Source organism: Barbus barbus (assembly GCF_936440315.1).
Source record: "Barbus barbus genome assembly, chromosome: 2".
NCBI lineage: Eukaryota > Metazoa > Chordata > Actinopteri > Cypriniformes > Cyprinidae > Barbus > Barbus barbus.
The window spans coordinates 12708831-12780919 of record NC_136730.1 but is presented as its reverse complement, the minus strand read 5'-3'; the positions used below and the strand labels follow the sequence as shown (position 1 = coordinate 12780919).

The following is a 72089-nucleotide window of genomic DNA, read 5'->3' as shown; positions in this document are numbered from 1 at the left end:
TTGGCTATTGCTACAAATATACCCCAGTGACATAAGACTGGTTTTGTGGTCCAGGGTCACATATGTATCAGTAAAGCACCTTATACCTTGTTAATTTCTTGTTTTCGTTTCTTTTTTCTCTTCATTCTGATACACATGAGGAGGATTACGGGCAATTGACACCTGCAAGGGATTGTGGGAGCTGCCCTCCAGCAGCAGCAGAGATCAATGCGGTGATCTGTAGGACTGCAGTCGATGTGATTTTCTCCCTCTGGATTCCTTGGGTTCTCTCCGTCCTGATGCAGCCAGAATAACCAAGCAGCGCACTACGTGCCTCTGAATGAAGATCGCTGTGATAATGCCCTTCACACAGAGGTGATGTGACATTTACTCCACACTGAATGACCCTGAAGAAGATGCCCTGATTGTCCTCAAAGCTCAGATGAGGGAGGCGATGGATGTTTTGTAGGTAACGGCGTCAGATGATTTATAGGAGAAATAAATGTGATTTTTTTTTTTTGTATCAGGATCTAATGATATACTCAAAAATACAAGCAGTGGGCCTTAAATATGAGGAGAACACGCTTGAGTAAATAATTTGTGACACATATATGTTAGTTGTTGAATTAAATGCAACAATTTGTGTTGGCTAATTTTAGGTTTGTAAAGGAAATACGTTGATAGAAATATTTACAGATTCATTGCCAAATTTACATATTTTGCAAAATTTGTACCATTCAAACATTTGGGGTCAATACTACTTTTTTAAAGAAATTAGTACTTTTTTTTCAGCAAGGATGCATTAAATTGATCAAAAGTGACAGTAAAGACATTTACACTGTTACAGAAGATTATTTCAAATAAATGCCGTTCTTTTGAACTTTCTGTTCATCAAATCTTAAAACCAGGTATCACGGTTATTCACAAAAAAATATGAAGCAGCAGAACTGTTTTCAACATTGATAATAATCCGAAATGTTTCTTGAGCAGTAAATCAGTATATTAGACTGATTTCTGAAGGATCATGTGACACCGAAGACTGGAGAACAGAAATAAATTCAACATTTAAATATATATGAATAGAAAACAGTTATTTATTTCACAATATTATTTTACTGAATTTTAAGACTGTATGAAATACTTTTTTTAAGAACTAAACATTTTTACAGACCCATTTGAAACGTTTGAATGCTACATATTTTATAGAAGAAAAGGATGATTTAAATGAGACAACTTCAGGCCAGCATCTAATAAATAACAAATAAAAAATATCTAAAACAATGTTAACACTAAGTTGCTTTAACATGGTTTTTGGGGAAGGCTTTTAGTCAAAAACTTTGATTAATTGTTTTTTCATGAAGTATTTTACACTTTAGGTTTTTTATCTCAGTTCTTGAGATTATTGAAGGCAGCATATTCATTATCACCAAGAATGGTCTGTTCTGTGGAATCTTAAAAATGAATCTCTCTTATTGATGGTCTGACATCAGTGGTTACTGTGTTACATTTCACGTAAATGTAAGACCAGCTCACGATAACCGTTGACTCTAGAGGATTGTGAAGATGCAAGGTATTTTGGATTATGGGAGTTTTATGGAGCAGTTAGGTTGAACTTCCAATCACAAGTTCCTCAGAAACTTTTGAGTGATAAATGGCTGATATAACCGACTTTATGTTGCATTCACATTCAATATTATCTCCATTCGTCCTCCAGGGAGTTTGTCACAGACAGTGTGACCTTCAGTGCTCATTCAGTCTGGGCCACTGGACATATATGAGCGATTCATTATAACACACGACCAAGAATGACAGAAAATCACCTTTATATTAGAAGCTGATTCAGTAAGAATAAATTGCACCCACTGAAAGCACTGTTTATTTGGCTTCAAATATGGTTTCGTGAAATCATGAGATCAGTAATATTGTAAAATATTGTTACAATTTAAAAGAACTACTTTCTATTTAAATACACATTAATATGTCATTTATTCCTTGATGTAAAAATTTAATTTTCAGCATCATCTCTCCAGTCTCTCACGTGATCCTTCAAAAATCATTCTAATATGCTGATTTGCTGATCATGAAACATTTCTCATTATTATCAAAGTTGAAAACAGTTGTGCTGTTTCTTATTTTTGTGGAAACTGGGATGTTTTCAGGATTCTGCAATGGAACATTCAGAAGAACGATATTTATACTAATTATATCTATTTTTCAACATTATAAATGCCTTTACTGTCATTTTTGGTCAATTTAATGACTCCTTGCTGAATAAATTATTAATTTCTTTAAATAAATTAATCAATCAATTAAAAAAAAAACAACTCCAAACGTTTGAACGCCACACTTGATGATTTGTAGAAAAAGAGACTATTTTTCTAAACAGGTCTTTATGCATTAAAATATATTTTCTCCCAAGGGGACCATTTTATTTGAGATTCTTTGGCATAAAAATGCACAGATGATCTAAAATGTGCATGTACTGTATTTAACTGATTCATGCTACAGAATTAGTGATTTATGTTCACAAAATCTATAAAGCTTAAAAACTGTTGTAGACATTTCATAATTTCCCCATTAAAGTAGGCCGTAAGTGTACTTGAACAGAAATAATTGCATAATAGTTCGTCCAGTAGTTCGTCTCTGGTAAAACTGACAGTAGGAGAATGACTAAACACAGAACAAACAAACAAAAACAACAAAAGTACGGGAGCGTTCCACACCACAGCAGCCATACTCGGCGCCATCTTGTATATATCTAGGAAATCTAGGAAATCTAGGAAAGCTTCAGGACCAGACGGTATTTCACCTGCCTGTCTAAAAGTCTGTGCTGACCAATTGGCCCCCATCTTTACACAAATCTTCAACAAATCTTCAACAGATCTCTGGAGCTGTGTGAAGTTCCCTGCTGCTTCAAACGCTCCACCATCATTCCCGTCCCCAAAAAGCCCAAAATCACTGGACTTAATGACTACAGACCTGTCGCACTCACGTCTGTGGTCATGAAGTCACTTGAGAGACTGGTCCTGGCCTACCTGAAGGACATCACTAGACCCTTGCTGGATCCTCTTCAGTTTGCCTATAGAGCAAACAGGTCTGTGGATGACGCTGTCAATATGGGACTGCATTACATCCTGCAACACCTCGACAAACCTGGGAATTATGCAAGGATCTTATTTGTGGACTTCAGCTCGGCCTTCAATACCATCATACCTGACCTTCTCTCAGACAAACTGAGACAGCTCTCTGTGCCCTCCTCCATCTGTCAGTGGATCACCAGCTTCCTGACAGACAGGCAGCAGCTAGTGAGGCTGGGCAAACTCACATCCAGGACTCTCACCATCAGCACTGGCGCCCCTCAGGGTTGCGTTCTCTCCCCACTGCTCTTCTCTCTCTACACGAATGACTGCACATCAAAGGACCCCTCTGTCAAGCTCCTGAAGTTTGCGGACGACACTACAGTCATAGGCCTCATCAAGGACGGTGACGAGTCTGCTTACAGACAGGAAGTTGAGCAGCTGGCTGTCTGGTGCAGTCTTAACAACCTGGAGCTGAACACGCTCAAAACTGTGGAGATGATAGTGGACTTCAGGAGAAACCCCCCTGCTCTCCCCCCACTCACCATCATGAACAGCACTGTGACTTCAGTAGAGTCATTCAGATTCCTGGGCACCACCATCTCTCAGGACCTGAAGTGGGACAATCACATTGACTCTATTGCGAAAAAGGCCCAGCAGAGGCTGTATTTCCTCCGCCAGCTAAGGAAGTTCAACCTGCCTCAGGAGCTGCTGAAACAGTTCTACTCTGCAATCATCGAGTCTGTCCTATGTTCTTCTATAACTGTTTGGTTTGGTTCAGCTACCAAAACAGACATCAGAAGACTACAACGGACAGTTAGGACTGCTGAGAGAATTATCGGTGCCCCTCTGCCCAGCCTCCAAGAACTTTACACCTCCAGAGTGAGGAAAAGGGCTAAGAAAGTCACTCTGGACCCCTCACACCCAGCTCACTCTCTCTTTGTACTGTTGCCCTCTGGCCGGCGCTACAGATCACTGAGCACCAGAACAGCCAGACACAAGAACAGTTTTTTCCCCCAGGCCGTATCCCACCTGAACAACACATAACACACCCCGGTACTGTACATCTGTAAATAACCCATCAAACCTTCATCTGTACATAGGACACATGCACATTCACAGTTCTGTCTATGGCCAAGTCTCTTTCCTGTATATTTTTATTTTTATTACTATTGTTATCCTTAATTATTGTATATTCTCTTCATTAGTGTTCTTATCACCTTAATTATATGTTGTCTGCACTATGTTTGTACTTTCTGTACTGGAAGCTCCTAACACCAAGACAAATTCCTTGTGTGTGCAAACACACTTGGCAATAAAGCTCTTTCTGATTCTGATTCTGATAAGGGTGAGACTGCAATGGTCACTGACATGCTTTCAAAGGACTTTGAACAGGACCGTCCTCTGAAGTGTCTTGCTTGAACCTTGCGCTCAGTTTTTTACTCTCATTCCTCATAACCTGATGTCTCACAGCCATAATGATTCCTGTCTGCTAGCTGCTCTTCATGGTGTTTATTCTCAAAGCATGGATGCATTTAGCTGGATTGCTGCCAGTCCACTTTAATTTCCAATGAGCGGCTGATAAATCCAGCGATACTGTTTCTATGGTAAATACGCTGCTGTATTAGGCGCTTGTGCTGATGTGATGCTCTGATGATAGATGGCCTCTGCTGGCTGGTGATTTGAACATTTCCTCTGCTGCACTCCTGCAATAATAACACCTCTACAGAGAGAGAGTTTTGTTTTGCTTTCAGCTCTGAAGAGGTGCGCTGCATTGCACAATAATACACGTTAATAACCACAGAACAGAATGATGTGAGGTCACAGATGCAAACAGACATCCGCAATAGAGTGTAATGACAAATTACACCGATTCTGTGGTTCTCTGTTGGGTTTTGTTCAGTTTTGCTTACAAACAGCCGTTATGTGATTGTTATGTGGCCTTGTTATTGTTTACAGCAAAATACAAACCAGAAGTCACTTATTTACAACATTAATATTTTAACTTGTGCGAGCAGACAGTATGAAACTGGATGTGAATGATTGTAAATTAATCAGATTGTAAACATAGCCTATTATAACAGTCAAATGTGTGATTTTATTCTTGCACATGTCAAATATTCTAATAATGATATCAGTGTTGGGTAAGTTACTCTAATTAGATCTTTAACAGTATAATTAGATTACCTGTTCTAATTACTCTCTCTAAAAAGCATTATATTGTTATTACTACTTGTGATGCAAAGCAGAATTTTCAGCATCATTACTCAAAACAGTTGTGTTGATTGTAAAAATTGCTGCTTTGGCATCTCAAGATAATGAGAAAAGGCTAACAAATATGCTAAAACATACGTGTACATGGAGCACATGGATACGTGGATTTCTGTTCGGTTGAGAATAAGACTGTATGTACGGTGAGTTGTGCTTACACAGCTGTTTGAGCAGAGCAATTAGTCTTAATCCCCCAGTGAACATCCAACCCAGTCACAGATGGTACTCCAACACACAAGAGCGAATCAATTCTGAGGAGAGTTTCCTCACGCATGCAGAGCATCAGCATTCAGCCGGCGAGTCTTTCTATTCTTCATCAGGTATAATTAAGATATTATGTGGAGAACCGCAGAGACGAGACATGATTGAGTCTTAATGACGCGTAACCACAAGCCCACAGGGACTGATTACGATATCTTTTCATTCCTTTCTGAACATGCCCTCTATTGGCAATACTTCAACTGTGTATTTATTGGTCCTGTCAATGATACATGAATAAAATAACTGTTAAGAAGGATGCATTCATTTGCAGATACAGGTATCGTTGAAAGTTTCGACTTTGTTACAAGAGCCAATCAGCTTTGTGATGCTTGTTTACTGAAACACACATGTGCGTTAGCTGCACCATACACATGCATTATGATTTGAGCTAAAGAAGTTATACCATTGTTGTTTGATTTTACAAATTTAGATTTTAAACAAATTATTGAAACTCATTCAAGACAGTTTTGAAGATGTAAGGCCTTGATTTGGCCTTTTTTGCTGCACCACAATTGTTCAGTTGCTCTGAAAACACGCCTTCATTTTAGGTGTCATTTGTGTTTGTAGCAAACAAACATTAAATTGGAAGTTGTTCATAAGAATCATGTGTTTGTGAATATAGTGCGCTGGTTGTGCTGCATGTGACTGATTCATTAAAAAGAATCTGTTCATTAAAATCATACGTGAATGTGATCCTAACTGTGTTGATTCACTAAAGAGAATCAGTTTATAAGAATCTTTTGTTAATGAAAATAACCATGCTGTTGAGCTGTATGTGTCTGACTCACTAAAAAGAACCAGTTAATAAGAGTCGTTTGTTCGTGAATAGCTCACTGGTTGCACTGTAGGTGTTTGATTCATTAAAAATAACCAGTTCAAAAGAATCAATTGTACGTGAATGTGACCCTGACTGTGTGTTTGATTTCAGATCAATGCTGTCTGTTTTAGATTTACTAAAAAAGTTAACTAAGAATTAGTTTTTAAAGGCTATATTACTGAAATACAATCATGACGGGCAGTTTTGAAGATTTGACTTTCCTTAAAGGAACTAGTAAGTCATGTTTTAGCAAACAAATGTGACCACAAAACCAGTCATAAGTGTCAACTTTTTGAAATTGAGATTTATACATCATCTGAAAGCGGAATAAATAAGCTTTCCATCAATGTATGGTTTGTTAGAATCTGACAATATTTGGCCGAGATGCAACTATTTGAAAATCTGGAATCTGAGGGTGCAAAAACATCAATACTGAGAAAATCACCTTTAAAGTTGTCCAAATGACATTCTTAGCAATGCATATTACATATCAAATATTAAGTTTTAATATATTTACGGTAGGAAATTCACAAAATTTCTTCATAGAACATGATCTTTACTTAATATCCTAATGATTTTTGGCATAAAAGAAAAGTCAATTATTTTGACCCATACAATGTATTTTTAGCTATTGCTACGAATATACCCGTGCGACTTAAGACATGGTTAAGTTTTGTGCTCCAGGGTCACAAATAGTGAAAGTTGTGTTACAGAGTTTATGAAGGTTAGTGGTTCAGAAAATATAAAAAATCAAATAGATTGCATAACCGATTTTGTGTAAATGTGTGTAAAGTATGTGCATATTGTGTAAATATGTGTTCTATGAATCATTTGCACGTAGTGAAGGCAAAACATTGAGGCATGACAGCTGTGCACTAGCAAGAATATTAAATCAAAAGAAGAGAGCTGTCATCAGTATTTCAAATGAGTCTGACTGCATATTTTCTTACCATGACACACAGAAAGACATGCATATGCTACAGTGTTCAGTGGAACAAGCTAAGAGGGAATGTGACAGAGTTTCACCTGCTTAAATTAATTGTCTTTGCTTTCCGTGACCTGAGCCTGTCAGCACTTTATGAGTACAAATTAATAGAATCTTTTTGTTTGGGCTGAATATGAATAACAGAGTCTTTTATAAAAAAGCAACCTTCCACTTTGCTGTTGACTTATTCATAAGTTTGCAGACCTTTGTGATCATGTGGCTCTGCATTATGCATGTCCATGAAGTAGGCCTATATGTATAAGTGACTGCAAGTGGAGAGACAATAGAATGCCAGTAAAGAAACTGGCATTTTGAAGGCTAGTACCGCCTGGTCTCAGATGACTGTAATTTCAGAACTGGACTGATATAATCTACTCTTTAATAAAACTATACTGACTGATTTAATAGGCATCAGCCATTATGCAGTGCTTTCATTGTGCTGCTGGTAATAGAATGTTGTATTTAATTAAATAATCCTGTCAAGTCTGTGTTGCAAGCTGGTTATTAACAGAAAAAAAAAGTGTTTCAATGACCAGAAATTGTGAAGATTCATTTATTTGGCCTGTGAGAGGCACTTACGTAATGTACTGCACTGTGCTCATTATGCAAATGTAAGTGACCTGAACAATGGATACAAAAAGGCATTATGCAAATTAAGTAAAATTCTAAAAGTTTACATTACTTGATTCTAATACAGGCAATCAAGCATCCAATGAGAATCAGTGTGAATCATTTGTACATTCATATGTCAACCCTGGATGCGCTGTATGTAGGCCTATTTGATTCACTAAAAAGAACCAGTTCATAAGAATCATTTGTACGTTCATATGACTACTGACTGCTCAGGATGTGTTTGATTCACTACAAAGTACCAGGTTATAAGAGCTGGTTACGCTGTTTGTGTTTGGTTCAGTGACCAGAATTGGACATAAGAATCATCTGTATGTGAATATACATTTACATTTATTAATTTAGCTGACGCTTTTATCCAAAGCGACTTACAATTGCTATATATGTCAGAGGTCGCACGCCTCTGGAGCAACTAGGGGTTAAGTGTCTTGCTCAGGGACACATTGGTGTCTCACAGTGGATTCGAACCCAGGTCTCTCACACCAAAGGCATGTGTCTTATCCACTGCGCCATCACCACCCTGCCTTGACTTTAACTTTTAACTTTAACTACCGGTGAGATAGGATTCAAACCAGCGAAGTGGAATCCCAGTGATGCCAGTAATGAGAGGGTAGACAGGAGAATCTGATTGACAGTGTCAAAAGCAGCAGAAAGATCCAGCAGAATGAGGACTGATGATTTGGAATCGGCCTTTGCAATTCGCAGGGCTTCAGTGACTGAGAGTAGCGCAGTCTCTGTTGAATGGCCACTGCTGAAACCTGACTGTTTAGCATCCAGTATGTTGTACAAGGAAAGAAACCGTGAGAGCTGGTTGAAGACAACTCGTTCGAGTGTTTTCCCTATAAATGGAAGGAGAAAGACAGGTCAGTAGTTTTCTAAAAGAGAAGTGTTTAATGTAGGTTTTTTGATCAGTGGGGTTACCCGAGCCTGCTTGAATGCTGTGGGGAAGATGCCTGTGAGGAGAGATGTGTTGATAATGTGTGTGAGTGCCGGTAAGAGTGTGGGAGAGATTGTTTGGAGAAGGTGTGAGGGGATTGGGTCGAGAGGACATGTTGTAGGATGGCTGGAGAGGAGAAGTTTGGATACTTCTGCCTCGGTGAGGGGACAGAAGGAGAAGATGGGAGTTAGAGCAGTGGATGTGGTTGATTGGAGGTCCTGTGTGTGTGGACTTGAGAACTGGTTACTGATTGTTCTAGTTTTGTCTGTGAAAAAAGAGGCAAAGTCGTCAGCGGTTATCAAAGTGGTGGGAGGTGGAGGAGGGGGACAGAGGAGAGAATTAAATGTTCTGAAGAGATTACGCATGTCTGGAGCGCTGTTGGTCTTGTTGTGGAAATGTGAGGATTTGGCAGGGTGGACTTCAGTAGAGAAAGATGAAAGCAAAGACTGATACCTACTCAGGCCCGACAGATCGTTTGATTTGCGCCATTTTCTCTCTGCCACTCTGAGTTTGGTCCGATTCTCACGAAGAACATCGGATAACCAGGGGTTAGAAGGGGCAGCCCGTGCTGGCCTGGAGGAGAGAAGACAGATGTCGTCTAGACAAGAGGTTAAGGTAGAGCATAAAGTGTCAGTGGCTGCATTCACATCCAGAGAAGAGAAATGGGTAGGTGAGGGAAGAGAAGAGGATACTATAGAGGAAAGAAGGGAGGGGGAAAGGGAGCGTAGGTTGCGTCTGAAAGTAACCGGTAAGGGACATGGTGGCACCTGGGTAGCAAAATGTAAAGTAAATGTAATGAAGAAATGGTCAGAGATATGTAGTGGTTGTACCAGAATGTTATCTGTAGAACAATTGCGTGTGTAAATTAAGTCGAGTTGGTTGCCTGATTTGTGCATGCTAGTAGTGGTGAGGCGTTTGAGATCAAAGTTTACCACGAAAAATGAAATTCAGTGACGTCAAAGATGCAATGTGATCGGTTATTATGGCACACGTGATCCAAGTTAGCCGTTAAGCTTTCTCCAGTAGCAAGTAATACAGACCCCCTCATCTCCCTACTGTAAGACAATCCCTGCTGTAGATTCACAGCGGTTGTGCAGGAAATATTGGCATAAAAGAATCGTTCTGGGGAATTTAAGAATCGCTCCGCTTGAACCAGGTGACACGATATGACATTAGATATTCAGTTTGATATTCATTCCTCCACGCACAGCACGCGTTAATCAGAGCAATAATCATTACAGCTGTGCTGTCATTACAGAGTGTCAGAATGAAACACAGCTTCACATTTATCCCCCAACAAAAAAAAATTGTTTTATTGCGGCACCATTTAGTCACATCTCGTGTTGTCCAGACTGCTCCAGTTAATTCATAAAGCACTCCATTATCCCAACACTTGCCATCACAGCTGTCGGGTACAACATTGTTTGTTTAATAAGTGCAATGTACTTGTCTGTGGGCAGAATAAACAAATAACTGAATGATGAAAGCAACTGTGGGTCATCTGTCTATCACAAAGCGAAAATTAGCAAGTAATCGCTTGATGAAATAGCAATGCTAAGTGTTTATGTTCAGTGAAGAAACTACCAACTCATCACAGGAGAACCCTGACTGACATAATGGGATTTATTTCCAGTATGCATCAACAAAAATAACTGACATTTATAGGCTACATATTTTTGGTACCAGTTCAACTGTGCCTTGGATATGTGATTGTACAAATCTTAAATGTGAGATTAGAGTGCGGCTTACCTTCCGGATAGATGTGTGAGTGACACGATGTGCTCAGTAACAGTAGCATCAGGACAGGGCATCTTTCAGAGACATCCGTGTGTATCTGACCTCCTGTTGATGCCCTGTCATCATTCTGCCCAGCAGTGACATTTTTCAGTTCAAATAAATGTGCCCCATCTGCCCTGTGCAAATCTGATCGGCATACTGAAGAGATGCCATTACTGTGAGATTTAAAGAAGTTTTTTTTTTTTCTTTGAAGAGGGATTTTAATGTGAATGAGGTGAGAAGCTTTAAGTTATGTCAAGGAGGAAAGGAGGAAAATCTTTAAGGTTTTAAGTTGGATTGGGCCATGCATTACAAGTAACGTTAATTATGTAACCAGATTACTTTTTCAAGTAACTAGAAAAGCAACACATTACTTTTTAATTTACAAGAAAGTATCTGAGGTACTTTTACAAATAAGAAACACCAGTTTCATCAGTGATGCTTTGTAAAATATTGTTTTACACTATATACTCAAAATTGATTTAATGATAGAAAATATAATTTACTGTCACCGCTGTTTATATATTTGTAACTGACAAGATTTTGTTATTTGGCTGAATCAGAATGGGGGCACTTATTGTTTTAGCATCAGGTGAAGCATTTTATGTGCAAAAACACTTTTTATTCAGAAAATATAGGGGTATAACAATATACCATGTCACAATATATTGCAATACAAAAATGCAACAACATTCATTTTGGGTCATGAGTCATGACAATATGTTGTCTGTTGAACCAAAATTAAAGCTCAATAATGCTGCATAAAAATGGTCACATACTGTATTTGAGCTTCCATGTTTATTTATTACTATTAATAAATAACAAAGGTCCCACTTTATATTAAGTGGCTTTAACTACTATGTACTTACATCAAAAAATAAGTACAATGTACCTAAATACAATATAAATCAGATTTTCTGATTGTCATATTACATGAGAATTGAGTCACAGATTGAATATTCAGTCAGTTGAAATACTGACATCATTATTTTCATGGCCATATAATAAATACTCTTTGAATTTATACATTAGACCTCTAGTGAAATGTGCTTAGACGCAATAAAAATAACTGTCCCTCCTCAAGCAGTATTTTTCAGTAGTAGAACACATTTATGGACGTTCTTGAGGTCGCTAGAGAAAAGATGTGTATATAATAACCATATCTTTGATGGAAACGGGCCATGTTCCCGTATTACAGCACAATAGAGCTACAATTGCCCCCTTAAATATAAGCCTTTTTGTTTTACAGCAGCTGTTTTAGCACTGCATGAAATCATTTTAACAATATTGCAGTTAAATAGTACTATAGACAAGGTTTTGAAACAGAAGCTCATTGGGGTGATGTTAAGGTCTATGAAAACTAACTGTGCTGCTGTTATTTGAAATGCATGAAAATTGCTGATAAAATACACATAAGTGTGACTGATGCACTGTTCTTCTACTCATGTATTGCCCTTATTTAAGTGCACGGAGGTTTTGGTCTGAGAACTTTCATTTGCATCATGTTATGTTTATGCATTTATGCGAGCTTGAGGGTCTTATTAAAAATCCCATCAGCTTTAGCAAGATCTACTGTGAACACAACATTGCTCAGTTCACTGGATTTCTCCCTGTGAAAACAATCTAAAATAATTTTTTTGTAGTGATCCCCCCACCCCCTTAAAAAAAAGATTTTGTCCAAAAAGTGATTTTTTTTTCTGCGCTCTGAAGTTATGGTGTCTTCTTGCATTAAATACAATATTATTATCTTTCTTTCTCAATCTTTATAAAGGCTTAAATGTTTTACTACTACTACTACTAGAACATATGTGTTTCTCAGACCAAAACCTGGCAGTTATAAAGGAAAATGATAACACATACAAGCACATACACAGAAACATTTATTTTATTTTATTTTACAAATACCAAAATATATGATTAATGCTTTCTCTATTGCACTGTTCTAAGAGCTAGGTTTCTTTGCCAGCCTGCTAGTAAATTTCAATTAAAAAACGTTCCATATTTGCATTAAGTTCCATAATATGATCTTTTTTTCTCAATGTTGATGTCTTAAATACATGTAAATAATGAAGGATTTCTCAATGTAAATATTTTATAGGTACGATTTATGTGTCTCACCAAAACATGGAAGGAAAATAATGGAAAATGATAACAGATGTCACAAAATATTTATTTAAAAAGTGCATTCTGTAGCATGGCAGTAGTAGCTCCAAGGTCATTGGTTCACATCATGAATAAGAGAAATCAGTCAAGTCAATTTGGATAAAAGGAATAGCATTAGCTCAAACATGGTGCTAAGCAATGCTGAGGTCATGGGTTTGATTCCCAGGGAATGCATGAGCTGATGAAATGTCGAATGCAATATAAGTTGCTTTGGATAAAGCCAAATGCATTAATGTAAATGTTAAATAAAAGTGTGTGTCAAAATGCATTTGCATAAAAATTCTGTGTGCAGCTTCCTAGTGGACCTGATCATTGCCAAGACCTTTGCAGGTTTGATCGCAGGTAAGAGTGTCCATAAAAAAGGCACTGTAAGCCTGAGTGCTTTTGTATCTGTTGACATTCTAGGCTGCTGCTGACCTGTAGACGGGCACCTGCAGGTGACACATGGAGATTACATTCTGCCTGAATGGACTGATAAATGTCACAGTAACAGCACCTCTCATTCTCCATCTCTGCCTCCCAGACTGCCACGTGACCCACTTCAGATCAATACTGTGCTCTCCACTTCCCTGCCACGACCACGAACTTCCCTCTGTCAAAGCTTCCATAGACACTACAAAACAACCTACACTGTAAAAAATGAAGATTTTTGAGTACATTTTGTAAAGAAATTTTTGTATTTTTACTTCAATATTTCATGCTTAATTCTCTTTTTATTTTATTTTTACTGTGAGCAATTTTGAGTCAAAATTGATTTTACCTCTATTTTATTTTTTTTAGTGCAGAGTTGGACTTGACAACCAGATTGATCTTATTTTGTCAAAATGGATTGTGCAGGTGGATTAATTAGTTAATCATTAGTAAATGAACCTATACAGATTTGTCACAGTGAATAAATATTCTATTTCTGTTTCATGCTCTCTTTTGTCATAACGAATTTAACATAAATTTGTTATTTTCTTGTTTGCTTGCAATAAATGGATAGAATTCAGAAAGCAGAGCATGCTATCAACACCAAGGCAAGATCATGGGTGCAGTTCCCAGGGAATCTGAAAAAAAAATGTTTAGCTTCAATGCAATAAAAGTTGCTTTGGATGAAAGCGTCTGCCAAATATGTAATATGTTATATGTATAAATGTATATATCAATCACAGTATGCAAATAAATGTAACGATTGCAAGCAAACAGACAATAGAAGGTAGAGCACATTCCATGTGATTCACAATTCACCATTACATTGCTTTATAGAACATTTACTCATTTTGAGCTGTGAAATACAGTAAAAGTATACCATTGAAAAGTTACCATTCACAGATTCTGACACACACACACATGTTTGTTTTTGTGAAAAGTGGGGACATCCCATAGCCGTAATGGTTTTTATACTGTACGCACTGTGTGTGCTATTGCCCTACACCTACCCTACACCTAAACTTAGCCCTCACAGGAGACTGTGCATTTCTACTTTCCCAAAAAAAACCTCACTCTGTATGATTTATAAGCGTTTTGAAAAGTGGGGACATGGGTCAAGATCCTGTAAAGTCACCTTCACCTTGTAATACCTGTGTCATTATACAAATGTATGTCTTCATTTGTCACAAAAACACGCACACACACACGAACACACGGGAATCTACTGCAGATTGAGAAGTATGGCTGATCTGAACAGATCAGCATGTGAAAGTTTAAGAAACACACTGTTTGTGCTGCTCTTACTCTGATAAAATTAATCGACTATTCATATCAGCAAGACTTGACTCAAGACTGAATCATGCTGCTATATTTGCAGTGACCTTTAACTCAAACAATCTCACAGCACTGATTTGATGAATGTGACACACACACACACACAAAACTTCTACTCCAGGACTTTATGGTTGGTAAGATTTTTCTATAGTTGAAAGAAGTCTCCTCTTCTCACCAAGGCTTCATTAATTTGATGAAAAATACAGTAAAAACAATAATATTGTGAAATATTACAATTTAAAATGTCTGTTTTCTATTTGAGTATATTGTAAAATGTAACTTATTCCAAAGCTGGATTTTCAGCATCATTACTCCAGTCTTCAGTGTCACATGATCCTTCAGAAATCATTCTGATTTGCTGCCCAATAAACATTTCTCATCATTAACAATGTTGAAAACAGTTGTGTTGCTTACATTTTTATTTTTTTCATGAATAGAAAATGCTCGCCAATTTAAAATATTAATTCCTTTTGCAAGAAAAACATCTTTTTGAGACCCCAGACTTTTAAAAGTAGTGTATACATTATTGTATTAATATGTTATAGCATGTTACATGCTGGTCTGTTTTGGCCAGAGAGAGAGAGATCACTCCCTCATTGGTTGATTGCTGTAGCCTCTGCCCACTCCTCCTGTGCCAGTGAGAAATAATCAGTGATCAGAGCTGCTCTGGTCTGATGTTCCTGGCTGTGGTAGGTTGGTGTGGGTTTGTTTGACTCTGGGGTGGTCAAAGCAGAGCAGTGGCTGCATAACCTTAAAGTCATTCTTTCTCTCAAATCTATATTTCCTCTCTGCAGTATATGGAAATATAATTTTTCCTTTTTTGACCTCCCACCTTGTCTGTGGGATTTGTGTTTCTTGAGTGTATGTTGAGTGAAAGCAGTGTCCATCACAGTTAAACAGCTCGTCTAATGAGGCATGAAAAGCAATTGAGACAGAGCTGTGCTTTAAATCCATCCGACTCATATCAGCGCTCTCAGGCGCAAGGCCGATGCGGCATACACTGTATTTCACAGCATTTAATTCAACATTTAAAAGAAAAACAACCTTGGCAGCAGAAGTACTTTAACAAAAGCTCTTCAGAAGTCAAAAGAACAGAACAAGTGGAGACTCGCTCACTGCTCATATCCGGTTTGTTTACTGTATGTTTCTGACAAACATGTTTTGGGTCGTTATTTCTTGTACGTTTGCATCATTGGCTTTCATACCATGTCATCTTTCAAGGATTAAAGCACCAAGTCCCTGGAAGGACCATCATGCAGTAGCGGTTTATTTGATTTCTTATGTATTATGTATTACATGTCAAGGCAGCAAAGGTGGCAATGAATATTTATTCTTTTAGTGTAACAAAACTCAACCTTCAAAATGTCAAAAGCCACAGCAGCCAGTCCTTTTACAGTGCTGTATATGGTTAAACATGGCATAGTATTTAATATCAAAAGCGGCTGCAATTATTGCATGACATTTTATTTCAAAGACAAATACAGTAGTGAATGTGACATCTGTGGCATTACATCACTTGCTCACCAATGGATCCTCTTCAGTGAATGGGTGCCGTCAGAATGAGAGTACAAACAGCTGATAAAAACATCACAATAATCCACACTATTCCAGTCCATCAATTAACGTCTTGTGAAGTGAAAAGCTGCGTCTTCATAATAAACAAATTCATCCTTAAGACATTTTAACTTTAAACCATCACTACTGGCCAAAATATGAGTCCATAATCCATAAGAACCCTTCCTCCAGTGAAAAAGTCCCTTCCCTGTACTTTTCTCAATTCTCACATCAAAATTCAACCATAAATTTGTTTAGAACTGTTTTGGGCTGTTTTGTACTTGTAAACAGAACTTGATCTGTGTATATTTCTCTCCTGATTCAGACGAGACAATTTTTTCATTGAATAAATTATGCATTAGAGGACTTATAATTTCGCCTGAAAGCAACAGTTTGACGTTAAAAACAGCAGCTTTTTGCTTTACAACATGTTAATTGATGGACTGGAGTGGTGTGGATTATTGTGATGTATTGTTTGGACTCTCATTCTGACGGCACCCATTCACTGCAGAGGATCCATTACTGAGCAAGTGATGTACAGTAATGCTACATTTCTCCAAATCTGTTCTGATGAAGAAACAAACTAATCTACATCTTGGATGGCCTCTTTGGATGGTGACTCAAATTTCGGATTAACTATTTCTTTAAATATAGAAATGGGCTAAAATATTACACTGTTTACTGAAGTGGTTATTTTCAGTAGATCCTTAATTATTAATCTCGCTAAAAGTAGTGCTATTTTTTTCCATATATTTTTTTCTATAAACTCAACATTTCCAGTGCCTTTATATTTTGTATGTACATGATTGGTAATCAAAACAAACATCTTTTATCACTTTTTCTGTAACACTATTTTAACACACACTGTTCTTCATGAATATTTAATATTGTTGGATATGCATATGAAAGTACACCAGAAAATAGCCTCATTTTCCTTAAGAGGAGCCTTCAGCTCTGTTCTGTCCTACATCAAGCCAAAGGCAATGCAGATTAATTGGCTTTAAGTCATATATGAGAGCATTTGAATTATTAATAAGAATTTCAAGGGCTCGTCTTCACCAATGACATCATCTGCCTCATGTCGTTAATAAAGAACACATGCCTCATCTTCAATCTGCTCTTCATATCCCCTTAATGACAGATGCTCTCGAGCAGCAATCATATATGCCCATCAAAGCCTGCTGTATTAACTGTGTCACTGCTCAAGCATGTATAAATGTAGCATTTCGGCGACAGGCCATGAATAGTTAGTTTATGAGTAGCAGACACTGAATAGGTTGACCTTTATCTGCACCCAGCAGAGAGGGAGCGAGAGCAGCGCTTTATAAACTCGCTGCTCTAATTGTTATTATTCTGACAAAATCCCCCTCCCACAGTAATAGCAGAGTAACAGGACTTCAGAAAATTTTCGGATTCAGAAAATGCACAGCGCTTTTGCCTCTTACAAAATAAAGCCTATTGTGTTTATTGCTTTTTATGTTTGTACGCCTAATGAGCAGGATCATGACATTTTGAAAACAAATGCAAAACCCACCACATCTAGTGCAATAAAACCGATTCTATGACAAACATTTTCAAGGAAATTTCACTTACATTTGCCTGCAAATGCAGACAATAAAATAAGGTACCTTCATAAACCTTTAGGATAATACAGCATAATACAAGCTTAATTAGCCAAACTGTTCATTTTATTGTAATTCTCTCCTTTTCTGCCTCTATATACACAGTATATAGTAATATTGTGAAATATTATTAATAAAAAAAATCTATTTTCTGTTTTACTATATTTTAAAATGTAATTTATTCCAGTGATGACCAAATAATCAAATAATTTTCATAAAAACATTTTCCACAAAAATATGAGTAGCACAACTGTTTTCAACTCTGACAATAGTAAGAAATGTTTCCTGAGCAGCAAATCAGACTGGAGTAATGATGTTGAAAATTCAGCTTTGTTCACAGGAATAAATTGCATTTTAAAATATATTCGCATAGAAAACAGTTATTTAAAATTGTAATAATATTTCTCAATATTTCTGTTTTAATGCATTTTTATCAGTAAATAGCCTACAGTAAATACAATCTAATTATATTAGACCATATACAGCTGAAATTGCGGTGGCTGAGAGAGCCCAACACGCTGCAACTTCAGAAAACATGCAAACAGAAAAAGCACCAGCAAATCAAGAAAACATCTTCATCAGCTTGACAGCAAGTGCTGCAAATGCTCACAACACAACCAAATAAAGAATTTTATCTGCAGCGTGTTTCTTTATTTGTTTGTGTTGTGAGTATTTGCGGTGCGTTTCTTTATTTGGTTATGTTGTGAGTATTTGCGGTGCGTTTCTTTATTTGGTTGTGTTGTGAGTATTTGCGGTGCGTTTCTTTATTTGGTTGTGTTGTGAGTATTTGCGGTGCGTTTCTTTATTTTTTGTGTTATGAGTATTTGCGGTGCGTTTCTTTATCTGGTTGTGTTGTGAGTATTTGCGGTGCGTTTCTTTATTTGGTTGTGTTGTGAGTATTTGCGGTGCGTTTCTTTATTTGGTTGTGTTGTGAGTATTTGCGGTGCGTTTCTTTATTTGGTTGTGTTATGAGTATTTGCGGTGCGTTTCTTTATCTGGTTGTGTTGTGAGTATTTGCGGTGCGTTTCTTTATTTGGTTGTGTTGTGAGTATTTGCGGTGCGTTTCTTTATTTGGTTGTGTTGTGAGTATTTGCGGTGCGTTTCTTTATTTGGTTGTGTTGTGAGTATTTCCGGTGCGTTTCTTTATTTGTTTGAGTTGTGAGTATTTCCGGTGCGTTTCTTTATTTGGTTGTGTTGTGAGTATTTCCGGTGCGTTTCTTTATTTGGTTGTGTTGTGAGTATTTGCGGTGCGTTTCTTTATTTTTTGTGTTGTGAGTATTTGCGGTGCGTTTCTTTATTTGGTTGTGTTGTGAGTATTTGCGCTGCGTTTCTTTATTTGGTTGTGTTGTGAGTATTTGCGGTGCGTTTCTTTATCTGGTTGTGTTGTGAGTATTTGCGGTGCGTTTCTTTATTTGGTTGTGTTGTGAGTATTTGCGGTGCGTTTCTTTATTTGGTTGTGTTGTGAGTATTTGCGGTGCGTTTCTTTATTTGGTTGTGTTGTGAGTATTTCCGGTGCGTTTCTTTATTTGTTTGAGTTGTGAGTATTTCCGGTGCGTTTCTTTATTTGGTTGTGTTGTGAGTATTTCCGGTGCGTTTCTTTATTTGGTTGTGTTGTGAGTATTTGCGGTGCGTTTCTTTATTTTTTGTTTTGTGAGTATTTGCGGTGCGTTTCTTTATTTGGTTGTGTTGTGAGTATTTGCGGTGCGTTTCTTTATTTGGTTGTGTTGTGAGTATTTGCAGTGCGTTTCTTTATTTTTTGTGTTGTGAGTATTTCCGGTGCGTTTCTTTATTTAGTTGTGTTGTGAGTATTTGTGGTGCGTTTCTTTATTTGGTTGTGTTGTGAGTATTTGCGGTGCGTTTCTTTATTTGGTTGTGTTGTGAGTATTTGCGGTGCGTTTCTTTATTTGGTTGTGTTGTGAGTATTTCCGGTGCGTTTCTTTATTTGTTTGAGTTGTGAGTATTTCCGGTGCGTTTCTTTATTTGTTTGTGTTGTGAGTATTTCCGGTGCGTTTCTTTATTTGGTTGTGTTGTGAGTATTTCCGGTGCGTTTCTTTATTTGGTTGTGTTGTGAGTATTTGCGGTGCGTTTCTTTATTTTTTGTGTTGTGAGTATTTCCGGTGCGTTTCTTTATTTGGTTGTGTTGTGAGTATTTGCGGTGCGTTTCTTTATTTGGTTGTGTTGTGAATATTTGTGGTGCATTTCTTAATTTTTTGTGTTGTGAGTATTTGCGGTGCGTTTCTTTATTTGGTTGTGTTGTAAGTATTTCCAGGTGTTTTTTTTCTATTTGCAGTACGTTAAGCTCTCTCGGCCACCGTATGAAATGCTAAAAGTGGTTATGAAACGTATTAGTAACATTAATCCTAAACATAAGATCTAGAAATCATTTATGCATAATTACATGCAATTCTTATCACACTCCATGCACACCAGGTGGCGATATATACTCCTAGTCCTAGTAAAGTAAGCAGTAAACCTAGTGAAGTATAAAAAGAGAAGCCATATTCAAACAAAGCTGTTGCGTTTTACTTGTGTCATTTTCCCCTGGTTTTACAGACAAGGCTTAAACCTATTCCCAGACTAAGTCTAAGCTGTTTCAACTAAAAGAAACTTGCTCTGACTTATCTTAAAATGTATCAGTGCCTTTGTTTTGTCTCAAAATGCACACCAGTAATGTTTTTTCTAAGGCACGTTTATAAAAAAATGACTTAAATGTCCTAATTGAACTATGGCCTAATCCTGGCTAAATCTAAGCCCCGTCTGCGAAACCAGGCCTTTGGCAGGATTTCTTAAGCATATATTAAACAAAAAGCATACAGTAAAAGTCGATAAAACTCCTATGAATTAATTTATTTTTTGCACTATTTAAACTATTTATTGGTTAAGGCCTTGACCAGTGACAGTAGCAGCCATAATGGTTTGAAATGTTACATTCTGTCAAAAATTGCTTTGTTATTTGTGACAGGCTGGAAGAAAAGGTGAATGTTATTTATATTCAAATGAAAGTTCTTTCATTATCATAAGTGACTCCTGGTGTGTCTGCCACTAATTGATTCATCCCATATAAGTTCTGAAATTCCTCATCAGGGCTAATGAGTAGATAAGTGTACTAAACTCAGAGGTGTTTCTCTGCGCTTCACTGTTCTGCTTTAATCAGCGCAGTGACTCAGGGCCATATCAGATTGACTACAGGCCTAGAAAGTAAACATGTTGTAAAGCTCCTTTTTGCTGCTTATTTACTCTGCTTTTCCCGGGCGATCTGGTGGTTTGGATGTGATATTCTCGCCCCTGAGGCTTAGTTCCCATTCCAGTTCAGAATATGTGCTTTTATTGTTTTGTTTTTTTCCTTCAGTAAAGTCTTAATTTTAATTGAAAATTGTGATTCCGTATGTGCAGTTCTGCACTTTGTTTCTGAAGAGTGCAAGGTATCCAAAACACAAGGACACACACGTTATTAATATCCAATCAAGTCTCTTAATCTCTTAAAATATTTTCTCTTGTGCTGGTGTAAGTTCTGTTGGGAGACAATATTAGTAAGCAAAAAATTTTGAATCTATTGCAGAGTTTTTATCCTTAAATTGCTCTTTTATAGTATTTTAACTTATGAAAACAGCCAAGGACGTCACATCTTCTTTTGATAATAAAACACCAATATACAACAATGATACATATTAGAAGGCTAAATCAACATGAAATAAAATTTTGACAAATGTTTTTGGTATGACAGAAAAAATAAGGAGTAAAATTTTAGAATAAAACAAATAAACAATCTCATTACACAGTAATTCCAGATGGATCAAATCAAGTCTTGTTAAATATCCTTTATTTCATTGAATTTGTTTGAAAATACACAAGGTTACTTGTAAAAATGTATTGTGATCTGCTTTTTCATTTTTTCAATTCTGCTTTAACACAAGGGTCGTTTTGAAGTGACAACCTGGAAGTGAAGTGTGTGTGTGTGTGTTGTTGCTGTGGTGAATAGATCACTTGACCTCGTTATCATTATCATTAAGAAAGATTAATTGCATCTTTTATCCTTTTTCCTGCTCTTTCCTTTCCCACTTAGAATAAAACAGTCAGATTATATGTTTCCAATTTGCTAAATTTTACAAATGTTTAATAAAATGCTATACAGTCAGATTCTGGAGGTAAAATCCCTTTCATTTTCTTCATAGAGAATAAGATTTAAAGCTGTTTTTTTTTCATTGAGAAAGGGATTTTTGTATCTTTTGTCTTATCCCTTTTTTGCTTAAAATAAAATCTAATAAAAATTTTAATAACATTTCATACCTGATTGCTTTGTGGATTTAAACTCTTGAAGTTTCTTCTGAAATCACTGAAGAAAAATGAAGAAAAAGAACCTGCCCGAAGCGTATTAGTATGCATAAGTGTGTACAGTAATGTTTACATATGCATTTTTGCTGAACTATACAATATGGACAGCATCTAAAACGTCTGTTTACATATCCAAAGCTTTAGGAATGTAAAAATCATTTTGAAATATTTATATTAAAAATAAACTTCTATAGCTATATTTGAATTTTACAGTGCCAATAAATTCCAAGGTTATTATAGTTAACCAAACTAATACAAAAGCTACAAAAAGCTACATATATGTTTTTTTATGAAATATGTACAAATATCTAAACTAATGATCTCATTAGTAACTATATTGTGTTCTGGTCTCTCAATGTGGCTTGAGTCCCTCTTTCAGTGTTTTATCCCCTGCCATGCAAGTGATTGCTTTGAAAAGTAATTTCACACCAAAAAGTTTCAACCTGCACTCATAAAATTTTTATCAAAAGTAAATATTTTGTTTAATTCGTTCAAATGCAGAACATCAAGGTCTGTGCTATTGATTGTAAAAGCTGAAGACTATTCAAGTCTTTGCTGAATTACAGGCCTGTAGTAACTGCGGCATTGAAATGACTCTTAAAGGAAACAGTGGCAGCTCAGGTGTGAGAGCAGAAGGTTGAAGGAAACATCTTCTCTTCTACCTCAAAGCTACACAGTTCTTTCGAACATACAGAGTGCTGCCCATTCATGCAGCCTTTATGCATTTCAAATGAAAAGCTCCTAAATTCACCTGATTACCGGAGTGTTCCCGTATGCTGATGCCATCAGCGCTTGGCATTTCAATTACTGCACTACTGTCAAATCATAATCAATTAAAGGTGCATTTCAATGAGCCACCAGAGCACCTGAGCTCTAATGCAAAACCAAACTGAAGATTTTCCAAAGATTAGTCCTCCGGCATCGACTCAGAGAACAGCAATTGGTTTAGTGGCAGATTTGGTCACAATTTGGCAATCCCATTTCCTTCTGCTGATTCTTGAGATATGAGAGAAAACAAGTCCTGCGGTTTCACCCGCCATTCAGATTTGAGAATGTATTTGAAATGAATCAGAGAAAACACAAAAATCAGATAGTCTGTCTTCATCATGAAGTTTCATCTTGTGAGTATCATTTGGTCAAAACGGTCACATTATCTTGGGATTTTAAAGTAACTTCCATCATATTTAGTAGGTCATATCAGTACACCACAATGTACAAAAGCAATTGCTTTTTATCCAGTTTTTACCTGACTTTGAATGTTAAAAATGTAAATTACTTATAAACTATATACGTTAGAGCAACAATATTTCCCCTTATGTTATTCCAGCAAGTCAAAATCAGTTTGAACAATTATATATTGATCAATGTTTAGGATTTGTTACTTTGATTTGTTAAGGAATTTTGGCAGTTTGAGTACATTGCAGCATAGATAAATAATGCAGTTGCTGTTATACACTGTGAAAATGACCATCTTTTTACCATTATTGCATCAAAAGTTGCAATTTGTCCAAATACATTTATACAGAAAAACATATTTTCCATGTGTCTTACTTTTGCAAAATTTACTGCAAAAAAATTCATAAATTATATATACTGTATATATATATATATATATATATATATATATATATATATATATATATATTTTATTCTGTCCATAAAAACTACATGGCTATACTATATTTAATATGTTTCATATACAGAATATGGATGCTTCAACATTCTTAATTAGTGAGAGTTGGAAGGGATGTTTGTTGCTTCAAATCAGTTATTTATAATTTCAGCTTGGATCATGCACCCTAAGAAGAAAGTGATTGGAAGAGCTAATATGGGCCACTAAATAGGACCACTAAAGTAAGCATATACCAGTTTGTGACAGACGTTGCAGTATGCAGGAGGCAGGATAAAAAGATTTAAGGAAATTCAAGGTCACAGCTGATTAGTGTGTGTGTGTGTGTGTGTGTGTGTGTGTGTGTATGCATACATTGCTCAGCCTGTGGTGAATAATCTCACTGTAGAGATATATACGTAACACAATATTGAAGGAACTTCTGTCCTTCCCCCACAGAGACACTAATGTATTAATAATGAAAGAATTACAATATGTAACCATAACGGTTATAACATCAGATGAAATATGAGTGCAAATGTTGGGTGCTTATGAGGGTGCTATGAATCGTGATATGTTTTAACCAGTTTTTTTTTCAAACGTTTAAATGATCAAACTGGTTTCTGTCATTTTATCAAACTGCTGATGCATACTGATGCCTCTGCTGCTGTTTTTGCACAAAATGATGTCACTTCCTGGAGGATGATGATGAATTATTGGCTTTTGTTTGTTCAAGGCAGGGTTGTTTTAGTATTATTGATGTACTACTACTTGAGGAGAGACCCCCCCACATGATTGTAAAGCACTTTGGGTGTACAGCAATACAAAATAAAGCGCTATATAAATGCACCATTCATTCATTCATTCATTCATTCATACTACTAATTTTTTTTTTCTTCGTTTTTTTATATATATTTAATTTTATTCTATTTTCACTTTAATTTTAGTTGAATTGTAGTTTTATAGCTAATGTTAAGTTTTAGTAATATTGTTGTGTGTTTTTGTATTTTTTTTAATTGCTTTTAGTTTTTTTAATTTGGTTAATTTTAGTACTTCATAGCATTTTTTAATGGTTTTAGTTAACTGTAATAACCCTGGTTCAAGGGATTTTACATTAGACTAATAGGTTGAAAAGTTATATTTAGGACAACGGAAAAACCCATAAACTGCTTATCAATTAAAACAATATTCCCAAGAAATCGTCTTGTTTGATATATTTTGGTTAGACAGAAACACCTGTAATAAATTGTCACGTTTGAAAATTAGAATGCTTTTCATCATTAAAAATGGTTTGTTTAATATTTTACCGAATACTTTCGGTGGATTGAAAGTGTGCATAGGAATGAACCCAGGGCTCAGCGAAGATGTCTGAATCACATAAAAAGAGAAAGAACATTCTCAGAATATGTTCTTTTCATCTGTATAAGTGTGTAAGTTTGATTATGCAGTGCTGATGCCAGTCGGATAAGGAGGAGACAGCCCCCTACTGTCCCTGAGATTCAGCAGATCCAATTATACTGATTCAGAGTTTCAAAATCCCAATGCTTCACGCATGGATCTTCTGGCTCTTTGATAGGCTTCCCCTTGGAATGAGGTAACATCTATTGAGTCTGGCCTCTGTTAACACTGTTTAGTCGGCTGAAAAATTAAGAATAACGGTCAGAGACCAGATATTAAACTGAAGGACAGTTTAAACTTTCATACGTTCAGTCCAAATGAAAGCACCACTTCTGTGTGTCCTCAAAACCATGTTAAATCTCGGTTATTTCATTATTGTCATATTTCAAGCTGAAGTATGCTGTTTTATAATTTAACTGTCTAATGTGCAACACTGGGTGTCTGTGTGACCAGCACAACACAGCAACACTGCCTCTACCAATGGCGTGAGTTTGGGGGCGGGGCTATCTGTTTGGCTGACCAATGGGAGTGTCTCAAAAAATCAGTTTGCATTTCTGAAACTATAGTGATGCAGAAGTTACACACTTCAGCTTTAGGCAGAGTTTCCCAAATTCTGGATAAATAATAATAATAATAATAAATATATATATGTTAAGAAGCAATGGAGAAAAAAATTATATTATTAAATTTTTTTTGGTTTAATATCTTATCCAATATATTGACACATGTGATTGGAAAATGAAAATAAAAAATGACCTGAACATGCAAACTGCAGAAAGAACATTCACAGAACGTGTTCCTTTAAATGGTGGATCATGGTGATAAAAAATATATATATTTTCTGATAGGTACAATCGATAAAGTAAAATATTAAATTAAATTAATAAAATGCAGCAAACCATAGTTAGGACAGCAAATGCTCCCCATATCTTTAATGAATTTCAGTGATTGATTTCTTTCATTTTTTTTTTTTTTTACTTTGGGTCAAAAGAAAAAGGGCATTATAAATAAAATGTATTATTATTATTATTATCATTATTATTATTTAATTTTACATGACAACCAGGTTTTGTTTTTTTGTACTGTTTGTGTCTGTTTGCATTAATTAGGGTCCTGCATAAAAACCACTGTCACAGGCTCTTATAGCATGTCTTGAATTATTAATATTTTAAAGGACCCCAGGAGTCTCTTTCCTCTCATCTGCAGACTGCAGTGAAGGTCTAAAACATGTAATTTATATTAACGATCACATCACACACTGAAGTGATGTCATAGCGCAACCTGAGCACTGCAGTTTGAGGTCACTTCTCTGCATGCTTTTGTGTGTATGAATGCTCTCTGGAGTCTCCCACATTTGTGACAGTCAGCAAAATGCAAGATCTATAAGACCTAAACCACACCAGCTGAATCAAGAGTCTAGAGCAATGCTAAGTGAACAGTAATACAATATTGATTTGTCAGGAGCAATGATATTGACTAAGGTGGCAAGAGTTGCATCTGACACTGATGTTGGTGCAAACATAAACAAATGGCCAGAGTTCCCTCAAGGTTCATGCAAGTGTCAACCAACAATCTCATGAAAACATTTCAGCCCGGGGCGCCGGATTACCATATTAATGCTATTATCAGAAAATTGTTATGCATGATATGCATGGCATCTGATGTTTATGAATTCATGCTGTCTTAGAGACACTACCCTTACAATAATTTAGCAGCTACATTGTCTGTTTTATGGCCACGTGTCAATGGTTACTATGAATCAAACTGTGTTATGTGTTATGGAAGAACACTAAATCAAATTACACTGCAAAGCCATAGGTAAGGCCACTCTGGTTATATACATAATTTTGAATATGGATATATGATGCATTGTCATTTACGCTGTAGGCCTATGTTATGCAAATCTAGGAAGTAAATGCATTTTTAATTCTTCATTTTAATTCTCTATATTGATATCGGTTTTAATATTGTATCTACCAATAATTTATATTTATTGAGTGTCTAAAAAACAGCACCCAAAAGTTAATTAAATGTAGCCAATTGTGCTGTTGCTTAATAAATTCATTAAAAGGTTAAACTAAATGTTGTTGTTTTTTATCGTTGTAGGCACAAATGTGTATTTCTGCTACTAGAAATGTATCAAAACATAAAATAGTGTTTTATATATATATATATATATATATATATATATACACACTGTAAAAAGTGAGAAGTTGACTTAACTTTAAAAAATTGAGGAAACCCCTTGCCTTAAAATTTTTAGGTAAATAATAATTAAAAAAAAATAAATTAAGTGAATTGTCAAGTTCACTTAACTTATTTTTTTAATGATTATTTACTTAATAATTTTAAGGCAACAGATTTCCTAATTTTTTTTTAAGTTAAGTCAACTTATCACTTTATATATACATATACATATATATATATATATATATGTATATGCTATTACTTATTGGCTATCGAAAAGCATCGTTATCTGCCTTAAATTATTCATTTATATATTATTGACCTATTTGTCACTGTTTTATACGTTTTAAAGGATGTTTAATAGCCAGTGTATCTCTGTTATCATATTTATTTATTTTATATATAATATTTTTAGGCTATTTAATGGCAAATGTCCATTGTGACGATTTACCCCATATAGTGTGTTTAAATGAACTGACAACTTGCCCGTTCTCCCTGATTTTATCTGGCAACACGAGGCTCCGGGGATTCGCGTTTCAACTTCATCACTTTGCATTAGTTTTCCTTTCCATTTAAACGTGTATTCATCTGAACATGCAGAGGTGAGAGAGTAGCGTTAGAGCCTACTACTAATGCAGTGTTTGCGGTCTGTGATTCCCGCATGGCTGAGCCACTGACGCGTCACGCAGCGCGTTTCTATTAAATGCATAATGCGATTTAATTCCCGTTTGTCCATTCCTCAACCTGTCTCCACGCGCTCGCGATGGTCTTGTGGTGATATTACGTCATTCTAGGTGGAAACAAAGACGAGTTGAGCTCTCCGTGCTCCATCAGATGGAGAGAGAGCTGCTCCCTCACCAAACTCCCCCTGCGATCCGGATGGGATACAGATGAAGTGAGGCCATTCCATAGCATTCCCAGTGGTCAGGTGGACGCGGGGATTTATGATACTGATGCTGTGCCGTGCAACTGCAAAGAAATGTCTGTGGGTTAATTATGCACTTCTGAGTTAAAACATCGCTGTGCAGCTTTTCCCGCTGTCGATCCAGAGGACAGCAGATGAGACCACTGAATAGGTGTGTGCTCTTTTTCTGTTCTTGGTGATTTATTATGGATCTTAAATTTTGTATTTTTACATTGTTATGGGATGATTTTAAATCCCGCTTTTTCAGCATAGTCTTGCAACTGTGAATGTGGTCATTTATACTGCCCCCCCCCTCCCCCCCAATCGATTACTTTTTTTTTTCGAGGCTTGGAGACAGGATTTTAATACATGCATACTTGGAGTGCAAATTGATTTATAGTCCTATTATGCAACTGAAACTGCAGTTGCATGTGTAAAACATTTGTTTCTTTATGCATGGGTGCATTTAATTCAGTAGTTCAGCTTTTTATAAAAGATTTTCATTGCAAATAATTATCTGTTTCCTTTCTTTTATATTCAAGATCGGAGGGACCAAATGCAAAGTGGGGTACAAATCCATAGGTAAGAAAAATTACAGATGTGATTTATTTCATATTGTTTCTCCTTGACAGCAATGAGATCAGTGGAGCGCAAATGAAGACTTTTGCTTTAACATTTTAAAATGTTCTCTTTTTGTCTTCTATAGAGTTTCAGAAGAGATCTAAACAATATCTGAAACTGTGCTCATATTTGCTAAATGGTACCAAAGTCTGTAGATCTGAATTAATATAAACTCGAATATTTCTCATCAGATTCTCCCAGATCAGCTGTCTGAGCTATTCTTAGTTTTAATAATTAGTTTTATTTCAGTAAGTAAACATATGCATAATTTTAGAATCTCTCAGAATTGTTTTAAAGAAATTATCTTGTTAATTAAATTGTTTTCAGAATGAACTTGAGCTGGCATAGACTGTACAAGATTATCAAGCATGATTTGTGCAGCAAAGAGCATCTTGTCCTTTAACTGAAGCATGAAAATCTGATCTTTTGCATAAGGGAGTCACATAATTAATGTCACAAATGTAGAAATAGTGCAGAATCTCAAGTATTTTGTATTCTTTTTATGCCATAACATTTCTTTGTCTTAATTTTCTTTAAAAAAAAATCCTAAAAGTTTTGGATCCCATTGTAAAAGTCATTGAAACCCCCATACCGACCAATTAATATTCTGAGTAAGTCTATGATGGTTACAGTCCTGCATCTTGATAGGATTTATACGGTAGTTTGGCAGATGGTTCACATTTCTTCAGTCACTAATCATTCATCTGTCCCCTGCAGGCTGTCCTTTCCTCACAAAATCAAGAATCAAAACAGCAATGGATGCCATGCCAGAGTATTCCCTCTTCCTTGTGAGGATTTTGGAGGAATTGGATACTAAGTATAGCACCGTTTCATACCAAGACCTTTGCAAGTCCCTGTGTGCCAGGTTTGACTTGGTCCATTTGGCTAAGCTGAGGAGTCTGCTGTTCTACACAGCATGCTTGGATCCAGCTTTCCCCGCAACTTTATTCAAAGACAAGATGAGGTGCTCGGTGGAGGACCAACAGTCCAAGAAGCTCATGGTGGCGGCAGACATTGTCACTATGTTTAATCTCATCCAGATGAATGGAGGTATGGCCAAAGACAAGCTGCCAATGGCTCGGAGACCCAAGTTTCACAAGAACCAGTCCTTTGAGTCCTGTCGATCTGACACGGATGTGTATAACTTCAACGATAACGACAGGGGATACAACCTCATGGACACCAGGGGTCATCACGTCTCTCGGAAGTCACCCTGCCCAAAATCTGACTGCAATAACTGCCAGCAGTTTATACCAACCTCAGAACCCAACTTCTTTTTGGGAGTCTCCAAGGATCTGAAATGTAGAGCAGCATCACTGGATAAACTACAGCATCTGCCACAGTACCCCAGCGTCAGTCCTCCTCCGTGCGAGATGCAGAGCACTTACTTCCCCATGGACATTGACAGCGAGTCAACAACGGACCAGGAATCTCTCCACGCCAACCCAGGGATCAAGGATGTTTTCATGTCCAGCGGAGAGCCTTTCACTGTGCACTCGTGCGTGCAAAAGCGGAATATCTTCAAAGAGGATTTCCACAACCTTGTTGCCTTTTCACCCCATGTGATCACTAAGGAGTGCAGAGCGAATCCCAAAGCTGGTGGCGAGTACCACCACAGGAGGGAGCTGAGCAAGCCTCCCACTTTCTTCAATCACAGTTTCGAGCTGCCGTACAGCAACCCTTACTTTGAACCCATCAGCTCACCCATTCAAAACAAATCACGGGTGAAGCATGAGAGCCTGGATGACTTGCAAGCGTCCACTTACTTTGGACCTACAACGGTCTCCGAGTGCGTGAGCAACAGGAGGACTTCGAGCAAGCATGGAAAACAGCCAGCCTGGCCTGTCAAGAGCATAAGTCTCAATACCGAAGAAGGTCCTGACTTTGAGAGGTCCTTTTTAAATGGCAAAGTGGTAAAGGACAATCACCGTCATAACATCAGCACCATGGAAAACGATCAGCACTTTCAGTGTGCAAAGGACAAGCCCACTGCCTCTCCCTCAGGTTTCCCCAAGAAATCCAATGGAACCAAAACAAAAGAGATGTCTTCTGTTGCTTGCGGACCAAGTGTTGAGAAAAGAGAGGTTGGGAAAAGGTACAAGGACAAGAGCATCAACTGTCCATCATTTCAGTCGAGCAATGTGGACAATGGCATGAGTGTTGGGACCCAGACGGAACAATCCGAAAGCAAGAAAGCGAAAGATTACTCCAGTCACAACAAATATGGAGAGAGGCCACCCTTCAAACACTCAGATGAAGACTCTGAGATTGTCAGCGACGATATCAGTGACATATTTCGCTTTCTGGATGACATGAGCGTTTGCGGCTCTCTTGGAGTTGTGCAGTCATCGTGCTACAACAGCAATGGCTCACTGTCTCAGGTGACGAAATCAGACGGGGACAGCTCACCTGATCACAACACTGTCAAGCTGAACAAAACCGGGATCAAGCTCGACCGCCTCTTCCAGTCACTGGAGAATTCGGACGATGAGCTCAAAGAGAGCGTCTGCAAGTTGGTACTCAGGATTGGCGAGATTGAGAAGAAGCTTGAGTCTCTTTCAGGGGTGCGAGGGGAGATATCTCAGGTCCTCTCGAAGCTTACTAGACTGGATGAGAAAATTCAAGAACCGGAGGCTAATGGGAAATCAAGTGATAATGGCCATGTGGAACAGATTAAGACTGACGCGAACCTCTCGCCTCACGTTTTCCAGTGTCACACCACTGGACACAACATGAAGGTGGAAAAAAGTCCAGAATGGTGCTGCTCGGAGGCTGATGGAAGTGAAAGCCTGAGGGTTAAAGCTTTAAAGAAGAGCATTTTCACACGCAGGTCATCCAGGTCACTAAACGAGGAGAACAGCGCCACTGAATCTAAAGTGGCCAGCATCACCAACTCACCTCGAGACTGGAGGACTGTTTCTTATTTTGGGCACTCAGGGGAAGAAGGGAAAGAAAGAGACCGGCATAGTGAAGGCAAGGACAGACATAGGAAATCCAGAGAGGTAACAAACCTGTATACTGCACTTTTTTTTGTCCTTACTGCATGTTAAATTTGCTGTTGTGAGCGTTGTACCCCAGGTTCTGCATTGCATTGCTATCACACTGACTGAATCACTAGATTGGTGGATCTCTTTTTAACGACTGATTGGCAAAACCGACTAATTAGATCACAAGAGTCATCGGTCTAAATCCAATATGGACAGAAATCTTACTTTGTCAACGAATTGACTGAAATGACTTATGCCATGTTGAGCTCAGAACTGATACTACATTACATGTACTTTTTGAAAGCAAATTGATATTCTGAAGCAGGTACTTTGAAAAAGCATTGATTGTGTACAGTGCCTTAAAATTAATTGACTTAAAAATGCATACATGTAAGGTTAGTGAGATGTAGATCAGTCTATACCACGTGATAATGGTAAAATCAAGACTTGGTGCCCAACATTGCATCCTGTTGGATTTAGTCTGTCATATGAGCTGCTGTGGGACACATTTGAGCAAGTCTACCATTATATTCCATTAAATTGATTACTAGGGTATAACATTTTTAGTCAATACTCAATAGTCATTATGTTTCAAGAGCTTGGTTGCTGTGCAAAGACAAAAATCCAGCATTGACAATCAATGGAATAAACAAACACACTATCTATCATTTCCAGCGATATCGCCGACCTTATTGCAAAGACACTATTTAAACTTATTGACACATTATTTTCCTTGTTTTGATATTGTGCAGTGCTTTGACACAATTTGCATTGTAAAAAGCGCTATATAAATAAAGGTGACTTGACTTGACTTAACTATCTGTAAGGGGTAAGCCTATTTATGCTAGCGCCCACTTACCTGGTTTTAAGCAAATCAGTCACGTCTACTAGAAGAATGTTACGTCACCTACTTGATGTTCATGCGCCAGGCTGAAAGGTTGTCAGATTTCTCCTACACCCTTGCGTGGTTTTGCAATGGTTGACACCCCTAGGTGGTTATGCACAATTACCCTTCATCACTTCCCAAAATACAAGCAGGCATGTTGTTTTGGAAGCAATCTAGCTTTAATATCATATCTATAATAATACAGCCATGGTCTCTTGTGGTGCAATTATCACACAATTTACCTATTCTACCCTACATCTAGCTGTACTTTAGCCTAGACGGGGGCACAGACTGAGTGCAGGGCACAACAGAGAATCTGACAAATAGTTTTAATTCAATCCCCCCAGAGGAACAGGGATTTCATGGCAAATTGGTCCTGTAAAGTATTTACCAGCTCTCAAGTTAATATGTTGACACATCTATGGGCTGAAGCTTCAGTGATCTGCAGCATTGAAAAGGCTATGTAAACAAGCTCAAGGATTCCATGAATACTGCAAGGCAGATGAATGTGTTTCTTTGTACAATGCTTTAAGAAAGTAGGAGGACTCATGGTGTCAAAAAAGCAGGACATTGGTGTCTGGTGATTTATTTCTGATGACATTTGCATGGGATGCCACATAAAAGTGAAGTGAAAAAATATCATGACCTAAGTCTTTAGTGTGGGTGTGGGTTTCCATTCCTGATTACATGCAGGAGGAAAACAGGAACAAGACCATGCTTTTATAGGGTTATCAGTGATGAGTTATGTTAAATGTTGTGTTATGGTTCTATTTTGTGCTATTTATGTTATGCTTTACATCATGTTATTTTACATATTATGTTATAGTTCTGTTTTGTTCTGTTTTATTTATTTCCTCTGCTATTTAATTTGTTATGTAATGTTAAGGTTCTATCTTGTTCTGATTTGTGCTGTTTATTCTGTTCTGTTATGGTTCTATCTTGTTCTTTTTATTTGTTTGTTCTGTTTTGTGTTATTTATTTTATGTTATAGTTCAGTTTTGGTTGTTTATTTGTTCTATTTTGTACAGCCTATTTTGTTCTATTCTATGACATTTCTCTTCTCTCTTCTACTTTTGTTGTTTGTTCTATTCTATTCTATTCTATTTTGGTATTTATTCTGTTCTGTTCTGTTCTGTTCCGTTCTGTTTATTCTATTCTATTCTATTCTATTCTATTCTATTCTATTCTATTCTATTCTGTTCTGTTCTATTCTATTCTATTCTATTCTATTCTCATTATTCTCTTCTGATGCATTCTGCGTTGTTTTTTTATTCTTATTTGTAATGTCTATATTCTATTCTATTCTCAATTTCATTATTCTCTTCTGATGTATTCTGTTTTTTTATTCTTATTTATAAGGTCTTCAAATTATTTTCTGATATGTGTCAGACTTTGTTTCCCCATGTCTTGTGTTTCCACTTGCTCCCTGTGTTTCCTTATGCCCTTATTTGGACTTTCTGTTCCTTTCCTCGTTTAGAGTCATTATTAGTTAATTTGTCCCCAGCCCTGTGTTTAATTACTCCTCACCTGTTTCTGTTCTTCCACGTTTGATTTCCTAGTGTTCTTAAGCCCTGTGTCTCCCTGTCTCTCATGTCCGGTATTGTTTGTCTTACCCCCCGAGTTCCACATTCCGTGTGTTGGCTTCAATAAAGAAGGATTATAGAATGTTATCCTTGTCTCCTCGCTCCTTGCTCCCCGAGCAGTGTGACAATATGTTCTATTTTGATCTATTCAGTTCTACAGTATAATTTTGTGCTGTGTTCTTTTTTTATTCCTTTTGGAATGTATTCTGTTCTGTTCTATTCTGTTAATTATTTTTCTTTTCTATTCTATTTTTCTCATTTTCATCATCCTCTTCTGATGTTTTGTTTGTCTGTTTTTTATTCTTATAACGTCCTTCTCTTCAGACTGTGCGATCCATGCAACACTTTCCCCTTCTCTAGTCTTGGGAATATTTTCATGTTTTCTCAGTTTTCCTCCTCTGCCTCTTGCTCTTGTCTTCTTGGCTTATTGCCCTGGTTAGATGCCTGCCAGTTCCTGTATTGTCCCTTCTGATCTTTTTGGGGAAGTCGCGAGTGCCAAAAGTCTCTGCGCTCTGGGACGATCCAAGCTGTAGTTAATTTTAGTCAATGGTCGCACAGGGAACTGGTGGCTAATCAAACCTCATTCACATTAATGAGAGCACACAACAGCCTTGTGCTTTTCACCACTCTGTACCTTTTGATGTCAACCTAATTTAAAGGTGAGGTGTGTAGTTTGAGTTTAGTTGACCATAAATAAGCCATTTATATGTTAATTTTCCTGAAAACTGGAAGCAGTTTGTGTTTTGTGCCACTATCAGACATTGATCTGATAGTTTGGGATTCTCAAACAGCCTGACAGCAACATTGACTCACTGATCAATGGTGTGAGTTTTGGGGCAGAGCTATCTATCTGTCTGACCAATAGCAGAAGAGAACTGCAATTCCGTTTCTTGACACTTGTGATGTAGAAGCTTTTTAAAAATCTTTTTTTTTTTTTTACTTTTCGTCTTCTCCATCTTTCATTTTAAAAGCATTGCTTTCATGTTTTTAAATTAGCACTGTCAATGGGGTTCGAAGCAAACAGTTCGCCTGCCACACATCTATTCAGCTGTGAATGTTTTGGTAAATGTTTTTCTGGGTTAATGTGAGTCTTACGGTATGCATCCTGTCGCTTTCTTTGATTTTCTTTCTGTCTGTATCACCCATCCTCTAATTCACATGAAGTTGTCTCGCTTTTTGCGAGAGCACAGCCAGTGAAGCCAGATGATATGAGAGAACTGTCATTTCCAGACAGGCACTTATAACAACATCCGTTCCTTCTCGCAAACTGCCCTTGATAAAGGGCAATGCAAACTTTTTTTTCTTTAAGCCCAAACAAAATTACCGGCTAGCCAAGCGATAAGCTCATGTCAGTTGTGGTCAAGCTAAAAGCACACTTTAAATATTTGTCTTGCAGAGTATAAACAAGCAGTGCTTTTAGTCGCTTCTTCTCATCTTCAATGAGGTTTTAATTAAGACTGTGTGCCCATTCAACTTAAAACTGAAGAAAGGTGCTCTGAATAGGCTGATGGATTTAGATGACAAAATTAAGGACTATATATTTGCAAATGTGAAGGTGTTTCCTGTGCTAATCTCACCCGCACAACAGGTTGTTGTGGTTGATTGCCAATGTTTTGATAATTGGTCGCCTAACGTTTTCTGATTGGTTAAGCATGGTGTATTTTAGCATTATCTAATTATAGTATGATTTGTTAACAATTTTGAATCAGCTTTTATGTTTATAAATTTTAGTTTTCGTTTTCAATTTTAGTTTAAGTTTTAGTAGCTTTATGTACTTTTGTTATGTTTAGCACTTTGTTTTTTAATATTTCTGTTTAGCTTTAATTTATTTTTCACTATATTTTAAAATAATTTTTAGACTATTGTAGAACTTTGTCAAAACAAGAACACACACACACACCTATTAACAGGACAGCACATTCCGGAGAAATTTGCTCTTTTCACTATCTGTGGCCGTAAAATTAATTAACGACCAGCACCGCGCCCAAGCATGCTGCTCTGCTCTCCTTAACGTCTTACGAGACCCCTAAAACAAAGGATATATGTGTGGAAAAATCTGGAATGTATTTAAAACAGGACTTCACGGTTGTTTCTTATCACTTAAGCATAATTCAACCAGAAACAGGACGAAGACCTTGGCATCTGGAAAGGCTCCAGTACAGACCCTCCCTGATATCTCCTGACTATTAACGCATAAATTCAATGATGTTATCAACCAGGAGAGACAGTTTTACAACCGACGTCGGAGCTAAAGAAATATCTAGATCTCCACAAATGTGATATTCTCATGACCTCGAACAACTCTTCTCTCTCTCTCTCCTCCTCACATTCCAAAGGAAACGCGCCTTTTCTTCTTATTAACAGACAAAGAGACTCAAATCTTTGCTTAAGTATTTCAAAAATAACAAATTGTAATTGTTGCTGCTATTAAAGCAATATACTCAAAAGCAATATATACAATATATTTACAATATATATTCAGGTTGTATTTCATGAAATTAAATTAAGCTTGCTGTGTTACTGGAATCTATGGTATTGTTGTAATCTTTTGATGTCAAATTTTTCCCGATAACTATTGTTTAGTTTCACATGCTTGGTGTGATTATTTAGAATTTAGGATTGTTTAATCTATGCCTTATCCGCGTAATAGATCAAATTGATATATGTACTTTGGGAATGCAAAATACTTGGTGTTTGATTTCGAATGAAAGCTAGTTGCGTCAGCAATAATTTGGTGTGCATGAAAATTGGCTTTTCTCATCATAATGTATGATTAAAACACTTATAGGAGTCTGCTAGGATATGTTCTTTATGTTATGAAATAGGATTTATGCACGGAAAACTGAGGCATGCGGGGCGGGGCTCCGCCCTACAGAAACACTTGTGATTGGATCAAACAGCAAAAGGGGCAGACTGAAATCAGCCCAATAAAGACAGACACCCAACTTTGGTGCTCAACTAAAAGCAAGTAATCAAACAATTATTCATAATTCTGCTGGAAACTGGTTGCATTCATCTTTAAGAGTAAAGATAGTAAAGTTCCTTGCTTGTGACTCCCTCAGGTTGAAGTTAGAGCATTCTTGGAAACGAGCATTAGAACCTTAAACTCTCTTCAAATCAAAACAATTCATTGCCTGCAGCATGTATGTGTGTTTGTGTGTGTGTGTACGTATTCTGTTTTGTGTTTTTGCAGCTTAGTAGTGTTGTAGAGTAGCAAATAAACTTTTACTTATTAAGAAATCTTGTGTCTGGTGCTATGTGATTTTCAAGTCCTGAACTACTTGCCAAACTATTTGCCAATGATCGCGTTACCTATGCTAAAATTGCCAATGCTAAAATTACCTAATCAATTCTGTATTACTGTGGCCACGGGAATAATCTGAATTGTTAAAACATACTGGTTTTAATGCTTGCTGGACAAGTCGTTAATGAGGTATTGTTAATAAGGTATAAGTTGGACGTTTTGATTAATATTGATTAATCATGTAAATATCAATATCAAATCTTAAGAATTGATTCCCTAAAAGCTAAATTAAAATAAGGGCTAATCCTTTACACTATAATAGTATTTATAATTTTTTTAAATTAGATAGTTTTTTTGTTGTTGTTGCATAAATATTATTTTTAGCTTTAATAATTTTGGTATATGTGCTATTTTATGTTTAGTACTTAGTTTTTTTAGTTTTTTTGTTTTTTAAATTAGTTTTAGTACATTAACATCAACTTAGTTTATTATTTATTAATATTTTGAATTATATTTTGATTTTATAGTTTTAGTTTTCAAAATCTTTTTTCTTAATTTTAGTTAAATTTTTAATGTTAGTTTTATTTTATGCTCTTTTATGTTTATTGCTTTTTGGTGATTTTGTTTTTTTTTATGTTTATTGTTTATTTGGATCCACATTAGCTTCCACAGAGTGGTTGCTAGTCTTCCTGGGGTCCTCAACTCAATCCAAAACAGACAACCGTACAAATAGATTAAAAAAAAAAAAAAAAATTGTTATGTGCTTTTGTTTATTAGCTTTTGATTTTTTTATATATAACATTTCGCTTTATTTTTTTGTTTGTTTTAGTCATTTTAGTATTTTAGATTAAACTTGAATTAAAATCAGCAGCACATATTGCCTTTGCATAAACAGCTACGTGTCAGTGCTTCAAAGTTCACGTTGTTTCAAACCACTGCTAATCATGAGCACTTGTAATAATGATTCTAGCAACAACACTAATGACATTGTGGCTCAGTGAGATTACACTTAATGAATTTACAACAGCAATAAAGAGTTTTAATTTACTACAATGCCACAATACGTTGATGTATAACTTGTAATGTGTTGGTTGTGCTTCAGTATGAAGAAATAAATACAGAATGCTTGTGGTTAGATGATGAAATGAAATCTTGAGTGAGTCACAATAATCTGTATGACATCAAGTCTGACCTGCAGCACATATTATATCACTGCTGCTGCTTTCCGGTGAGGAATAACCTATACTTTGTATAAATATCAGAAAGACAATATTTTTCCTTCTCTCAGTTGGCCTTCCCTCATTTGCATCTGTGGTTGTTTGATTAGTCTTTCCCTGCTGGAAAACAGAAGGTGGATCAACATTACACTCTTTGGCTCTCACTCCTGTGGCTTTTTTTAATTTTCACCTTAGCTCAGGCCAGACAGAACAACACCTTACCTTAAATTTTAGCCGAGAGAGAGAGAACAAGAAGAACGTGGGTGGGTTTTTGTAGAAGAGAGACAAACTGTACGTAGGCAGAGAGACAAAAATGACATTGCAGAGCATGAATACTGCAATTATATTAACATGATTTAGATAATATAGTCCCTAACTGGTGAGTTACAGCCAGAAAATAGGCCACAGTCTGTCCTGATGGAACAGAAAACATTTTCCTTATCTTTTCCAGGCAAACCCTGTGGGATTTTGGCACAAAATCACCTGCAAGTAATTCATATATTTCAGTATTTGGTCTAAGGGAATTTTTTGGGCATGTCCAATGTGAAGTCTGGGACCTGATATAAATTATATAGATGCATATGCTGTATGGTGAACACAAAATGTCTATTGACTACTTTTTTTTTTTTTTTTTTGCTGAAGGTAAACTACAAAATGCCTCAAAACATTATGCAAGGTTTATAATAATTGGCTAGACTTCAAACTCACATCTGATTGACGGAAAAAACCTAAAGAAAAGTGCTAATTTGTAAACACGTTCTTGTAAAGAACGTCTCAAAATAGTCACAAATCCACACAACAAATGCCATTGCAGATTTGTGATTGCAAATCTGTGGTTGCAAAAATATAAACTTTATGAATGCAAAATAGCATTGCATTTGTGAAACATATTTTGTAAATATAATTATTTTAGCTTCTTAAAATGTCTGATAGTTCAACAATGCAATTTTTAATCATAAGATCATGGTGCAGGTTGACAATGACTTCTTGAAAGGATAGCAGTGTCATTAGAACGTTTTTTTTTTTCAATTTATGGGATAGTTCATTTATAAAGGGAAATCTGTTCACAACTGTATTTCTGTTTTATACGGTGCCTATTTACTAATACAACAAATGGAAACAAGCTAAAAATATTATCCTTATGAAAGAAAAAGGAAAACATAAATACATGAAGAAAATGCAAAGTTACTAAATTATGTTTAGAAAAATGTATAAACATAGTACAAGCTGCATGAGCTTCTCATTATTAAAGTTATTTTTTACGCAGTAATGGCACTCGTTTTCTAGAACGACCCAGTTCATGGTAATCAAATCTTTCAGGTTGTATAAGCTGCAGCACTCCAGTGTCCCTCCGGACAGGAATAAGCTCCTGACTCAGATATTATTCTTTATAATAGTCTAAGGTCTGAGACAAACACACATTTCCTGTTCCACATATAAGTCTGCTTGCGCCGTATATATGTATCGTTACTAGTTAGACTCATGTAGCACCAGCATGCTTTTTGCTGAGACTTATAGCTGATGCAGTGTGTTTGCATCGGCCCCTGGTGTTCCCCTGGTGTTCGGCTGCTCGTTTTTGTCCTACAAGTCAAATAACTCTTGCTGAAGTAAAGGAGGTGTTTGCCTGTGCAAAAGCTGCATTCTGTTTTTAGAATTTCTTTTTTTTTTTTTTTTGCTCTTGTGAACGTTACATGAACATTATTTTGCCAACATCATGGTGACTTACTTTTGAATGTTCCTTGAATGTTTTAATGAATGTAATAACATTTAAAAAATGTTAGATGAATGTACAACTGAAGAAAAAAACTACAGAAACTACAGAAAAAACGTTCTTTTGTTTTTGTGCTAATATCTTAAGAGCATTAAAGACCAGAATATTTTGAACAAACATTCTGTGAACAATAATTTGTAACCTTGTCAGAACGTCCCCTGTTAGCTGGGAGGGCGTTGATAAGCGGTTGCTATAGGAGTTCAAATAAGTTGTTAACATGTAATGCAGTAGGTGCCACTCTCAAGTCTCTACGATATTAGTCTCCTTCAAAGAAAGACTGTATTTTTTATTTTTTTACTTTGGGGAAAACATATCATATATGACTTATAGTTTAATTCATGTTGGTAGCACAAACGTTTGCAGTTCATGTTATAGTAGTTTTGAAAAGTTTGGCGTCAGGAAGATCTTTTTTAAGAGATTAATACTTTTATTCAGCAAGGATGCATTACATTGATCAAATGTGACAGTAAGACTTTAAACAAAAGCTTCCTCATGTTACAAAAGATTTCTACTTCAAATAAATGCTCTTCTTTTAAACTTTCCGTTTATCAAAGTATCCTGATTAAAGGGGTTTGCACAAAAAATATGAAGTATCACAACTGTTTGCAACATTGATAATAATAAATTTTCTTGAGCAGCAAATCAGTATATTACACTAAAAAAAAGAAGAGTTTTAAGAATGAGAATGAGTTTTCTCAACTTGTTGTTTTAAGTTTATACAACAAAAAGTTGAGAATCTCCTACAAAAATAAATTGAGAGAACTCAAAAATCTGCAGAAGCTGGTTGCCTTAAAATTTTAAGTTGGCTCAACTTTATTTCTTTTTTTTTTTTTACAGTGTAGAATGATTTCTGAAGGATCATGTGACACTGAAGACTGGAGTAATGATGCTGAAAATTCAGCTTTGAATCACATTTTAAAATTAAATTTTTTATTATATTCCTATAGAAAACAGTTATTTGAAATTGTGATAATATTTCACAATTTTACAGTATTTTTGATCAAATAAGAAAATTCTTTCAGACCCAACCAGAGTTGTATGTATCAGAGTTTAATACTTAAAAGGATAGTTCACCAAACATGATGACAAAAATTCTGTCATCATTTACTCAGCATCGAGTTGTTCAAAAGAGTTTCTTTCTACTGCTGAACACGAAAGAAGATATTTTAAAGAATATGGGTACCAAACAGTTGATGGTCTCCATTGACTTCCATGGGACCATCAACTTATTTTATGCTTAGCAGAAGAAAAATATTCATACAGGTTTAGAACAAACTGACAAACAACAACAAATTCAAATTTTTGGTCCTATCCCTTTAAGGTTTGGGGTTTGTTAAAAAATAATAGTGTTTCGCGACATAAATGTGGATGAAATTAGTTTTGATTAGTACATATTCAGCAGCTTTTTTTTTTACGTTTGCATTACAGAGTATCGTTTGGAAATGTTTAATTTTCTCACAAGGTGTGGCAAAGGGTTGAAACCCTCCTTTTTGTTTTGTCATCAGTATAATCAAGTCTTAAAATGCATGTAACATTCTCCTCAGATCAGCAGAAGAGATACTAAGCTTCCTCCTCGGTGACCTTTCCTCCCGTTTCTCCCCTACAGACAGATCGTCAGTATGACGCCCACCAGGCCCACCGCTCCTCAAAGCCGCCCAAGGACTCCTACCTAGTAGAGCAGGTGTTCAGCCCACACCACTTCCCTCCCGCCGTCAAGTCTCACGTGAAGGGCAGCCCTATCTACACGGACCTGCGGCTGACCGGCCTCGCCGACGGCAAGCGCTCCCAGCCCTCCTGGACCATCGAAGAGTACAAACGCAACTCAGGAGACAAGAACAAGCTGAGTGCTCTGGACCTGCAGGTGAGAGGCCACCTCTCTGTGATTGTAACGTTGCTAATCTTGTCCATTTTCTCTGTTCTTTGAGGCTTTGCTGTGTGTGGGATTAGCTTCAAAAGCTGAGGCTCATGGGAATGACGGCTTCGATTTTCTTTCAATCAGTGCTTCTCTGCCACATGCTGGCAGTGTGGCTGAAGGTCGTCGGTGCAGTAGGTGACCTTGTGTGCTGTGAAATATTAATGATCCTTATTAAAATCACTCATTGTTGACAGTCATTGACTCTATGCAATTACTGCAGGTCCTCGGCTTCGTTCCAATGCCAACATGAAATGCTGTTCGCAAGCCAATTTGCTTCTCGGAAGTACTTCTGAGTGAAACTGCATGTTTGATGAGAATAAATGTAGTATACAATATGATTGCGTTTTGATTTTAATTAATTATTTCAGTGAGTCAGTAGATCCAGTTTGAATGATTTGTTTACAATTTTGGATTAAATCAATCTGAGAGGTTCTTGAGTCATTTAACTGAGAAACATTTAATATGGAAATGAGGTAATTTGTTTATGCGGATGATTTTGAGACGTTTTGAAAAGCATGACATTTTTAAGTTTTATTTAGTACAGATTCGTCATTTTGTTGCATGGAAAAGAAAACGTTTCACTGACCTTGATTTCTCGTGAGGAGCGAGAGAAGGTTAAAACACTAACTCTATTGTGTTCAGTCTTAAAATATCCTATACTGTTTACATCCAAATTAATTTCTAAAATCTGACGTATTTCTGAGTGAAACTGGATGTTCAATGAGAAAAAACTGTAGGCCAGGATTTGATTGCATTGTCCAAAAAAATCAGTAGATTGATTGAATGAGTGAAAGGTTCTTGAGTCAATAACTGACTGACTCATTTAACATAGAGCCGTTTAATATGGAAATTTGTTTGTGACAAAAATGTTTTTATTATATTTATCATATAGGTGAATAATACAGATTACATTATATATAACATGTAAATCAAATTAAATGTGTTCTTAAGAGCTTATGCAACAAAAATTACAAGAAATTGCAGTAAAAATCCTTATTAAAAATTATATACAGTAATTTGGATGTACATATGGCTTTAGTGCAATATTTTATAGGCTATGACAGACATTTAAATCACTGATGTGAAAGAATCACTGAACTGTTTATTGAAAGATTTATGTATTAACCCTAAGATTAAACGATTTGTTCAAAACTGGATTTAATCAGTCTGAGAGTTCATTTAATTAAGAATGGTTAAATATGGAAATAAGATAAATTATTACAGCTTTTTGCAAACATTTATTTTATTAAAACAAGCAAAATAAAACTTTTTAGGTGAGTAACTGAAATTAAATTATGTATAAGATACAATTGCAAATTCTATGTTTTTATGAACTGATTCATGACAAAAACATGATATATAGGCTACACATATCAAAAACATAACATGTAGGAATTTCAGTGTACATATGGCTTTACTGGAAAATTTTAGTGAGATTTTATAATATGAATCACTACAAAAATCAATGAATTGGTTTCTGAAAGATTCATTCAGACACAAGACTGATCAATTTGTTTATAGAGTCAACTCACTGACTCATTTAACTGAGTATCATTTACTGCTTTTTACAAATCTATTTTCTTTGATTAACCTTTTTAGACGTATGATTTACATGGATTTTAGTATTGTGTAATGTAAATGCAAATTAGTTGAAGTTGTTATGATTCATTAGTAGCCTACTGCTACAACAAAATGAGCTGTGGCATAAGCAGTTGCAATAAGCATTCTCATTAATAAAAAACATAATTAATAAAAACAAACAATATAACTGTCATGGGACGTGGTTGTAGTCAGGATAAACAAAGGCCAGGAGAACGAAGTAACATCAACACACGTATTCCTTTAATCAACATTAAACTGAGACAAAGAACATACAGAAACTAAAGGCTTATAATGGACAGGAAACAAAGGAGCAAACGAGATGATTAATAGAACACAGGTGATCAGACTGAAAGATAATTAGACAAACAAACTAATGAGAACAAAAACAAACCAAATAAGGAAAAACAGGAACTAACATGTAACAGTTACTCCCCACCCTCCCAGTTCCACCAGGGAGGGGGGGTGGGCGCCCTGGAGGGCGGTGCAGGACAGGGACACTGGGGAGGCCTCCATGGCAGATCAGGAGACTCGGGGAGCCATGGCAGATCGGGAGACTCCGTGGTCTTGGCCCTTGGCCCAGCCACTATGGCCATGGATATATGCCCCCCCCCAAATTTTCTTGGGGAGAATTAGGAAATCAGGGGGGCTCTCTGGAGGAGCGGCACTTGAGGGCGCTTGCGAGGAGTGGAGCTGGCCAACTTGGGAAACTCAGGAGACGGAGGGCTGGACGGGACCAGCGGAGGCGAAGGAGACTCAGGAGACGGAGAAAGGCTGGACGGAACCAGCGGAGGCGAGGGAGACTCTGGGGTGAGGATAGGCACAGAGAACTCCGGGGGTAGCGCCATATCCATGAGCGCTGGAGCAGGTGAATTGTTTTCTGAATCTGTTGAGACGAACAAAGGATTCACAGAAACGAATCAGTCCTTATGTAAAGGTGAAAAGTCAGTGCTTTAATTGGTGTAAACAAGAACAAGTTGAACATGTATGAGGGATTTTGATTCTTTGTGTTTCGATAAAAGATTGCAAAGACCGGGGGGAACATGCATTCAAGCAAAAAGGGTCCTTTTGTATTCACATTGGCTTTAAAACCATTTGTAGTGCGCTTGTTGTAGATGAAGGCTTACAGTCGTCTGTTTCAGATGATGTTTACCTGTCTACACTAGCTATCTCCAGACCTAATCGCATTGATAGAGGATGGCTCACAATAAAAAGGCTTTAGTGTAGGAGACAGCACTCAGCAAGTTTCTTTCATTCAATAACATAATCTATGCTGTGTTATATTGACAAAAGCAAGTGATGGCTTTAAAACTAGCTGTTCTTGTACTGAACAAAGTAAAAAGTAAGATGGAACAGACAAAGAAATCGCTGAAATCTCTTCGGTGGCTGGTGCCATTTTAAAATGTGCCCTACATCTTTGCATCAAATCTGTGTTACATGTTCACCCCAGTGCATGGAAACGTGGCTCGAAGCAGGGGAGCATCTCTCATTTTGCCCATTTGCAAGGGCTGTAGGTTTTCTGAAGGCCTGCTTACCCAACCATAGCATGAGAGGAGCAGAAAAAAGGCAGAAAATGTCAAAAAGACAGAACGCAGCTTGAGCAATGCCATGAACCAGTGATTCTTAGTGGCCCAGTACAGCACTTTCAAACCTTGAACAACAAGATGAGGTTGACGAAGCATAGAGTTTTTTTGGATTTGTGCAGCAAGGATGCAATTGTACAAAGATTATATTATTTGTATTTGCATATAAGTCTTTATTTATTTATTTTGCAGAAAATTGGATATTGTTGCAATCTTAATTAAATCAATGACTGTCACAGATCTGCCAGGCTCTGCCACCAGCCAATCACAACGCACTCCTTCACCAGAATACTAATCACACGCACATGCACTAGATCATGTTACTAATCAACCAGACCATAAATACACACACCTCGCAGCCCTCAGTGTCCGGTCTCGTTAACACAAAGAGGACTGCATTAGCTTCACAGCTCTATGCCTACTACTTACCTCCGTGTTTACTTACCTACAGTGTTTCCTCCCGAGTGTGCTCTCCAAAGTCCGTCTGTCAGTCTGCTCCTGTGTTCCTGCCAGTTCTGCAATCCGTGCGAGGTGTGTGTCATCACCAGTTCTCCGCTCCCTATCGTAAGAAGAATCTTCATTACCCTTCAGCAACTTACCGAAGACCTCCAAGTGCAATACTCACCAGTTTCGCCTTTCACTGCTCACCTGTTGACAATAAAACTCTGGTTCATCATCCATCTCTCTGTCCGTGTCCTTCTTCTGTAACAGAAGACCGGACCAACACATAGTCAACAGCATGAGCACTCCTGACCCCTTCCAAGAGCTCGTCGATATTCTTCGGCAAGCTCTAACCCCCGCACCACCGCCGGCACCTACCATCACTTCCGTCACCAGCTCCAGGAGCTCTTCCACTATGGTGATCTCCAGTCCCATGGCCAAACCAGCGCCCTACGCTGGCACGGCGGAGGAGTGCAACGGATTTCTTTTGCAATGCTCTCTTGCGCTCGAAATGCAACCACAATTGTACCCAAATGAAAGGGCTAAAATCGCATTTATTATTTCTCTCTGGAAGGGCAAGGCTTTAAGATGGGCAGAGACAATCTGGGCACAGGAAGGTCCAGTAACCCAGTCATTACAGAACTTCACACTCCATTTCCGGGAAGTTTTTGGTAAACCCGCTCTGGATATATCTGTAATTGATCAACTATATCATTTACAGCAAAATACTCTGTCTATTAATGAATATTCCCTTCAGTTCCGAACCATCGCCGCAGCCAGTGGATGGAATGAACCTGCCATCTTAACAGCCTACCGTCAGGGATTGGAACCCCATCTCCGTTTACAACTGGCTGCTTTCGACGATTCTCTCGGATTAGAGAACTTAATCCAACATTCCATTCGATGCTCGACACGCATGAAGTCCTGTCTTGCCGAACTCTCCCCTGACACGGGTAGCAATTCACTCCTCCGCCGCCAAGCCGGCCAGCCCCCTTCAGAACCAGTTACTGAGCCCATGCAAATTGAAGCCACACAGTTGTCTAATCAAGAATGACTGAGAAGAATCTCCCTCGGGCTGTGTCTGTATTGTGGAGAAAAGGGGCATTTGCGAGCGACATGCCCCGTTAGACCCCCTCGCCTCTTGGTGAGTACCATGCAACCAGTTATTCATAACCTGAAACCACCGGCGATAGAAGTACTGCTTACTGCCTCCGAATTCTCTCTTCCAGTCTTTGCCCTCCTCGACACCGGGTCAGCCGGCAACTTCATCTCAGGCAGCCTCTGTCGTCAGCTCAATCTCTTTACCACGGCCACTCCCAAGAATTATCAACACCAATCGGTAACTGGTACTTCCATTAGCCGAAGATGTGTTAATCGTTCTGCTGGTCCAGTACATCTACGGATTGGTTTGTTGCATGAGGAGGACATCCACCTACTGGTTCTGGAGGGTTCCACGGCAGACATCATTCTCGGTCGGCCCTGGTTCGTCCAACACGAACCAAACATCTCCTGGCATACTGGGGAGGTCCTGAAATGGGGTAATCAATGCTTCTCACAATGTTTTCCCAATACACCCAAACCTGTCTCTCCTTCCATCGACTCCATCGCCCTGAATTCGACCTCCATAGAAAGTCCTCCCGAGAAGTTTTCTGTTGAAATTCAAGCATGTTACTCTCATTTCAGCGACGTTTTCTGTCCCCAGAAGGCCTCCCAGTTGCCACCTCACCGGCCATGGGACTGCGCTATAGATCTCTTAACGGGTGAGCCAGTGCCCCATGGAAGGATTTATCCACCCTCCATACCCAAGCAGAAGGCCATGGAGGAGTATATTGAGGAGGCCCTAAAACAAGGTTGCATCTGTCCCTCAACGTCCCCTACTTCATCTAGTTTCTTCTTCGTAGCCAAGAAGGATGGAGGGCTACGACCTTGTATTGACTATCGTGCACTTAACAAGATTACGGTTAAGTTTCGGTATCCCCTTCCTCTCGTCACAGTGGCCTTGGAACATCTTCGCGGAGCCACCGTATTCTCCAAGTTGGACCTCCGCAGCGCCTACAACCTCATCAGAATACGTGAGGGGGACGAGTGGAAGATAGCGTTTGTGAACCCTACTGGCCATTATGAATATTTGGTTATGCCCTATGGTCTGGTCAACGCCCCCTCCGTATTCCAAGATTTTATGCATGAGGTGCTCCGGGAGTATCTCCACAAATTTGTGCTGGTCTATATAGATGACATCCTCATCTACTCCCGGAGCATGGTCGAACATCGCCGCCACGTTGCGGAGGTCCTTCAACGCCTGAGAGACTTCCAACTGTTCCTCAAAGCAGAGAAGTGCTCGTCCCACCAGTCCTCAGTGCAGTTCCTGGGGTATAACATCAGCAGCGGTGGCATCCAGATGGACGAGGGGAAGGTGGAAGCTATAAGGAAATACCACTCCTGACTCCGTCAAATAACTCCAACATTTCCTGGGGTTTGCCAACTTTTACCGCCGCTTCATCCTGAATTACAGTTCCATTGCAAGCCCACTGACCAGCCTGCTCCACGGTAAGCCCAAAGCCCTCGCCTGGACTCCGGCAGCCACCGAAGCCTTTGAGAAGCTAAAGGAAGCCTTTACTCATGCCCCAGTCCTTGTGCACCCAGACCCCAGGAAACCTTTCACTGTGGAGGTAGATGCCTCCACTTCAGGAGTTGGTGCCATCCTTTCCCAACAGCAGGGGACACCAGCAAGATTCCATGCGCCTTCTACTCACGCAAGCTCAGCCCGGCGGAAAGGAATTACGACATCGGCAACAGAGAGATTCTCACCATCAAGCTGGCTCTGGAAGAGTGGAGGCATTGGTTGGAGGGAGCCCAACACTCATTCACAGTTCTTACTGACCATAAGAACTTGCAGTATCTTAGAGAGGCTAAGAGGCTGAACCCTCATCAAGCTCGATGGGCCCTCTTTTTTACACGATTCAACTTCACAATCTCTTACCGTCCTGGTCCCAAGAATGCAAAGGTCAATGCCCTGCCTCGTATCTATGACTCCCAAGGAGAAACCAACGAAGAACCCGAACCCATTATTCCTGAGAATTTAATAGTAAGTCTCATTCAGTGGAGCTAAAGCCCATTCTCCTCCACCAATGCTTCCACGGCCACTCCTCCGGGCTGTCCACCCGGCTTGCAGTATGTCCCCAGGGCTCAACGCACTCAACTCATCCAATCCGTGCATTCATCTCTGGGCACTGGCCACCCAGGGGCCAACAACACCCTCCTGCTATTGAAGGATCGCTTCTGGTGGCCCAACATGGCTGGAGATGTCAGAAGGTTTGTCCAGGGATGTGTTGACTGCGCCATGTCTAAGAGTTCACACCATTTACCAGCAGGCAAGCTACTTCCTCTGCCCATTCCCAACCAGCCCTGGTCACACCTAGGAGTGGATTTCATTACGGACCTGCCTTCCTCCAATGGTAACACATGCATTCTTGTTGTGGTGGACTGTTTCTCTAAGTCATGTCGTTTACTTCCCCTCAAAGGTTTACCCACTGCAATGGAAACTGCTGAATTAATGTTCAACCACGTCTTCCGATACTTTGGGATTCCTGAGGATATAGTCTCTGACCGGGGACCCCAATTCATATCCAGAGTATAGAAGGCTTTCCACAAGCTCCTAGGTGTGACCATCAGTCTGTCTTCCGGATACCATCCCCAGACGAACGGGCAGACAGAAAGGAATATTCCGGAGGTAGCTCGATTCCTACGAACCTTCTGTCATGGCCACCAGGAATCCTGGAACCAGTTCACTGGCTGGGCCGAGTACGCCCAGAATTCACTGCGTCAGCCAGCCTCCGGTATGACTCCGTTCCAGTGCGCACTCGGTTACCAGCCACCCCTGTTCCCCTGGTCTGGGGAACCGGCGGATGTACCTTCTGTGGATCACTGGTTTCGGGAGAGCGAGAGGGTCTGGGACGCCGCTCACCACCATCTCCAGCGAGCAGTGCGTAGGCGCAAGATGACAGCCGACCTTCGTAGATCCGACGCTCCCAAATACCAACCTGTACAGAAGGTCTGGCTGTCCACCAAAGACATCAGGATGCGCCTACCCTGCAAGAAGCTGAGTCCCAGATTTGTTGGTCCCTTTCCCATTGTCAACCAAATCAACCCGGTCACTTACCAGCTCCAGCTTCCCCCTCATTACAGGATCCACCCCACGTTTCACGTCTCACAATTAAAACCTTACCACTCTCCTGTTTCTCCCCCCACAGAGCCTGGCCCGATGGAGGAACCCCCTCTCCCATTAATCCTGGAAGACGTCGCCATCTATAAGGTCACGTAAATCTTGGACTCCCGGCGCCGTGGTGGTCACCTGGAATATCTAGTGGACTGGGAAGGCTAAGGTCCTGAAGAGAGGTCTTGGGTTCCCAGAGATGATGTCATTGATCCTGTCTTGCTTGAGGAATTCCATGCCAGTCATCCAAATCGACCTACACCCAGAGGGAGGGGTAGACCACCACGATGCCGGGGTCCTCGGCCCTCGGGAGCGGGCCGTGGAGAGAGGGGTAATGTCACAGATCTGCCAGGCTCTGTCACCAGCCAACCACAACGCACTCCTTCACCAGAATACTAATCACACGCACCTGCACTAGATCATGTCACTAATCAACCAGACCATAAATACACACACCTCGCAGCCCTCAGTGTCCGGTCTCATTAACACGAAGAGGACTGCATTAGCTTCACAGCTCTATGCCCACTACTTTCCTCCGTGTTTACTTACCTGTTTCCTCCCGAGTGTGTTCTCCGAAGTCCTTCTGTCAGTCTGTTCCTGTGTTCCTGCCAGTTCTGCAATCCGTGCGAGGTGTGTGTCATCGCCAGTTCTCCGCACCCTATCATAAGAAGAATCTTCATTACCCTTCAGCAACTTACCGAAGACCTCCAAGTGCAATACTCACCAGTTTCGCCTTTCACTGCTCACCTGTTGACAATAAAACTCTGGTTCATCATCCATCTCTCTGTCCGTGTCCTTCTTCTGTAACAATAACTTTAATCTTACTATAATTTATTTATGCTTATTTCATAAATATATTAGTATAAAAATAAAATGTAAATTAATAAATAACAATAATTTAAATTACTTGTATTATTTATTTACTCATTTATTTGTTGCAAATGGGAAAGGCTTAAATAATTAAATAAATATATTTCATATAAATATTATTTATTTATGTGATTGACATATTTAAAAATGTTACTATTAAATTAAAATAAAATGTAAATGAATAAATAACATTAATATTACAGGTATTTATTTAATTTTTTATTATTTATTGCATACATGCAATTCTGAATTAATGAATAGATTAATGCATTTAATGCTAATAATATTTATTTATTTGTTTATTTCATATATTTATTAATATTATTATTAAAATAAAAAACTACAATTAAAACAGTAGTATTACAGGTATTTATTTATTTTTAAATCTTTCACATTTACGTGTCAAGTACCCATTGCCTCAGTTCTTCTTTGTGTTCTGTTTGATTGATTTCTGAGCTGTGTGGGAAGCCTGACACTACAAAAAAGACTGACAAGTGTGTGTTCACAAGTACAAGTCAATTAAAAAACAGTGCGGACTCAACACAAGAGCACATCCTGTGTGAATGGCCCATTAGATGACTTAGTAAAAGTTATGTTGCCATAGCAATTACAGAGAGGGAGATTTATAAGATATTTAATCTCAGGTTTCTCACGGGAGAGTTTGGTACTATTGAGGATTTATCTCTAAATATGCATTATTTGCTAAATAACATTAGTGTTTATTCCCTGGAATTTTACAAGCCAGCTCTGTTAGGGTTTAATTAGTCTCTAGATCACTGAGCGTGTTGTAAGAAAGTAGACAATGATAATGTAATAAATTATTCATATTAAATGATAGCTTTAATGGTGATCTTTATAATGTAATTTTGTTTGAATAAGGCTTGCTAATTGTACAGCATTTTTTTTTCTGTCTATGGTGAATTAAAGGAACAGTTCACCCAAAATGAAAATGTTATTAAGATGGCCATCCAAGATGTAGATGAACTTGTTTCTTTATCAAAAAAGTTTTGGAGAAATATAGCATTGCATCACTTGCTCACCAATGGATGCTCAGCAGTGAATGGGTGACTCCAGAATGAGAGTCCAAACAGCTGATAAAAACATCAGAATAATCCACAATATAAATAATCCACCAGTCCAGTCCATCAATTAACATCTTGTGAAGCAAAAAGCAGCGTGTTTATAACAAACAAATCCATCAACACATTTTTAACTTCAATCTGTCGCTTTTGGCCAAAATATGAGTCCCGAATCCATAATAATGCTTCCTTCATATTTGTTTATGAACTGTTTTGGACTGTTTTTGCTTGCTTGTTTTTTTTACAGGAGAAAGCAGCATTATGGATAGACGACTCATATTTTAGCTAGAAGCAGTGGTTTAAAGTTAAAAACATCTTCGTGATGGATTTGTTTCTAACAAACAAGCAGCTTTTCACTTCAAAAGAAATTTCTCCAAATATGTTCAGATGAAGAAACAAACTCATTTACATCTGGGATGGCCTGAAGGTGAGTAAAATGTCAGCAAATTTTCTTTTTTTTGTGTGAAATTATGTAGTTGACAATGAGACACAGCCAACAAACTTGATCACTTCTACAACTAGTGATTGCTGTTTTCCTTCTTCATGAAATTATGAAGATTTTTTCCACAAGAAAATCGGATTATCTTTCTTGCTCACTGCTGGTGTTGATGTAAGATTACTCTGAGCTTATTGGAGACAGCGATGGTTAATACATTCACCTTCAGCGCTGAAATTAATGCCATCTGATATTCAGAACCAATCCACATGTGACAAATGGCAAAACTTAACACTTTGGCTGCAAAGTTGCCTGGAGGATGGTAATTAGAGGCTGGGAAAATGGCAACAAAGTGGCGAAGAGGCAAAATGTGATCTTGACATTAAATGGACCATTAGGTGGACATCTTATGATGACAAATTGCTTAGACAAATCATTCAGTCCCAGTTTAAGTTTGTCTTTCATTTATTTATTTGTTTATTTATTTATTGTGTAATAACAAATCAATAAGCAACATTAATATTACAGGTATTTATTTATTTATTTGTTTAATTTAAAAAGTTTAGACAGCTAAATTGTTATAATTTGAGTCTGAGGTGTGGTAGTGCTGCTAACTACTGTGGAAAACATGCTGTTGCTGAAAAACAGATGAAAACATCACTGGAAATGTGTCTGTCGATTGCTGAAATGGATATATATTTACCTGTACTTTAATTGTAGGCCTGCACCAAGCTTTCAGAGTACTCTGTCATTTTCATTGGATATTTTTGAGTGACTACTTAAAACAGTGACTACTGTTAGCTTTGACTCTGCTCGCTGGACGTTAAAGTTGGTCTTATTATAAGCTAGAATCCTATGGCCCCTGTGTAGGGACACAATTAAAGCATAAACATTTCTGTGAATCAATGAGTTGACCCTCTCCTGTGGAGACATTGATTTTTCCTGAAATTCCTGATAAAGCGAGCTGTTCACTTGAAAGTGCTGCTGATATCCGTTGTGCTGATATGAACAGCTACATTGATGTTTACAGTCAATCACACTTTCGCTTACGACCTTCTATCCATCCTGTCTGTCTATCTATTGTTCATTCTATCTTACATTCGATTGCTCTATTTATCATTCTATCATTCTTTTTTCATTCATTCTAATCTTGGTTTCTCCTTGGGAGTCATAGATATCATACGAGGCAGGGCATCAGCCTTTACATTCTTGGGACCAGGACGGTAAGAGATTGTGAAGTTGAATCGTGTAAAAAAGAGGGCCCATCGAGCTTGACGAGGGTTCAGCCTCTTAGCCTCTCTAAGATCTATCTATCTATCTATCTATCTATCTATCTATCTATCTATCTATCTATCTATCTATCTATCTATCTATCTATCTATCTATCTATCTATCTATCTATCTATCTGTGACCACCCTGCTGCGTAAAGTTTGTGTCATAAAAATATTAAATTATTTGTATATATTTTGTTATGTATTTATGTATGTCTGTTTCTATTTGCATGTGTATATAAGTTTAATATAAATTACTTTAATGTGTTATAATGAGTTTGCACTGGACAGTCCAGCTGCATTTTCCGAATTCCTGGTGGCAGAGAGTAGAGTTACCGTGGCAACTGCAATGCATCCTCAGACAATAAAAGAGTCACACAATCTATCTATCTATCTATCTATCTATCTATCTATCTATCTATCTATCTATCTATCTATCTATCTATCTATCTATCTATCTATCTATCTATCTATCTATCTATCTATCTATCTATCTATCTATCTATCTATCATCCATTTGTACTGTCTGTTGTTTGATTGATAGTTTGTTAATTCTCTCTTAAAAATAAAGGTTCTTTATTGGCATCAGTGGTCCTATGAAGAACCTTGAACATCCATGGAACCTTTCAAATGAAGAAAAGGTTTTTTATCATTGAAAAAAGGTTCTTTAGATTTTTAAATGTTCTTCAAAATAGTTATTTTAGGAAGGAAGGTTTGGGGAATAATTATGTCGTTCTATCTATCATTTGATCATTCGTACTATCTATTGTTTCTTTTGATCTATCATCTGTTTATCAGTCATTTGTTCCATCAGTCTGTCAATTTAAAGAGCAATACTCTATCTATCAATCATTTGTCCGTTCTATCATTTGTTCTGTCTATCATCTGTTCTGACATTCGTTCTATCTAATGGCCTATTGTTCTATCTTTTGTACATATGTTCGTTCTATCATTTGTTCTATTTGTTGTTCTTATTACCTGTTCTTTCTATCATTTTTTCTGTCTATCGTTCTATCTGGTTTTGGAATAATCCATTTGTTTGGTCTGTCTGTCTATCATTAGTTCTATTTATCATTCTTTTGTTTGTTCTATCATTTTGTCATATTATTTAATCTATCGTTCTGTCATTCTAGCATTCTGTCATTCATCGGTCTGTCGCTCTGCTCTATAAACCTTGAAACTTCTAATTTTATGTTACAGTAATATGACATGTTATACAGGGGCGTTTCTAGGATTTCATCCTCAAGGGGGCTTAGCCCTTAGAGAGACCATTAGCTACAACGATACAAATGACCTAAATAAGTGTGTATTTGCTCAAGATGATGCAAAAGTGAACTAATTTTTTAACCTGATCTCATGAAATTACGTTTCAACAGCACAATTTTCAGTTTTTCTCTCAGTGTGCAGGCTTCATTCAAATGTATGCACGCACATTAATGATCTATCGCAGCACGCGAGTTCCACAATGAGATCAATAAACCAGTGACAATGATAAACTTTCCTGAGGAAGCTGGAAGTTCAAATAGCTGATTATAATTTTTTAGGGGGGCTGAGATGACAAGTAGGGGGCCTGAAGCCCACCTAAAAAGGATCTAGAACCGTCCCTGCAGTTATACTTCCTTAGATTCAAATTTGAATTGCAATTGTGCATCCTGTTTACTACCTCAACTCAACTCTAAATGCCATACAACCCTGACAGCAACTTACAAGAGCAACTACGTAACACAGCAAAAACTAATCAAAACCACTCAGCAACCGTATAGCAACATGCTGGCAGCCGCCCAAAACACCCAAGCATCCTGATGGTGAATACTGCACAGACAATCCCCACTCGTGCTTTCTTCAGAAAATGTTGTTCTGCCCCCTTCAGCTGCTCTGGCTATTTTTGTCGGACTGTTTCCATCTTCCCTGCTTTCATACCTGAACATCTCTTTCTCTCATCCTGAACCGAGTGTCGTATCACACTTTCCTCTTTCTCATTTCCCCCTCACTGGCTCACTATGTATTCAATTAAAATGGCAATTTGATGAAAAATTCTCGATGGAATGTGTTGCTTCAGTAATCTGTCTGCAGTTAGCGAAGCAACTGGACGAGGGCTCCATTCATCTCCCACAGCCTTCATTTCACAGCACAATCATGGTCCGCTCCACACAAACGCCTTTTTTTGCAGGACCTCTCACCTTTTTTTGTTCCCCTGCAGGTCCAGGAGTCGCTCAACCCCAACAATCTGGAGTACTGGATGGAGGACATCTACACGCCGGGCTACGATTCGCTGCTCAAGCGCAAGGAGGCAGAGTTTCGCAGAGCTAAGGCATGTAAAATCGGTGCATTGATCGCTGCGGCCGCCTGCACTGTGATACTGGTCATCGTAGTGCCCATTTGCACCATGAAGTCTTGAGGTTTCTATATTTTTTTCTGTCAGATGGTGTTAGTTTCACTCGGACATTCACTCTGTCTGTAATTAGGTCTGATTTCAGCCACCGGCCTTAGACTTTCCTGGAATGTCAATCAAAATATATCACAACAAAGAGTTAAGGATTGCAATTTGATGTGTCTTTTTTATTTACCGTAGTCAATATTTATAACTTGACTAAATGATTTGTTATGTAGTAGATGGCCTTACTTAAAGGCTTGGAGATGCACCCTTGTTTTATAGTCCAGAATATAATGTACTGATATGTTTTATGTCTGTTTCTTTTTCTGGTATTGCAATAGAAACTAATGGGAAAGCTTTATGTTTAAGCGCATTATATTTTTTACTTTAGCCTACTATGATTACGAGAATTTTAACGAGAGTTATTTTTCAATGAATTCGCCGACAGAATGTTTTAAAGACAAATTGGATTTATCTTTAGAAATCTTTGGAATGTTTGGGCTCGTGCAATGCCTTTTTATAAGGAATAGGATATATTCAGATAGCGCAACTATAGTTCATGTGTGCGTTCAATAAGAACTTAAAGGAATAGTTCGGACAAAAATGAAAAGTCTGTCATTGTGTAGTCGCCCTCATCTCATATCAAAATTTGTGTGCTTTTCCATGGATTTTTTTGTGCTTTTAATGACCTTTTACAAAAAAATAAATAAAAGTAGTCTATATAATTTGTGCGCTAAGTAAAACATTTCAAATACGCAACTGCTAACAAAAAACCTGGGACTGCCGATTTTAAGTGCAATTTAGATGGGGAATATATAGTTCAAATGCATATTTATATGCAACTTAGAGGGAAAAAAGTTCAAAGCCATTTAGAATTCTTCCAAAATTGTCCTTTTGCGTTCCACAGAAAAAAAAAATAACATCATACAGGTTTGACAGAATTTTCACTTTCAGGCGAGTTATTCCTTACTGTTGAGGGGTTTTGATTGTACAATGTGAGGACAGTAAAATGACACTATTAATGATGTGTACTGATTTTGTTTGAATAGTGACACGTGACTTTATTTCCTTCTGATTGGTTCTGTATTAATGCCAATACAACACTTAAAAAGATTATATCATAGTACATAGCTGCTTTCTCTTTGATTGTGATTATATATACTTTGCCTTGTTATATCAAAACTAATCATAATACTGTATACTTGAATTGCCAAATCGCTTTCAGCTAGCTCAGTTTTCTCTGAAAATCGAATGTTTTTCTTGCACTTATTCACCAGACCGATCTAAAATTGGACCTGACAACAAAAACTGTGAACTTACTTTAATGATGTTCACTTTTGACGCTCTTTACACCCGTTGTAGGAGTGATTCTTCTGAGAAGTCAAGCTGTAGGGCCGTTGAGTGAAAACCACCTGTTAGTCAGAAACAATATTGCACTCAGACACTGTTCTAAAACTAATGAGCTGCATTGCTTGTCTAACGCCTATATAGACAGCTATTTTCTAAGGCAGCATCCTAAGCCCTTAGTGACTGATTTGGTGTGCTCTAAATAGGCAGCAACTGTGTGCGTCATACAGATAGCATTCCTAATGTGAAGCACATAGGAAGCTTGATTAACAATTGATTTCAGAGTTCGACACAAGCACGATGCTGTGACGACAGCCTGTGATGCCTTAAATGCTGTCTATGTAATCAGCTCACAAGGTTTTGGAGCAATGCCTGAGCAAAAACAGAAAAAAAAAAACATTGTGCTAACTAACTGATATTTGCAGGTTTTTCTTTTATCATCAATCTGTGAATGTTATAAAGGCTAGAGTGCTGCAGGAATGACTTCAAACGAGAGCATTTTAGCATTTCTGGTTTCATCCTCTTGAAGTCAATGTTTGTTTTGTTTTTTTGAATGGATTTTTGGTTTAATGTCTGAAATAAGGTCTGTGATAAACATGAGCTCAAAATATTTACGTTTTATTCTATGACTTAAAATGCATCAGTGAAACCTTCCATTAACAAACTTTTAATCGTCTTAAAAAGGCGATTGCTAACAAGTGTCTAAATGGAAATTGAAGGTAAACTGATACACTCTCTAGTCTGCTTTCACAGCCTCATTGCATTTATAATCATCTTCTTGCAATCTTTTCACTCAAATTTTCCAACTTTTACATATTTAAGATTGAAAGGGTTGTCAGAGGCTAATTGGTGGGGACGCTGACTTCATAGAAACATGTTGTTTGTTTATAGCCTACGATTAGCTTTTTACTTTTGGTGATTGTATTTAGACTTGAAAATGAATAAATCTGTCTTCATTTGTTAAGATCTTGATGAACAAAACGTGTAAGGACTTTTGTTGGTTACAGAGATTGTTTTCTGCAATAATCCAAAAGCCAATGGAAAAATCTCAATGGGTTTTTGTTGAGGGAACCAGGATGATGCAAAGTTCTGGGCTGGCCTACAAAAATCATCCCTGCAGCACTTTGTGACCACAGCTTATCACATAACAGTGCATTTCTTGTACCCCGACCAAAACCAAACCAAAACCTTTATAGTCTGGCTCCATGACACTTAGAGGTAAACTGTGTAATTCCTTATTTTAATTTATCATATATTAATTAAATAATTCACCCAAAAATGAAAATTTGCTGAACATTTACTCACTCTCAGGCCATCCAACCATATTCTTCTTTAGAACAGATTTGGATAAATTTAGCAATATATCACTTGCTCAGCAATGGATCCTCTGCAGTGAATGGGTGCCGTCAGAATGAGAGTCCAAATAACATCACAATAATCCACACCACTCCAGTCCATCAATTAACATCTTGTGAAGTGAAAATCTGTGTTTTTGGCCTGAGGATGAATGCAGTTTTTTAAAAAATTCATTTTTATGTAAACTTTTCCTTGAACTGGAACTAGAAGTAAACAATCTGTAGACTGATTGCCCTGAAAAGTACACAAGGGGCAGTAGGAGTGTTTAGGAAACCTGTTTGGTACCACAAGTGCCATAGAAATAACACACTTCACCTTTAAGATCAATTTAATTTGCATACAAGAATGACATTAATAGAATGATCCTTTCCACAACTACTACTTTTGATCTAACATTTGTTCCTGATAGATCTGCAACAGCATTATTTGCGACAATGAATAGATTTTGAAGTATGTACATTTATATCCTATTACCGCTGTAGTTTTGCAATGTTATATTCAGAAACTTACAGGAATAATTCAACAAATAATAAAGCTTCTGGCATTTATTTGCTCACCTTATGTCAATACAAATCATATGCTGATATTTTCTCAATACAACAGGAAAATTATGAAATAATGTGATATTATTGTGTGAGAATAACTGCATATGGATTTGTAATGGCATAAGGTTTGAGTAAATGACTTGAACTGATGCTTTTTGGTGAACTGTTCTGTTAATTGACCTGATCAGTAATTAGGGCATTTGAATGTGACCTTTTCTTTGATTGGCCGAACGTCCGGTGACCTCTCCTTCGACACAGGAACTGTGTGTAGTAGCACGCTGTAGAACCCTGTAAATAACTTCAGGTTCAAAGCGCATTGTGTGAATCAAGTATAACTGGAGTCATGTTCTAATAAATCTCTTACTGTTCAGACTGTTGAATGTGCACCGGCCTATTTCTTTCCAGGTGTTTCTTGGTAACATGATTCGTCTTTCATATTTTTCTGTTCCTCTGGATGTGTCTCTCATACTATGACAGGTGTCTAAATATGGAAAGTCTAATGATGGTGTTTTCCGGGGAATGTTGAGGCGACAGTCACATCAATAAATAACTTGAAATGTTCCAGGTGCTCCATCAAACACTAGTCATGTTACTATTATTGTGATTAAACTTGCATTTGTAGGCTCTGTTCTGAAACTTGCTGAGCTGCAGCATTTCAAGGCATCATAAATGCGTTTCTGACATTAAGACTGTTCAGAAAGTTAGACAGCACAGGATGCATATGTTGTGGAGAAGGCAATACTATAATGCACTCATATAATGTTTCATAAAAGCTGCTGCAAAAATGGTTCATTTTTAAATATACTACCATTTGATTTTTTTTCTCCTGAAATAAATTTATCTTTTTATTCGGCAAGAAAATTAACAGTAAACAATTTACATTGTTATAAAAAATTATATTTTAAATAAATGCAGTTTTTTTATTATTTTTTTTTAACTTTTCATATCAAATGAACCCTGAAACAAATAAATCAGCACAACTGTTTTCAGCATTTATAACAAGAAATTTTCTGAATTTCCGAAGGGTCATGTGACACTGAAGACTGGCGTAATGATACAGAAAATTCAGCTTTGACTCACAAAATTACATTTCAATATATATTCACACAGAAAATGGTCATTCGAAACTGTAAAGATTTTTCTAATTTTCACTGCTTTTACTGTATTTTTAGCAAACAAAAAAAAGTCTTCGTCAGCATAGTTTTATTTTTTATTTTTTAATCATCATGGGAAAATAAAAAAGGAAAACAGCCCCGGATTAATTCCAAATCCAAAAATTATTGATTGACTTGCATTAAATTACTGTTTTAAATACTGGTAGGATTATAGAAAAGCTTCATTATCGACAACATTGACTACAATAATAAAAAAGTTTGTTTCAGAAGCCATGCAAGTTAATACATTTAATGAAAGTCACACATTTTAGTTCATATAATATGTACTGATGAATCATTCCCAAATAAGATGGGGACATGTAATATCAAAGTAAATTGGGACATTTTTGATGTCATGTTGACATTATGTACAGTATGATTATGACCGTGCAGCTGCTCTCCGTTTCTGTCAGCGTGAGATGTACCTCATGCTGGATTCTGGCCCGCTGAGTGGAGCTTATATGAAATCTGGCACAGGTTGGTGTATAGAACTGGCACTGGCCTTGCACTGGGGACATTATCAAGAGCAGATCTAAACTAGACTGCCAGAACCCGCTGAGACCAGAAAACACTTTTCAGAGGGACTCTGTAATGAGGGACGCGTATGAGAAGATATTTTAGAGTGAATTTTAAGGGCATTGATTGCCACAGTTGGTACGGTTTCCTGAAAGTGCTACGTTCAGCAAGTTCTGTGAGTTCTGTTTATTAGTGATGGGTGATTATACTATTTATATAACCGAGACCAATGTAATACTTGTATTAAAGCTACTGTACGTAGTTTTGTGTATTTTTTTTTATTTGAAGCCCCCTACAGTTAAGTTAGTGGAATTCACTTTCGTAATTACCGTGGATAGCGGTGGCTAGAAGGGATACAGCTAAAACCGTAAGCTAATAATAAATTTAATTTTCTAACTATTAGATTGTGTTTAATTAATGTCTACACCTACCCCTTACAATAATGTAAAATGAGTAATTATTGTTGTACGTTGCGACAAAAATTATGCTGTATTGATGTGTGCATGCTCGGTAATGCCGTATATATCCCTTCTAGCCTTAAAGGGATAGTTTACCAAAAAATGAAAATTTTATGTTTATCTGCTTATGCTAGGTGACTTTGTTTCTTCAGTAGAACACAAATGAAGATTTTTAAGTCTGTCAGTCATATAATGGCAGTCAATGGTACTCATTGCTTTGAGAGAAAAAAAAAAAAAAACATACACAGACAAAACCAAATTAAACCCTGCAGATCATGACGATACATTGAGGTCTAAAGACATGAAACGGTCAGTCTGTGCAAGAAACTGAACAGTGTTTATGGTCCATTTGCGAGATAGGTGGCGGTAATGCACTTATAAGTCTGCGATCTCCGCCGTAAAGCAAGAAGAAGAAGAAAACGTGTCACGTGCTGGCTGTTGTGTGAACACGCTCAGGAGATTTGGACCGGCCAGCAGATCATAGGTAAAAAACTATATAAATACTGTTCAGTTTTTTGCACAGACCGATCGTTTTGTGTCTTTAGACCTCAATGTATCATCACGAGCCGCAGGGTTTAATTTGGTTTTGTCTGTGCATGTTTTTTTTCTCTCAAAGCCATGAGTCCCATTGACTGCCATTATATAACTGAGACTGCAACAGTTTGAGTTAAAAATATTTGTTTGTGTTCTACTGAAGAAACAAAGTCACCTACATCTTGAATGCCCTGGGGGTAAGCAGATAAACATCGGATAACCGCGGATAGCTTTAAACACATAGATATATATAGCTAGATTCCTGATAGCGGGTATTTCTATGGAGCGGTCGAATGTGGAGTCTACCGATATCTATATCTATGTGTACACATGCAATTTGCCTTTTTTCACGGAATTTCGCTTGGGACAGAAACAGAAGCCATTCGCCTTATTATAAGTCACTCAATGTGGACTTTAAACTGATATTGTAAGGTAAAAAAACTTCCGTACAGTTGCTTAAAATCTATTTTTAAATGTATGTTTGTTAAAATACTCATGATATTCTAATATGAGCAGTATATCCCTGAACTCTCAGAAAAAAAAGGTACAAAACTGTCACTGGCGTGGTACCTTCTCAATACTAATATGTAGCCTATACTTTAGGTGCTAATATATATTTTAAAAATACTGATAGGCCTATTCATATTTATGGTACTAATATGTGTCATTTAGGGGGAGGGAAATAACATACAAAGATGTAGCTATTAGCTCTTATAGATTACTGCTCAAGTGACAGCTTTGTACCTTTTTTCTTTTATAGGACATTTAGGCTATAATGTATATTATAATACCATTTATTTTGTTCATGGAACCACTCCTAATGTGAATTGTAAAAACCCATAAGAATAAAATAAGACCTTACCGTTTTTCTTCTTATTTGAGCTTGAGATTGTGTAATCCTCATGTAGGCTATTGTACTGGAATAATGGATTGGTGCATATACAGAGGTATTTTATCCGATGATATTCATAATAGTCCTATTGTGTTGTAAGATCCAGTTTTTGCTTTGTGACATACTTGATTTCTACAGGAACATTTCCATTAGGATCCTGTAGGATTGGTTCTGATTTGAGATTAGAAACCCTTCAAGTTTTAAAAACTACACTGCAAAAAAGTGATCATAATTTGTAAAAGACTGTAAAAATTTTATGGTAAAAAATGTGTTTGTGGTCAACAGTACATTCCCTTATATATACAGTGAAAACTGTATGGGACATTTTATGTAAATGTAAAGTTTTTGGAAGTAAAATGAGCACGTCATCTTATAATTTACAGTTAAAAAATGTAAATTTACATTCCCTGTGTGACATTTCACATTTGATTTGAAATAACTGTTTCTGAGTTTTTTCATGTCGCTTATGCGCATTAGGGTTTTAAGTTAAATCTTTTGTTATAAAGATAATAATATTTATTGTATTATTCTAGTGTCATGTGTGTAAGCCATATTGGCGTTTGTATTTGTGTGTATGACATGTCTGAACCTCCTATATATTAGTAACCTGCAGTTTTCTCAATATCCACGTGTTTTTTTATGTTTTTAAGGTGGTTCAGTATATTGTAAAGGTAAATTTGCCACCATATTTTACACGGTAAGATTCTGGCAACCTAAGCTGCAGTTTTAAATAGTAAATTTGACTTCTTTTTTATTATTATTATTAGTACCTTAGTTTGTCTCTAAAGAAAATTTTAATGTGCCATTAAGTGCATCATCATGTTTGATGTGTCTAGTATATCTCTGTTTTGAAAGCTACAGCAGAGAGATGCAATTTCATGAAATAACACATTAAGTTTCAGTCCCTGCCTCACAGGAAGCTTATAATTCAGAACACTTAAGTTGCTGTTACTGTTGCTTTTATTGTGCTTGACAGAGCCAGTCCACTTTGGATTCATTATTTCTTTTTTATGAACAGTGTGAACATTCTTCAAAAATTCATCTTTCATGTTCCACAGAAGCAAGAAAATCCAGGTTTGGAGCAACATGAGGGTGAGTAAATGAATGAATTTTCATTTTTTACTTCACTGTTTCTTTAATCGTGATTTCAAAGTAAATTGGTGTCTGAGAGGCAAAGAAATACAAATCTTAAAAAAAAAAAAAATGCACTGGACGGTCCGGCAGATTGGATGCCTGCAATGTGTTTTTTTCTGTCTCATAGCAGATGAGAACTGCACAGCTAAGCAGAGACGCTTTTCTCAAGCATAACAAAAGCATATTGTCAGAAACAGCAGCTGCGAAACGGAGACACAGGCAATAGCAGCCTGGATCTGCGTTTCGCAGAAACTAATGCCACAAGGCATACAGCTGAAAACAAGCGCTTTTGCTTTTGTCCCTTGTTCAGTCTGATTCAGCTTTAATGCTGTGATATATTCCTGCTTTTAAATGAAATCTAACCTGTAAACAACTGTCTTCTATAAATATTTTAGTAGTTCCTGGATATAAAAAGACAAAAGATGACAATTTTAAGATCACAGCACTGGAATGAGGGCATCAGTTACGTGATTCTCATGGGCCAACAGCTCACATACAAAATAAAATTAAAATACGATAAACTAAATTTAACAATCAACTCCAAATCAGATATCAAATAATAAAAACAAAGCCATTTTTATTTTATTTATTTATTTATTATTTATTTAATTTTTTCAATTTTCCTCTCATTTAAACACTTTTAACTCTTCCCCAAATTCTCAGTACTGTTATATATTATGTGAAAATATTTATCTCGATATAATCTTTAAGTCTTAAATTTATGCTGTTTTTTTTTTTACAAATTGTATGGCCCTAATGATTATTTTACTGTAACAAAGTAAGAACCGTTAAGTTTTTACAGTAGTGAGAATCAGCACTGAGAAAATGTGTGAAAGTATTGTGGTGAAAATAATGGTTAATGGTCTTAAAAAACCTTTTTCTTTTTCTTTATGCAGAATACACGTTCTTGTTTTGTTTTTCTTATAATTTGCTTATTTTTTGGGTAAAATGTGAGTTACATTATAAAATGTGTGGCCACGTTATAATTATATGCGTTATAGTTTTGTGAGATTTAACCTCTTTTGACCTTGGAAAAGAAGGTTCAATAGTTTGTAAGGTTATGACACCGTTCTCTGTTCTTTGTTTTCCACTAAGCCAGACTTTATCCATATCAGTAAATCCATTTACAGTCCCACTGGAGCGTATCTCAGGGACTGGCATATTACAGTATATAAATCCTTATCACTGCTGGGCAGATTAATCACATGCTAAAGCAGTGACCGTGTCAAACGCAGCCTGACTCTCAGCTTCATTACATTGCTGCTGCTAGATTCTTGCTGGAAAGGTCTTGACCAAAGTACAAAGCGACTGTACAACTCTGACATGCCATTCAATTATGAGCAAAAAACATTTCCAACTGAAGCAGTTGTCTTTCAGCCCAATTATAAATGTATTTTTACAAAAGTTTTGGCAGTTTCGTAAGGGAACAAAATGGCAGATTATTTAAAGGAATAGTTCTCCCAAAAAAATTAACATTTGCTCAAAATGTTCTCATCCTCAGGCCATCCGAGATGTAAATGAGTTTATTTCTTCTTCAGAACAGATTTGGAGAAATGTAGCATTACATCACTCGCTCACCAATGGATGCTCTGCAGTGAATGGGTGCCGTCAGAATGAGAGTCCAAACAGCTGATAAAAACATCACAATAATCCACAAGTAACCCACACCACTCCAGTCCATCAGTTAATGTCTTGTGAAGTGAAAAGTTGTGTGTTTATAAAAAAATGACTTTTTCACTGAAGAAAGCAATATTATGGATAGAGGACTTGATTTGGAGCTATGATTTGAAATCAAAATCGTCTTGATGGATTTGTTTCTTATAAACATTCAGATTTTCACTTCACAAGACATTAACTGGTGTTATTGTAATGTTTTTATCAGCTGTTTGGACTCTCTTTCTGACGGCACCCATTCACTGCAGAGGATACAGCGGTGAGTTACATTTCTTCAAATCTGTTTTGATGAAGAAACAAACTCATCTACATCATGTATAGGTAGAGCGAGAATACATTTTCAGCAAATTTAAATTTTTGGGTGAACTATTCCTTTAAGAAAATAAATGGGTTCAGTCTTAATTTCATGGTGATTTAATGCACATTACAGTAAACTAGTATTGGTTTTCAGTAAAATTCAAGTTGGACATACATAATGACTTTCAGAACAATGAGTCAAGAACTGCTCTGTTTATTCAGTACGTGAATCGCTTGATATAAGTGGATAGCTTATGATCGATTCATGAGACTTTTTTGACTGATTCTTTAATTGACTTATATCTGTGCCACTGTATTGGATTATGAATTTATCCCACTGGTAGCACAGGCTAATCTTATTGGTTATGATATGAATATATGCATAATAACTCAGATAAGTCACCTTAATTAGCTTGGCCAAATTCTCATGTAGACATAAAGTGGGAATGGCAGCTAAATTAAAAGAGCTGCTATTACACCGATTATGTTCCTGGCCTTTGACTGTATAGCTGTAATGAGATGCTAAAATGAGTTTAGCAATAAGATCTGCTCATGAGAAGCTCATACAGTCTACAGTAGATCAGGGTTATCAATTAAAGCACCAAGAGGTTGACGCTAAATTTCCTTTCTAGAAATGTCCGAACAATCATGACTCATAGGCTACTGTTTCATGAGCCAATATTTATGGCAATGAAATTAAAGATATAGTTCACACAAATATGAAAATTTACACATACTCAATTCATCCAATAGGTAAATGAGTTTGTTTCTTCCTTGAACAGATTTGGAGAAACGTAGCATTACATAACTTACTCACCAATGGATCCTCTGCAGTGAATGGGTGCCGTCAGATTAAGAGTCCAAACAGCTGATAAAAACATCACAATAATCCACAAGTAATCCACATCACTCCAGTCCATCAGTTATGGTCTTGTGAAGCTAAAAGATGCATGTTTCTAAGAAACAAATCTATCATAAAGATAATTTAATTTCAAACCACTGCTTTCAGCTAAAATACGAGTCCTCTATCCTTAATATTGCTTTCTCCAGTAAAAAAAATTGTTTTATCTGAATCAGGAGAGAAATATGCACAGATCAAGCACCATTTGCCAGTGGAAGAGAGGCCAAAACAGATCTAAACAAATACTGTATGAGGATGTGAGAGGACAACAGGGGATAAAAAAAATTATCTGCATATGAGTGACAGAGCAGATCACAGATTTGACCAACTACAATACCCTCTAAATACAATCAATTTTATATCATGGATTTGATTTCTAATATAGGGAATGCAACCATTTTACACCTTCAATCAATATAAGTCACTTTGGATAAAAGTGTCTTTCAAATGCACGAATGTGAATGTAAATCCTAAAGTTTCTTACTTAGATTCACAATACCTATAAGGAACGAGTCTGTGGGCTCCATCTTGATCTTTGACCTCTCACCTCTGAATGTCTAAGCAAAGAAATTGAAGTGGTTTAATACAGAATTGCATAGGAAATTGAGCAGTTTTTATATCTGTGTTTAGTAAATTCATTATGCATGATTCAAAAGCCTGCTGGATGGAACTAAATGTTCAATGTCTGTAATAAATCATAAATCAAAATCAGAAACTGCAATCCAGTACTGTTTCATCTGGGTGACTAATATGAACGGAAGTGGTCAATGATGTATGAATTACAGAAATATTGTTCAGTATAGCCTAAGATACCTTTAGAAAGGAAATCAAATTAAAATTCAAATGTGCTCACTAGTTGGTTGTCATGTTAAGTTGAATTGTCCTAGTAGCTACACTGATGAAAGCCTCACTGAAATATAATCAAGTGAACCGTACATCTATCCTGTTTAGGCTAACAAATAATTACCGGTGATGTATTTGATGCCACAAGGTCGATTAAGTAGACGCGCTCAGGAGGACTTTTGTAAATCGAAGCTTTTTCTGTTGCACAAGATAAGATGTTCCAGATTTGTGGATGCCGTCATGCTGTTAGATGAATCAGTGCGGCAACTGAGAAATTGACTAAAACAACAAACAACACAGGAAATTAGTAACTTGAAGTACTGCATCAAAAGAAGTGCAAGGTACGCAAACATCACTTTCAAAAAGGGTTCATCTGTAATGGTTGCCTTTGACACTTCAGTCATCTGAAAAATGCCTCAAATTACAGCAGTGAAATGGCACAACGATTGAATAAATTTTACTGTACAATGCTCTTCCATTCAGAAAATGAGCGCATATGCAAAAATGAAGATGTGTAAACCCTTTGTGCCCAAGGGAGTCATCATGGGTGATGGTTTGTCTATGATATTCTGTCCTCCTGCAGCTGTTTTATTTATTTTCGCCTCTTTCTGTCAAAAAATGCAGTGCTATTTTAGTATTATTTGTATGCTATTATTGTATATATTTTGAATCAGTGATATTTTAGTTTCATTGAGATACTATAATAATTTATTTAATTTTAATATTACAGTTATAATTAATTATTATTATTATAGTTTTAATTAATATTTTGAATTTGTTTTTTATATAATTTCCGTTTTCATTTTAATTAAGGTTTTATTATTTTGCTGTGTGTTTTGTTATTTTATTTTTTATGTCTTATAGTTTGTATTATTTGTTAAGTTTAAGTTCAGCTTATTTTTAATTTTTTTTATAGTACACCAAGTTAAACAGATTACATTTTGTGTAATTTAACTATAATAACCCTGTTTTGAATTAGCTTTTATTTTTATATGTTCATTTTAGTCATTTTGATATGTGCTCTTGTCATTTTTATAATTTTTTAATATTTATATTTAATTTTATTTTAATTGTACTACTTCAACTTCTTTCAGTTAGGTGCCAAGGCAACATTTTTAAATTAAATTAAATCAAATTTAATTTAATTTAATTTAATTTAATTTAATTTTAAGATAACAACATTGTATTATGATAATGGTTTAATTTTATATGTAGTATTATATTATTATGAAACAATTGTACAAGTGACCATTTCTTTATTGAACTGTTGTACTTTTTTATCTAAAATTTGTTTTATTTTTTATTTCAGCTTTATGTCAAATAATCAGAATGATTTTTAGTAGTTTTAATTAGCGATAACAACATTCTTTTTTTTTTTGTAAGCTCTTGAAAGCATGAAATAGTTTGATATTGTTCCCGGTCTGTTGTCTTTGACATCACAGTTCATGATAGTCACTAGTGAAGGGTTTAGGTCTGTGGTGCCATCAGCCAATCAGCTTTGTCATTATGTCATTTTCCTGTGGCTTAAAAGTGATTAGTCACATGGCATTTATGACTCAGGTCATTGGCTCAAAGTTGGCTAAAAGTTCCTTGTCCAAACTAAAGGCCCATGAGCAAAGACGAGAGCAAGCAGGTCAGACTGCTCACAGTTTGTTCACTGCACATTACACACAAAAACACCAAGCATGGCAGAAATCACCACGTCCAGTCTGATCGCCAGCTGGGAACAAAGTCATGTTAAGATGCTACCAGGATGATACAGTGAGCACTGAAGAAAAACAAATCTGCCAAAGTTTGCAAGGTTAGTGGCATGCAGTCTTTGATAGTCTTTTGAAAGAGTTTTGTTTGAAGCACTTATCAGTAAGTCAACTACATCTGCATGTATTCATTTAGCAAATGCTTTTATCCAAAGTGACTTACAAATGAGAAACTCTGTAAGCGTTTTATCATAAGACCTAAAATACACAATGCTGAGTTTAAGCATAAAATAGATTAGCACACAAGCTGGAACAGAAGTGAAATGCAAAAATGAAGATAAAAAAAAAAAACATCTTTTTAACTAAATCATCAAAAGCAGTGCTTTGTTTGTCTGGGAAATAGTGCTATTTGCACAGGCATACATTTTGAATACAAAGTCTACAAACATTTTCACTATTGTTTTCATAGCTATTGCTGCATTATTATGTAAATAAATGTTCTGTGCTGGTCTATATTCGGTAGAATCTCCTTTAGATCATATCTTTCTGTCTAAATAGGTAATTCTGGGCCATAATCGAGGGACAGGCTTCATGCCGCAAGTTCAGTTCTGGCTATTAATAAGACTATAGCCAAACTTTGACACCTTGATATCTTAATTTGGTTCCTGGTGTTTCCCTATTGTATATCCCATATTGCAATATGAAATTGTATATTTTGGAATATTAAGAATGTTTTGAAATGTTTAAGAGTACATTTGAAAACGTACTTTTTGTCGTATGGGATAGCCAGACCACCCTTAAATAATCTGTATAGCATGCATTTGTGATCATTTATGATATATGCAAAACCCCTTTCTTTTTTTTTTAAGATTGCCTGTCATGTCTAATTATATGTTCGTCTGATTTATTAACTATCACAAGGGCATTAAACCAAGGCATCACACGATTGCAAGTTGGCACATAATTATGGGTTATGTTATTTCTACAGCATCTGACCAAAACACCATCATCCTTCTTACTGAGACACATACAGTCAAATAAAGAGGTCATTAGTGAGAGTAATGTCACTTTATGTAGTATTTAAAATAAGTGAGAGATGAAGGGAGCAAGAGGAAAGAGATAGAACATGAAACGCAGAAAGCATGTTCAAGAAAAACCTAATGCTAAAATACAGTTCCATATAGTTGATAAAAACATATTCATGGCTGGTAAAGTTTCTCAGTTTACCCATGTAAAGGTGACCCTTCACTCTTTTAAATTCCACTCAAATCCTTCTATTAAAGCCTAAAGCAGCGGCAGCCACTGAAATCTAGCACCTCCAGGTAACATCAGGTTTCTCAGTGGTTTAATATGGAAAACTCAGGGTGTGTGTGAAGGGGGTTTAACTGGACTCCTGCTAAGACTTTGATGATCAAATATTCGAGAGAGTGTGGAGTTTCTTGCGGTTCACTGATAAAAAGGAAATGGTGACTTTGTCAGTGTCAGGTCCGTGTCTAAACTTTTGATTAAATCTTTTCTCAGGTAGAGGAGGGATATTGCATATCAATTTATGCTGAGAGTAAACTATTTTATGGCACTCGTTGCATTCAATCTTACCCATAAAATTATGGAAGCCCGTGTCAGTCACGGAATGTAAAAAATAAATAAAAATTAATAAAATCTAAATTCAGACTTTTTTTTTTTTTTTTAAACAATTTTGAGGAAAAAAAAAAGCCAGAATTGCGAGATAAACTAATATAAAAATAAACTTTAGAATTTTAACTTTTTTCTTGCAGTTTTGAATCTATCTCACAATCCTTACAACTGTTATGCTGAATTGCATACTATAACACCAAGCCAGCAGAGGGAGCCCTCACCCGAGTACTGACTGTATGCCGCTCCCTCTGCTTCTTCTGCTTTAATTTCCTGTTTGATGACTTTATAAGCCAGATCCTGAGCACATTACAAACTGCGAAGTATTGCCAGTTTACATGCCTTACCGAGCGTTTCTCCATTGCATTATCTCTGACTGCTTACCTGTGTATTACTCTGTCTGATTAACTTGACTTCTGATTTCCTGGATTTGCCCCTTTGTGTTTGATCCTTCTGCCTGCCTCCTGACTCTCGTCTTCTGGATTGCCCCTGTACTGGTAAACGGATTCAACTGCTACTCTGATTTTGACCCTCTGCCTGAATTAACGTTTCTGTCTGTTGCTAATCCCTCTAATAAACTTCTGCGAATGGATTCTAGTTCTGCCTCTGCGTCCTCCTTACACATACTTACAACTGTTATGCTGAATTGCAAGATATATTGCCAGAATTGCAAGATATAAAGATATATCTTGCAATTCAGAAAAAGTGTTAATTGTGAGAGAAGTTAGAATTGCTAGAAAATGTCTTAATCATGAGATAAAATCACTTTT

General features: G+C 37.0%; 1 protein-coding gene across 1 annotated transcript; it reads left to right on the top strand.

Annotated features, from left to right (window-relative positions):
* Positions 1-29624: 29624 nt before the first annotated feature.
* LOC306879358 (major intrinsically disordered Notch2-binding receptor 1) lies at positions 29625-56363 on the top strand (the record flags this gene model as incomplete). The annotated part of the gene is made up of 3 exons (XM_079432217.1): positions 29625-31871; positions 42164-42418; positions 56166-56363. 3 exons carry the CDS (start codon positions 29625-29627, stop codon positions 56361-56363), a joined length of 2700 nt encoding a protein of 899 aa, XP_079288343.1.
* Positions 56364-72089: the final 15726 nt, after the last annotated feature.